At 35.8% G+C, this 53845-nt stretch overlaps 2 protein-coding genes and 5 pseudogenes across 4 annotated transcripts; 2 read left to right on the forward strand and 5 right to left on the reverse strand.

Moving 5' to 3' along the window:
• Positions 1-2409: 2409 nt before the first annotated feature.
• Positions 2410-3524, reverse strand: LOC125220564 (putative carboxylesterase 2 pseudogene; annotated as a pseudogene).
• A 6484-nt stretch (positions 3525-10008) lies between these two features.
• On the reverse strand, positions 10009-12317 carry LOC125220565 (putative carboxylesterase 2 pseudogene; annotated as a pseudogene).
• Positions 12318-20909: 8592 nt separating this feature from the next.
• LOC125224317 (putative carboxylesterase 2 pseudogene) lies at positions 20910-21949 on the reverse strand (annotated as a pseudogene).
• Positions 21950-26897: 4948 nt separating this feature from the next.
• Positions 26898-27995, reverse strand: LOC125199720 (putative carboxylesterase 2 pseudogene; annotated as a pseudogene).
• An 813-nt stretch (positions 27996-28808) lies between these two features.
• Positions 28809-31346, reverse strand: LOC125199723 (putative carboxylesterase 12 pseudogene; annotated as a pseudogene). The gene is made up of 2 exons (XR_016136362.1): positions 30286-31346; positions 28809-29483 (listed from the first exon to the last, which is right to left on the reverse strand). The product of XR_016136362.1 is annotated as a putative carboxylesterase 12 pseudogene (transcript).
• Positions 31347-37054: 5708 nt separating this feature from the next.
• Positions 37055-39904, forward strand: LOC125224127 (uncharacterized). Of its 2 annotated transcripts, none has more exons than XM_048127483.2 (6): positions 37055-37399; positions 38114-38349; positions 38432-38690; positions 39016-39195; positions 39269-39424; positions 39516-39904. In XM_048127483.2, exons 1-6 carry the CDS (start codon positions 37370-37372, stop codon positions 39687-39689), a joined length of 1035 nt encoding a protein of 344 aa, XP_047983440.2. In that variant the 5' UTR covers positions 37055-37369; the 3' UTR covers positions 39690-39904. The 2 variants fall into 2 exon arrangements, with proteins under 2 accessions (XP_047983440.2, XP_047983441.2); XM_048127484.2 differs by lacking the exon at positions 37055-37399 and adding an exon at positions 37442-37922.
• Positions 39905-49094: 9190 nt separating this feature from the next.
• Positions 49095-53480, forward strand: LOC125224125 (polyadenylate-binding protein RBP47-like). The gene is made up of 6 exons (XM_048127481.2): positions 49095-49613; positions 50930-51434; positions 51635-51720; positions 51800-51930; positions 52685-52781; positions 53181-53480. Exons 1-6 carry the CDS (start codon positions 49260-49262, stop codon positions 53319-53321), a joined length of 1314 nt encoding a protein of 437 aa, XP_047983438.1. The 5' UTR covers positions 49095-49259; the 3' UTR covers positions 53322-53480.
• Positions 53481-53845: the final 365 nt, after the last annotated feature.

Consider the following 53845-nt stretch of genomic DNA (forward strand, 5'->3'; position numbering starts at 1 on the left):
CAAATTAAACTCTCTAGGACAATTCCAACTTTAACATAAATAGAAGGAAAATTAATATATAAATATAGTTACCTAATTATAAAAAATTATTTTACAATTCTATACTATTAAAAAATCCAAAAAAATAGTACAGTAATTACTTAAATATAGTTGCCACCACCGCTCCGTCTCCCTCAGCCTGCCACCCTATCATCAGAGCTGTCGCCGGATTCTGAGCACCCTGTGATGCTGCAATAAAAATTAGAAAATCAGTCCACAAAAATACTGATTCAGTTAAACGTGGGTCTATATAAATGTCTTAAACTTCTTGGAGAAGCCATTTTTTTTGCCTTTCATTAGACCAATTTTTATCTAATAATATTTGCCTTTTTGTTTGCCCAATGGATAGTTTTTCCTACCAAAATTAGCCACATGGCAATCCAAAAAACTCTCCCTTTATATATTGATATATGATATTCCCTCCATCCAACTGAAGATGGCGCGTTTTCCTATTTAGTTTGTCTCACTTGAGATGACTCATTACTGGAATTAAATAATATCTTATGTATTTTCCATAAGTAAAAATACATTAATGTATATACATTTTTGTGTACTTATATGACCAACTGCATATACTATTTTTAAAGTTAATTATACTCTTATCGGCAATAACTCATCTATGGCACGACTAGAGCTATGTTCATGTTTAGCCTTAATGAATCATGTCATCATTTTTCTCACTCAGTGAAATATCACTCTTGTGGCAATGACTCATTGGATCAATCTTCCTAACTGAATTTGTATTCTAGTCACTAACTCATAAAGTTTTTCTTGCATCGTATACTATCTTAACTTGATTTGTCAAAAAAAAAAAAAAAAAAAAAAAAAAAAACTTGATTTGTCATTTGCTTGTACAAAGATTTCATGATAGGTTGTAAAAATATCATGCGTGTTTTCATTCGAAAAAAATATTATTGACATTTTGTGTATTACTGATGTAAATCTAACAGACTTATTATCTACACATAGCTAAACCGTTGCAATTTAGAGAAGAGCAAACTATACTCGTGTATAGCAATTAATAAAACAACTAACGTCTACGTACACATTTCACATAAAAAAGTGACATCTACAATTTACACAAAAAGAGTTTTCGTCTACAACACTTCAGAAAGATGAAAAAGGCTTTACCATTGGGAAAAGATTGTGTCATTTATGGTTTTAAGGATACAACATCGCGTGTTATATATAAAATATTGTCTCACCTCATTTTTGTCGTAGATTACAAATAATATGTCATATTTCTATGCAATCCACGTCAGGGTTAGCTTGATCGAAATTATTTATTGGTGAAATAATCAGAAAATCTCAAAGTTCATATATTTAGATTCAAATTAAAATATTCAAGAAAAAAATAGATAATATACCGTATTTTCGGTACCGATATCCATATATGCCAAATTATATCAAGTAAATTCATACTTTTACCAAACAAATAAATATTTACATGTAGAAATCAAATCTTGCCTCATTATAGTTGTCGGCTAATCATGTAATTAAATATAAAATCAAATAAACTCAATTAGGAAAACTTGATATCATTAAATCAATTAGTTTCAAACAAATATACTAATATTTTAGTTAAATTAGTTTTAAACAAATATCGTTGAACGTTGCGTGATTGCGTGGAGTTTAATTGTTGCAGTTTTTATTAAACATTATTTGAATATGTTTGAGTTTGATTAAATTCCATGTTTTGTAAGTATTTTAAAATATTATTTTCATTGTTTTAGTATTTAGAATTATTTACAAAATAATGAGATTTTGGTATGTCGTACCGTAGTCCGATTTATCATAAAAATCTGGTATACCGCAAAAGTACAGTATACCGAATTTATGTATAACATACTGAAAATAAGGTATGGTATCGGTATTGAAATTTGTCATACCGAAAATAAGGTATACCGAAGTTCGGTATACCGAAAATTTTGGTAAGGTAAAGGTATGATTTTTTTTTCATATCGAATTTTCGGTAAGGTATACGGTATAATGGTTTCGATAAGGTATACTGTACCTACCCACCTTAATTGTGCAAACATTTTTTGGTTAATTTTGGTCAGGCCAAATTACCTCAATTTTGATGAACTTTTATACAAAAATGCTAAGAAAATTGACGAGTAATTTATTACTATTACTTACTACTAGGCTAACCTATGTATACATTACAACTTTTGTTGTTAAGATAATTTAATTGTTGATATCTTATGTAGAGTATATATTACAACTTTTAGTGTTAAGATATTTAATTGTTGATATCCTGCAACCAGAGCTGGACATGAGGGCTGTGTGATACAACGCATGCCATGCAAATATTGAACAAGTGCGATCAAACAAAACCTATAAAAGAAGAGCATATTATACTCATACCAATTAATTTAATATTGATCAATTAATTCATTTCATCAACCACCACGACAACGATCCTTGTTCTACATCTGAACAAATTAATATAACCAAACAGCCTTGATTATTTCAGTTTTATGTTCAAGACATCAACATAACATAGGAAACAATGCACATTTACTGATTAATAAAGGAAGCCACTTTTTTAATCATATCGATACCAGCCTGAGTATCTGGACCAAACACACTGAAAACATGATCTTCACCGGCAACCTCAACACACTCGATTTCTCCCTTCCATCCACAATTACTCAGCACCTCCTTGTAATACCACCCTCTATCCTTCAGAAAATCCTTCTCCGCAGCGTAAACCAGCACTCTCCCGCAACCCAAACCCGATATCTTCGGATCCTTACCCGGGTTCACCCATCCTTCGTCGCGATCCCTCAAGCTCGGGCACACAAATCCCCACAGCTTCTCAGAAAAATCTAACCACTTCTTGAACTCCTCCGCCGTTTCGCGCCCAATCGGATCCACTCCCCCAAAGGCGGGGCAATTCAGGAAAATCCCTTCCAACTTAAAACCCTCCGGATTCTCCGACCCGACCCGCATGGCGATATTGTGCGCTATATTCCCGCCCGCGCTGTCCCCGCCTAAATACACACGCTTCAGATCCGCAAATTCGTTGATCCATTCCTCCTCGCCCTCGGCGATCCACTTGAGAGCGCGCCATGAATCCTCGAACGCGATCGGGAGCGGGAATTCAGGGGCTAATCGGTAATTAACTGAGACAGCGACGACGTTGGCTTGGGCGACTACGTGATTTACGTGCTTGTGATAGAGCGGGGAGAAGGCGGATTCGACGATGAAGCCGCCGCCGTGGTAGTAGACGAGGAGCGGGAGCTTTTTGGTAGGATCGGCGTTGGGAGGTAGGTAAATCCGGGCGGAGAGGTTGATCTCCGAGGCGATTTCAACGTCTTTGGATTGGACGCCGGTGGCTGGATCTAGAGATGGGGGAACGACATCTTTGCTGGCTGCGACGGAAGGGAAGAGTTCTTGGAGAATTTTGTCCATTGATGATTAGTGTTTTTCTTAATTTCTCACTGGGATTATCATTCTTATATACGCAATTGATGGAATTATTCATCGAAACTGCATTTGTCAGCTAATGAAAAAGCTTTTCATTCACCCTTGTCCACATTTAGTAATGGAATCACTCTTTCTAACTGCATTTGTCGTCTGCTTAACAGAAACCTTTCGAGACTTCGAGTTTGAAACTTTGAATTATTATGAATATGGTTTTATAGAAAATTAATAATGACATGTAATTTTTCAATTACTCCCTCCGTTTCATATCTTAGTTGTGGTAAATGAACATCACATTTCATTAATGCATTCCACTCATATTATGTCTAGCAGTATATAAAATTATGGCTCAGGGTGTGTTCGGTTTGCAAGATTGTATCCGAGATTAAGTTTATAGTGTGTTTGGTTCATGAGATTCAACCCCACAACTCAATCCCCTATGACTAAAATAATCTCACAACTCAATTCTAGATTGCATCTTGTATTATTTTATCTTGGAAACCGAACATCACTATAGTATTCTGCTAATTTTATCCATTTTTTTTATTCTTTTTAATGTTTGTGTCAATTTAAATTGGACCATTTATTTATGGTCGCATGGAGTACTTATATTGAGGTTAATCAATTTGTCTATTTTCTACCAAAGATTTAAGAAAATGATGTTAACCAAGTTAAGTTGAGAAAGATAAATATAGTAAAAAAGGAATGATTGACTTTTGCAAAGAAAAAATTAGGTCTTTTAAGTTCCTAATTAACAAACACCAATATCCTACATTAATAAATTTTAAGTAATTAAATAATATTTTGTGTATTTTCTATTAGAACAAATATATTATGTATATACAAAAAAATTTTGTGTACTAATATGATCATCTATATATTTATAGAGTAAATTATCTCTTTTATCAGCAATTATTGATATGGTCAGTTGCTAACTGTAATTGTCATTTAATTACTCATCAGAAAGCTTTCATACAAGCTTGAGTATCAAGTGGGGTACGTCTTTATTGGCTCCGGCTAATAAGTTGGAAAAAAGTCTTATGTAATTGTGTATTTTCCATTAGTAAAACTAATTAATTTTACTCGGATTTAGCCTTATTTAATCGTGTCATGAATCAAGATGGATGCTTATATTATGTGAAGGTATGGCGAAATTTTCAAAATGGATGGATATATCCACTGAATTTCATATATGGGCTATATTTTTTACTTCTAAAAATGGGTGATACGCATTTTGAGAATGCTTAACTAATTGGCATTTGGAAATATTGTCAAATCATCGTCACAGTAACACTTAGGCCATGTTTGGTTGACGGAAAATTAAAGTTGGCAAGGAAAATGATTCCTGGAAATATGATTCCTAGTAACATTACTTTCCTGTCTTTGGAGAATATCAAGATTTTAAATTTATACTTAATTTAAACACCAAACTAAAAATATACTTACTATTATTTTATTTATAAAAAAGAATAATATTGTAATTTTTTTAATAAATTATTAATTATAAATAATAATAACTATTTTATTATATTTATCATTACGATGGATAGTTTAAATATGGATTATCCATCATAATATATAATAAAATAATTATAATTATAATCATAGTTATATAGAGTATTATATTCATTTATTATAATAATAAATATAATAATTATTATATTATAATTATAACATTTACAGATATTATAATTGAATAAATTTTATAATTAAAATTGCACTATGACTTTATTGATTAATTATTAATTTATAAAATATAATAATTATTATTCATTATAAAATATACATTATATAATTATATTTTAATTATTAATAAATTATTAATTAATATTATGAATTATTATAAAATATAGTTATAATTATGATAATTTTAATTATAGTTATTTATTATAGTGAAATTAAGTATAATTTATAATTTTAAATTATTTTTAAAATATAGTAATTAATAATAATAATAATAATAATAATAATAATAATAATATACTATATTGCTTAAATATGTAAGAATCCTAAAACTGGGAAAAAGAATAACTAAGAAAAGTTAGGATTCAGAATCTTGGAAAGTTGTACTAAATTTCCTTGTTCCCGGATTCTATTACTTTCCCAGTTTGATTAAAAACTGAAATAAACGCAGGAATTTAAAATTTAAGGAATCGGATTACTTTCCCAGACATAATCCTGACAACCAAACATGGCCTTAGGGTTTTATTAAAAAGAGTAAAGGCCAATATTGGTTCTGAACATATAGTCATTTTACGTTTTTGGTCCTAAATATTATCTTCTGGATTTTTTGTTCCTGCACATATAGAAAATTGATCATTTTGGTCCTCCATCAACATTTCCGTTAGAAACTAACGGTCAACGAGTTTAAACCCGATTTTGACCAAAATTAACATCTTAATTCTGATTTTCTCCTTAATTAATTCACTAACTATTATTATAAATATTCTTTTAAAATTAAAAAATTTGAATTAATATTATCTCCTTCCCTGATTTCTCGCCGACGACTTCTCCAGCCGGCGCCCAGAGTTGGCGGCGTCCGGCATCTCTCACCTCACTCCAGAATCGACGCTCACTTCTCTCCGTCGAGCTCTCTCTCTCTCTCTCTCTCTCTCTCTCTCTCTCTCTCTCTCTCTCTCTCTCTCTCTCTCTCTCTCCTCTCTCTCTCTCTCTCTCTCTCTCTCTCTCTCTCTGCGAGCTCTCCCTCACCGTAGAAGTCACGGAGGAGTTCTCGGCTCTCCGTCGTGCCGCCGCTGTTAATTCGCGCGGGTGCCGTCGCCGCCCTCGTGGCTTAGCCGTTGCTGTTGCGAACTCTGCAGTGGTCGAAAGGGACAGGGTTGCCCTCTATCTAACGCCGAATGTCATCGGCGCCGCGAGGGAGAGCCGAGAACTCCTCTGTGACTTCTACGGTGAGGGAGAGCTCGCAGAGAGACAGAGAGAGAGAGAGCTCGATGTAGAGAAGTGAGCGCCGATTCTGGAGTGAGGTGAGAGATGCCGGACGCCGCCGACTCTGGGCGCCGGCTGGAGAAGTCGTCAGCGAGAAATCGGGGAAGGAGATAATACTTAATTCAAATTTTATAATTTTAAATGAAAACTTATAATAATAATTAGTGAATTAATTGAGGAGAAAATCAGAATTAAAATGGTAATTTTGGTCAAAATCGGGTTTAAACCTGTTGACCGTTAGTTTCTAACGGAAATGTTGACGGAGGACCAAAATGGTCAAATTTCCATATGTGCAGGACCAAAAAATCCAAAAGATAATGTTTAGGACTAAAAACGTAAAATGACCATATGTTCAGGACCAATTTTGGCCTTTACTTTATTCAAAATGTCTGAGCTTACTAAAAATCTTTGTTCGACTACGCAGTCTAAGTTCTTTCTGTACTTAACCATATCTGAACATCTTGTGCCACAGATATGGTGTTCTCCTACGGTCACCTTCTCTGCCCATCATGTCAGAGGTTCGCCTTATCATTCATGTGCCGGGAAGATGGCCACCTTCCACGGTCACCTTCCACAGTCACCTTCTCTGCCTTTCACGGTCAGAGGTCTTTTGTGTACACTAGTCCGAGTAGGGACACCTCCCTCACTTGGACCCGACATATCATCATTCATAAGTCACTTGGCCTTAGATAACACATAGGCATCATACACAAAAACATTTTGGCAAGACAACATCATTAACCACGAACACAAGTTCGAGTTTTCATAAAGTATCACTTCAAAAATAATTTGCATTTTTATCCACATTAGTATGTAGGATAGAAAAGTTCAACTCGTTCGTTTAATTTCTTTAACTTGAATTTTTCGCTTCGACCTTAACTTGCGGAGATAACCTTTTTAAAAACATCACAATATAATATAATAATTTGACTCAAGGACTAATCTAATTAGAATTCATAATTAATCTCCCTTTTTTTTATTTTACTTATCTTTAAGAAATTTCTAAAACTCTTATACTTTGTGATGATCCTTCTTCTATTAGTTTTCATGATTAATTCAACACACCAAACCGAAGTTTAAATCAAATTATTTTTTATTTTAAGCTTAATCGCATTGGTAGAAGAAGGAACCATGTAATTATCATATAGTAAAATTTATCGAACCTCAATTAAGTTCTTAGGCTAAAATATTAAATGTTAACATTTCTTTCAAAAAGAATTAATTTCGAAAGTAGGCCAAGATTTCCCCATAATTAAATTTTGGAGTTTGGGCTTGCTTGAATTAATTCACTACTTCCTATATTATTGAAAGGAGTGGGCTGGGATTAATTCTCACTTTATTGGCCCAACAAGTGTTATAATTCAAAAGCCCCAAAACAATTAAAAGAGGTCCACACATAAAATACTCAAACCCTACCCAACAATAAGGGCAGCTCCTTCCTCCTCTCACTTCCGTCACCGCCGCCATTCAGCACCGGGACATCGCCGTCGCCGGAATCCGGCAGATCCGTACTCAATAGCTAAGTTTACAAATTTTCTCTACTTACTTAAGTGGTAGGATCTTAGTTTTCTTTTATTCATTTATTTAGTGAATTGGTGAACTTGGGTATTGTCTTGTTAGGATGAAGTTTCTGTGATGGATCATCTCTACTCTTTTTATGTTTAAGATGTATGCGCGATCTTTGTGCATAAAGAGAAGGGGGTCTTGAAGTTTACCTTTTTTGATATGGAAAAAGTGTGGTTGGTTTGGGGACTCATAGCAACTCCCCCTCTTCATGTGGTTGTTAAGAGAAGTTTTGGATTGTTTGATAGTGATATATGTATGAGAAGTTTTTGGATTGTTGAGAGAAGTTTTGGACCGTGTGTTGGGATTGGCAAGTGGATGTTGACATCCTGTCAGAAGATCTTATGGTTGTTCTATAGCATAGAGTTGGGATCCCCTACAACTACATTAAATGCTGCTATTAAAGTGATATCCTCCAGATTTGCAAATAATTTTACTTATTTTATTAATATAATTAGTTGTGTACTTATTTACTTATTTGTTTGATTTGGTGCAGGAAAACCCCGTCCAAGCTTGTGGTTTTAGTGTAGGAAAACAAATAACATCCACAATTATCTTTGATGATGTACCGGACTCTCTTGGAGTACGAGCACGACCATGGAACAGAATGCGTGAACTTTTCTCTAATTGTAAAAGATTAGGGATTTGATAAATTTGTATAATAGTACTTTAGCGGACTTCGCAAATGTGCCGAACATTGCAATCTTGGCAAATTTCAAATTTGGTTCAGTTTAAACTTTTGGAAAATTTCAAATTTAGTTCAGTTTAAACTGTTGGAAAATTTCAGCTTTTGATTCAGATCAAAAAAGAAAATCTAAAACTAAAAAAAAATCTAAAAATCGGATGCTTGAAATGTATAAAATGTGTGTGAAGTGTGAAAGTGTATGAAACTTGTGTAGTGTGTGTAGTGTGTGTGATGTGTGTAGTGCCGGAAATGTGTGAAATTTGTGTAGTGTGTGTAGTGTGGGAAATGTGTTAAATTTGTGTAGTGTGTGAAATTTGTGTCTTATGTGTAATTTGTGTAATGTGTGAAATGTGTGAAATTTATGTAGTGTGTGAGATGTGTGTAGTGCCGGAAATGTGTGAAATTTGTGTAGTGTGTGTAGTGTGGGAAATGTGTTAAATCTGTGTAGTGGGTGAAATTTGTGTCTTATGTGTAATTTGTGTAATGTGTGAAATTTGTGTAGTGTGTGAAATGTGTGCGGTGTGTGTGAAGTGTGTGTAGTATGTGTGTATTTTGTGTGAAGTGTGTGTGTATTTTGTGTGAAGTGTGTGAGAGTGTGTACTTGGTGTGTACTTTATGTGTATAGTGTCTGTGCACAAATTATTCAAATTCAATTTTATGTCAATTACTTCACTTTACCAAACAAAGGATTAGGAATCGGAATAGAATTCAATTTCTTCCAATTCAATTCTATAGAATTCCAATTTCAATTCAATTCCAATTCCTTATACTAAACGGAGCCTAAGGCATTTCATAAATTAGTGTACCTCATTTCTAGAAATCATTGTTGTTGCCTCCATTTAGCGTAGAATTTCCGAAGAGAAAGCTTGTTGTACTCCATCTATTCAATAAAAAATGACTTATTTTCCTTTTTAGTTTGTCCCACTAGAGATGTCAAATTTTCAATTTTAGAAAAAATTCACTCTCACAATTATATAAATGTTATATCTTCTCTTTTCACTTAACACACAAAACAAAACTTCCTAAAATATCGTGTCGCCACACTTGTGGGACGGAGGGGTAGTTTTTTGTTGATTTTAAGTTTTTACTGTTTAAATTTATTAGATTTTGTAGTGACATTATAGTTTTTGAAGTGGAATTTGTTTATAATTTTGGTCTGTTCTGTAAAAATAGACTTTCTAAATTTTTTATTTTGGGGCTGAACCGGACCAGACCAGCTGCCGGTTCGCGGTCCGACCGGTCGAACCGGCTGGTCCGGTCCGATTTCTAAAACATTGCTAAAAAGGGAATAATAATATTCTAAAACAATCAATTCATGCATAAACCATCACCACAACGATCCTGGATTATTTCAGTTTAAATGTTGAACATGAACATGAAACATCGATATCAGCCTGATTATCTGGACCAAGCACGCTGAACACATGATCTTCCCGTGCAACCTCAATATACTCGATTTCACCCATCCACCCACAATTGCTCGATACCTCCTTGTAATACAACCAGTGTTTTAAAAACCGGACCGGACCAGGCGGTTCGGCTAATTGGGCCGTGAACCGGTACCGTGTCCGGTCCGGTTACACCATTAAAACCACTGGCACGTCGGACCATTTTGAACTGTTCAAACCACCCAGTTTGACTGGAAACCAATAGCCGGTCAAACCGGTAGCATGATTTTAGTTTTGATTGAGGTACTCCTTTTATAGTAACTTCCAAGATATGAATCAGTCCTTAATCTTCGATGTGGAACGCATAATATTCTCCTATACACATGCTAATTTTGCTCTCATTTAGTTAGGATGTGTGTTTTATATTTTCTTTAGTAAAGTTTTAGGTACTTAAATTTTTATTATAAACACAATTTATTCGTGTTTAATAATATAATTGTTATAAACAATTTAATATTTTCAATACTTAATGTATACTAATAGATTTAATTATATTAATTATTCACTACATATTACTCCCTCCGTCCCATATAATTTTATCCAGTATTCCATTTTAGTCTGTCCCACATAATTTTACCCATTTTACTTTTACCATTTTTGGTAGTGGACCTCATATTCCACTAACTCATTCATACTCACATTTTATTATAAAACCAATACTTTAAAAGTAGGACCCACATTCCATAACTTTTTCAACTCACTTTCTATTACATTTCTTAAAATCAGTGCCAAGTTAAACTGTGTAAAATTATATGGGACGGAGGGAGTAATAATTTTTTACAATTTTATTTTATCAATCACTTAATATTATTGTATAGGAGTGAATTTTCTTCATGTATTGTAGGATTATTGACACTCCATGCTATGAATACCTCAGATTTTTGCATTATAATGTTATTTTTATTTATTATTGACATGATTTTAATTACTTTTTAATATATATGTCATTAAATATATATTATTTGTGTTGCTACAGTATTCCGGCTCGACCAGTGGTTCGACCGATTGGACCAGTTAAACCGTGAACCAATAGTTATGTCGGTTCATCCACCGATCCAGTTTTTAAAACATTGAATACAACCCTCTATCCTCAAAAAAATCCTTCTCAGCAACATAAACCAGAACTTTCCGGCACCCCAAACCCGATAACTTTGGATCTTTACCCAGATTCACCATCCCTCGTCCCTATCCCTCAAGCTCGGGCAAACAAATCCCCACACTTTCTCTCAGAAAACTCCCTAGAACGCTTGGATTCCTCCGTCGTTTCGCTCCCAATCGGATCCACGCCCCCAAAGCGGGGCAATTCAGGAACATCCCTTCCAAGTTAAGACCCTCCGGATTCTCCGACCCGACCCGCATTGCCATGTTGTGGGCGATATTGGCGCCGGCGCTGTCTCCGCCTAAATAGACACGGTTCAGATCGGCGAATTCGTTGATCCACTTGTCCTTTCCCTCGGCGCTCCATTTGAGGGCGCGCCATGAATCCTCAAACGCGATCGGGAGCTGGAACTCGGGGGCTAATCGGTAATTAACCTAGACAGCGACGACGTTTGCTTGAGCAATTAAGTGATTGAGGTGCTTGTGATAGAGCGGGGAGAAGGCGGATTCGATGATGAAGCCGCCGCCGTGGTAGTAGACGAGGAGCGGGAGCTTTTTTGGTGCGGTCGGCGTTTGGCGGGAGGTAGATTCGGGCGGAGAAATTGATCTCCGGCGTGATTTGGACGTCTTTGGATTGGACGGAGGTGAGTGGATTCTAAGCGGTTAAATTCTCTCAATTCTGTCCCACATCGACTTGGTGATGATCCAATCTAATCCATATAAGTGTGGATAACCCTTCTCCTTATGAGGCCTTTTAAGGGGTGAGTGACCCATTTTATATACTATTAGACTATATGGAAGCTTCGAGAAAGAAAACTGAGGTGAAGGCTTGAAGAAGAGTTCACAGCTGTCATTGAGCTGTCAAGAGTTTACAGCTGTCAAGTAGTTAGAGGTTATTTTCTGTTGTTAGTTTAGATTAGAGCTTTTATATTCTGCTCTTGTGGTATCTACACCGAGCATCCTAGTATATAAGGGGCTCGTGCTTGTATTGAGATTCATTCAATAATACGAAATCAAGTTTCTCTACAATTCTACTCTTCTTCATACTTCGGTAGAATCATGCCATCTTTACCAGTTTATCATGGTATCAGTGAATAAACCTTCCGCATTCTCACTCTGATCTCTATTCTCTCGTCGATCTCTCTTTTCCACCGACCAATCGATCAAAATGAATGGTCGCGGCGGTCGAAATCAAGCTCAAGCTCCACCAACTGAAGATACCTCTAGTCCATATTTTCTTCACCCAAGTGATAATCCTGGTGTAATTCTCGTTCCACAGCTTCTGATCGGCTCCAATTACATCACATGGAGTCGTTCCTTCATCACAGCTCTCCTAGCTATAAACAAATTGGTTTTTGTTGATGGATCTATTCTTCGTCCTAACCGTGATGATCTTCTATATCAATCATGGATCAGATGCAACAGCATGGTCGTTGCTTGGTTGCGAAACTCAGTCTCTACTCAGATATGTTCAAGTATTATGTACCTCGATGATGCGTATGAAATTTGGTCAGATCTGAAAGAGCGTTTCTCCTTAGGTGATTCTGCTCGTTTATATCAGTTACGGCAACAGTTGATGACTCTCTCTCAAGGATCTTCTGATGTTAGCAGCTACTTCACAAGTTTGAGAATTGTCTGGGATGAATTCAAAAATTCACAGCCACTCTCTTGGTGCACTTGTAATCGGTGCAATTGTGGCAGTGCAACAAGGTGGAATCAACACCAGGAGAATGATTGCACTATGCAATTCCTAGTTGGTTTGAATTCTACTTTTTCTCAAATCAGATCTCACATTCTATCACTCACTCCTCTGCCTCCACTCTCTAAGGTTTTTGCCTTAGTTATTCAGGAGGAAAGACAGCGGCATATCGATGGTAGTCTATCTTCAGCTTATTCTATTCCAACTCCAAATCCAGCTCCGGTCACAAGTGAGCAGCCTTTTGCAAATGCTGCATCTAGCTTTGGCAGAGGCCTCAACAAATATCTTTGTAGTCACTGTGGTAAAACTAACCACACTGTGGATAAATGCTTTTTTCTGCATGGTTTTCCCCCTGGATTTGGGAGAGGAAAAGGCAAATCAATTGGATCTAACTCATCTGGTTCATACCACAACAGATCAGTAAATTGTGTTGAAGATAACTCTAATGCTTCTGACTTGAAGGTGTCTCCCTTGGCTGCTATGAATCTGCCTAGTATGGATCAGTATCAGCAGCTTGTGAACCTCTTGCAGAGCCAATTCCACAATCAAAACTCCCTAAATTCTCCATCTGATAATACTCAGTTCTCACCGACTCAGAATCAGGCTCAACCAACTCAATCATATAATCCTTTTTCTGGTACAGTTTGCTTTTCTCCTTCTGTAAATACTTTATCATCATCATGCTCTAGCTCTTCTACTTGGATTTTAGATACAGGTGCTACACACCATGTCTGCTATGATCCATCTCTCCTATCTTCTGCATCACCAATCTCCAATGCTTCTGTAAACCTTCCCAATGGCCAGACAGCACCAATCACCCATATAGGTACTGTCAATCTCACCTCTCAAATCACTCTAACCTCAGTTTTACATGTCCTTTCCTTTTCTTTCAACCTGATTTCAGTGAGTGCTCTCACCAAAAACACCTCATGTACTGTTACCTTTACTCATAATCAATTCCATATCCAGGAAGCTTTACTGGGGACCATGATTGGGAGGGGTAAACGAGTTGGAAATCTCTACATATTTGATTTTGCAGACTCTCCAGCTGCTAATCAAAGTATGAAACAATCCCACTCTCATAAAAGTCTCTCTACTAGCAGTTCTTATTCTGCTGCTTTTGTTAATTTAGTTGTAAGCTTGGATGTTTCACCAACGTTTGGGCCATCCTTCACTCAATAAATTGAAAATTCTATCTGATGTTTTGTCTCCATCAAACACTCACTTATCTACATGCCAAATCTGTCCTCTAGCCAAACAAAAGAAACTGCCTTTTCCAATTTCCACCTATAGTTCATCAGCCATTTTTGATCTGATACATTGTGATGTATGGGGGCCATTCTCTACTCCTACACATGATGGATTCAGATATTTTCTCACCATAGTTGATGACTTTTCCAGATTCGTTTGGACCTTCTTACTCACTCAAAAATCTGAAGTTCAAGCTGTTATGAGTCAGTTTTTCTCCACTATACATACCCAATTCTTAAAGAAAATCAAAGTTATAAGAAGTGATAATGCTCCAAGTTTAATCTCACGTCCTTACTCTCCTCATATGGAACCATTACCCAGCATTCCTGTGTAGAGACACCACAGCAGAATGCAAAAGTAGAGAGAAAGCATCAACATTTGTTGAATGTTGCAAGAAGCTTGATGTTTCAATCTCATCTCTCTATGGAATATTGGGGTGAATGCATTCTCACTGCTTCATTCCTCATCAATAGAGTTCCTTCATCTGTGCTCCCAAATAAAACTACACCCTTTCAAGTTCTGTTCAATAAAATCCCTATATATTCCAACTTGAAGGTCTTTGGCTGCCTCTGCTTTGCTTCCACCCTGGATAAAAGCAAGCATAAATTTTCCCCTAGAGCCATAAGATGTGTTTTTATTGGGTATCCTTCTGGGTATAAAGGCTATAAGGTGATGGATCTAGAGACAAACAACATTTTCATCAGTAGAAATGTTGTTTTTCATGAAACTGAGTTCCCATTCTCACATCAGCCACCATCTTCTTTTCCTGATAATAATGTCTCTTCATCTCAAACTGATATCTCACTCCCCCTTCTGCCTCAGAAAAATCTCTCTCCAAATAATGCTTCTACTGATATTCCCTCAAATCCTCACCACACTGCCTATGGAAGAACCATCAAGACACCATCTCATTTAACTGACTACATATGTAACTTAGTAGTCTCTTCCTCTAAATATCCCATTTCCTCATATTTTTCTCTGAACAAGCTCTCTCAACCTTACCTCAAGTTCATCATTCTTCTTTCCATACTCACTGAACCTAGCTCCTATAAACAAGCTGCCCAACATCCTAAATGGGTTTTGGCCATGCAAGAGGAGTTACAAGCTCTGATCAGAACTGATACTTGGTTGATTACTATTTTACCTCCAGGCAAGATTCCTATATCTTGCAAATGGGTATACAAGATTAAATTTAAAGCTGATGCTACGGTTGAAAGATATAAAGCCCGTTTGGTGGCCAAGGGATTCACACAGCAAGCTGGGGTAGATTTTCATGATACTCTCTCCCCAGTTGCAAAGCTCACTACAGTTAAGATGGTATTGGCCTTGGCTGCTATTCATGGATGGCATTTGGCTCATCTTGATATTAATAACGCTTTTCTGTATGGTGAGCTTGATGAAGAAATATATATGACATTGCCTCCGGGGCTGGCAGTTCCAGATATTCCACCTGAATCTGGGAAGCTTGTGTGCAGATTGAAGAAATCATTGTATGGTCTAAAGCAAGCGTCGCGACAGTGGTATCTAAAATTCTCCCAAGTGCTATCAGGCTTTGGCTTATTGCAGTCAGCATCAGACCATTCATATTTCTATAAACACTCCAGTGATGGAGCCTTTTTTGGTGTTGTCATCTATGTAGATGATATTCTGGTTGCAAGCAGCAATGATTCTCAGATCAGCAGTTTTAAAGAGTTTCTCAATGGTCACTTTAAATATAAAGATCCTGGTGCTCCTAAGTACTTCTTAGGTATTGAGATTGCTAGAAATCATAGTGGAATCTTCATATCTCAGCACAAGTATGCTTTGGATTTGGTCTCTGATGCTGGGCTGCTTGGTTGCAAACCCTCTACAGTGCCAATGGACTCAACCAAAACTCTCCAACAAGAAGAAGGGGAACTCCTCTCTGACCCCACAGCTTATAGGAGGTTGATTGGTCGACTAGTCTATCTTTGCATAACTAGACCCGACATAACTTTTGTTGTCAATAAGCTTAGTCAGTTCTTGTCTAAGCCTTGCTCAGGGCACATGCTAGCTGGAGAGAAGGTTCTCAGATATTTGAAAGGCACCTTGGGCCATGATCTGTTCTACTCGGCCAAAGCTGATCCTTCTTTAAGCATTTTTTCTGATGCAGACTGGGCTGCTTGCCCTGATACTAGAAGAAGTATTTCTGGATTTTGCTTGTTTCTTGGAACTTCTCTCATCTCTTTGCGTTCAAAGAAGCAACACACTGTTTCTAGATCCTCAGCTGAAGCTGAATACAGGGCAATGGCTTTAGCTTGCTGTGAAGTTGTTTGGATTGTAGCTTTGCTTAAAGATTTTGGAGTTCATGTGAAGCAGTCGGTTCCTCTTTACTGTGATAACCAGGCGGCGGTCTACATTAGTTCTAATCCGGTGTTCCATGAGCGTACCAAGCACATTGAAATAGATTGCCACACCATTCGAGAGAAGCTGGTTGAAGGGGTGATCAAGCCTATACATGTTCATAATCATCTTCAGCTGGCAGATATTTTTACTAAACCATTAGCAGCTGGACCTTTTCATACTCTGTTGCACAAGATGGATTTCACCACTGTGTACAGTCCATCTTGAAGGGGGCTATTAGACTATATGGAAGCTTCGAGAAAGAAAACTGAGGTGAAGGCTTGAAGAAGAGTTCACAGCTGTCATTGAGCTGTCAAGAGTTTACAGCTGTCAAGTAGTTAGAGGCTATTTTCTGTTGTTAGTTTAGATTAGAGCTTTTATATTCTGCTCTTGTGGTATCTACACCGAGCATCCTAGTATATAAGGGGCTCGTGCTTGTATTGAGATTCATTCAATAATACGAAATCAAGTTTCTCTACAATTCTACTCTTCTTCATACTTCGGTAGAATCATGCCATCTTTACCAGTTTATCATAAGCCCATGAGCCTCTCCACTCGCCCATTTTTGTAGACTCTTAGCGCTGGGAAGAAATCGTGAAGGATTTCGTCGGCCATGGATGAGTGATGAGGGAGAAGAGAAACGATAGGTTTATCATAAATCATTGGAAAATTGATTTTATTTACACTGTGCTTTTATGGCGATAAATCCATATTCACGACGTTAGCATATTCCATTTGGTTTGGCGGTTAAAATGAGAAATGGGATAGGATACGAACCCATTATTCTTTAGAGCATTATTTATCTCTACATAAATTTGAATTCATTGTTTTCCTAAATAGTCGACGAAAGTACATTGTTAGGAAAGAATTAATTAGATGGGGCATATAGGTTTTTGAAAATAATCACTACATTAAATCTTTTCTACTAGTTGACTTAGCTGGAAATACATTTTTAATTATGTGTCTATTTTGGTAATCTCCCTTCATATATTCTTCCTCCGCCCCATATTAATTATCCACCCCTATTAATTATCCATTTTTAACCGTCCTCCACTAATTGTCCGCTTTTACTTTTTTCTATAAATAATAAGTGTATCTCATATTCCTCTAACTCATTCTACTCACATTTTATTATAAAACTAATACACAAAAATGAGACTCATATTTCACTAATTTTTTTCAGTCCACTTAGGCAAGAGCATGGATGTGGACGCAGACCCACTTTTATTCATTTTTTACTCCATGTTCTTCTGTAAAATCACAACACCCGCATCCATGCTCTTCTGCAAAAGCATGCTTAAAGGTCTCACCATTCTATTATTCAATTTAAATACTTCAATTACTAAAAACATTTCCACAATATTAAAATGCAATAAAAATACCTAATACTATTACAAATTACTAAAAAATTGAAAATTACATAATTCAAATTCTAAAAATTAAAAATTACATAATTAAAATTCTAAAAATTAAAAATTACATAATTAAAATTCTAAAAATTGAGAGCGAGAGAGTTGTTTGGTATAGTGTGATTTTTTTGTTAAAATGGGGGTATTTATAGATGAAAGTGTGAATTTTGGGGTAAAAATAATAAAAATAAATTAATTAAAAGTGTGGGAAAATCGGATACATTTTATTGGGAAGTGGGAATTTTTTTTTTATTAAATCTAAACTTTTCAGATTTTTTTGAATTTAAAAAAAATAATAATAAATGATAAAAACCAACGGCCAACCAGAACATGTCATGTTAGCTGCTCGTGCTCTTGTCTTCAGCAAGAGCACCGATGCGGATGCTCTAATGGGGGACAGAAGGAGTATTTCATACTCCCTCCGTCCACAAAAAATAGACCATATTGTGAATAGACCATACTCACTCTTATCCACATTTAGTAATGGAATCACTCTTACAAACTGCATTTGTCGTCTGCTCAATAGAAAGCTTCCATGACTTCTCCTCCAACTAAAAGATATAGAGTTTGAGTTATTATCAATATGGTTTTGTATATAATTAATAATGAGGACTTGTATTTTTTCAATTAATAAATAATAATCCCTCCGTCCATCATTAAATAACGTATTCAGTTAGTCACGTTCCATTAATGCATTCCACTCATATACTATATAACATTATGACTCATATTTTGCTAATTTTATCCATTCATTTTTTTTATATTTTTAAAAACTCGTGTCAATTTAAATTGGACCATTTATCCATGGACGCATGGAGTAACTTATGTTGAGGTTAATCAATTTGTCTATTTTCTACCGGTGATTTAAGAAAATGATGTTAACCAAGTTAAGTCAGGAAAGATTGATTTAGTAAAAAAGGGCAAAAAAATAGTATTCTCCCATCCCATAAAAATATGTTCACTTTTCATTTTCGTCCGTCCCACAAAAATATATGCATTTTATTTTTGGGAAGTTATATCAATTTAATAATGTAGGTCTCACTATCCACTAACACTACTTTACCTATTTTTCTCATCATCTCTTACTTTACCATACCAATCTCCTTATTTCTCTTATTTTATCAATTTTATCTTAATTCTCGTGTCAGATCCATTGTCCATATTTTTATGGGACGGTGGGAGAATGATATTAAAATAATTGACTTTTGAAAAAAAAAATGACAGATTAGGTCTTTAAAGTTCTTAAAATTACCAAACACCAATATCCTACATTAATAAATTTTAAGTAATTAAATAATATTTTGTGTATTTTCTGTTAGAAAAAATATATATTTTTGTAGTATATACATTTGTGTGCACTAATATGATCATCTATACATGTACCGTTTTGAGTAAATTATCTCTTTTATCTGCAATTACTGATAGGGTCACTTGCAGGGGCGGAGCTAGGGTGGGGCCAGGGGGGCCCCTGGGCCCCTCACCCTTTCCAACTTTACCTATATATTATATATGTACAAAACAATTAACAAAGTTTATAGTGGTGCAATTGGTAAGGATGATGCACATGTAGCTGAGTGAACTCAGGTTCGAATCCTGATCTTGCAAAATTTGTCATTTTTTATCACTATCTATAAATATGATGTTAAATTTTCTCTTGAGACTTGAATATGTTTATGTTCTATTAGATATTCTAATGCTAATAGTTTTGTTTATTTTCTCTAGTAATTTATAATCTTATAGCTAGTAATCTTGTATAAATAATTTTATTTTGTAACTATTAAGAATAATTTTCATAATTTTAGAACATACATAAATACTATGTCATAGCATAATAATATTATTTAAAATCAATTTTAATGATATGCTATTTATTTTTAATTATATCGATGTTGACGTTGTCAATGTATCTTTATTTTTATTACCATCCTCTAGTTATCGATCTCATTATCCGTCTCTCGCGTACATCTCTCTATTACTTATGTTCGAGTTAATTTCATATTGTAGATACTGAAACAACTTGATATCGAAACAAATTAATAAAATTGAACAGTAATTTGGGCCCCCCATGATTAAAATCCTGGCTCCGCCACTGGTCACTTGTATCATGTCATATATAAGCTTGAGTATCAAGTGGGTCTTTATTGGCAATACATTTCTTTTCCGGCTAATAAGTTGGAAAAAAATCATATGTATATTGTGTATTTTCCATTAATTAGTAAAACTAATTTATTTTATATATACACTCACCTACATATTTTTTAGAGCAAATTATACACTTATCGGCAATAACTCTTCGACGACACGACGAGAATTTGTTGTGATTGACAATTTTAGGCATGGCATGCACACACATGTACAATTCACGGGTCTTATTTGTCATGTCACCACGAATTAACTTTTGCTCGTGTTGTATTGTGTCCATATCTGTTGGGACCATACTCTGATTTAGCCTTATTTAATCGTGTCATGAATGCTTATATATCATTTTAATGTATGGCGAAATTCTCAAAATGGATGGATATATCCACTGAATTTCATTATGGGCTATATTTTTTACTTCTATAATTGGGTGATACGCATTTTGAGCATGCGTAACTAATTGTGCATTTAATTTGAAAATTATGGATTGTATTACTCATTGGTGAATGCTTCACTCATTTATGAAATAACAAAAGCGCAAGTATAATAGTCTACCTCATTTCTAGAAATCATTGTTGTTGCCTCCATTTCGTCCAGAATTTCCAAAGAGAAAGCTTGTTGTTAATCTATTTCAGGTATTTACTATACAATTGAATTGGATGTGGTATGAGTGTGACACAACCATTCAATATGAAATAAATAAATTGCAAAAAGGTGTCAAACACAACATCTAGACGAAAAAGATACATATGCACACTAAAATTAAAAGAGTGTAATAATTTTCTAAAACAATCAATTCATGCATGAACCATCACCTTGATCTAAATTTGAACGAATTAACATTTACCAAACAACCCTTATTATTTCAGCTTTAATGTTGAACATAAACACATGAAACATTATACGTTTACTGATTAATAAAAGAAGCCACTTTTTTAATCATGTCAATCGCAACCTCACTATCCGAATTAATCATACTGAAACAATGGTCTTCCCCTACAACCTCAACGCACTCGATTTCTCCCTTCCATCCACAGTTGCTCAGCACCTCCTTGTAATACAATCCTCTATCCTTGAGAAAATCCTTCTCTGCTACATAAACTAGCACTTTCCGGCACCCCAAACCCGATAACTTCGGATCTTTAGCCGGATTCACCCATCCTTCATCGCGGTCCCTCAAGCTCGGGCAAACAAATCCCCACAATTTCTCAAAAAACTCCCTCCAACGCTTGGATTCCTCCGTCGTTTCGCTCCCAATCAGATCCATGCCCCCAAAAAAGGGGCAATTGAGGAAAATCCCTAGCAAATTGAAACCCTCCGGATTCTCCAACCCGACCCGCATTGCCATGTTGTGCGCTATATTCGCGCCGGCACTGTCTCCGCCTAAATAAACACGGTTCAGATCGGCGAATTCGTTGATCCACTCGTCCTTTCCCTTGGCGCTCCATTTGAGAGCGCGCCATGAATCCTCAAATGCAGCCGGGATCGGGAATTCGGGGGCTAATCGGTAATTAACCGAGACGGCGACGACGTTTGCTTGGGCAACTAAGTGATTGAGGTGCTTGTGATAGAACGGGGAGAAGGCGGATTCGATGATGAAGCCGCCGCCATGGTAGTAGACGAGGAGCGGGAGCTTTTTGGTGGGGTCGGCGTTGGGCGGGATGTAGATTCGGGCGGAGAGATTGATCTCCGCCGCGATTTCGACGTCTTTGGATTGGACGGAGGTGAGTGGATCTAGAGATGGGGGAACGAGGTCTAAGCCCATGAGCCTCTCGACTCGCCCATTTTTATAGACTCTTAACACTGGGAAAAAATCGTGGAGGATTTTGTCGGCCATGGATGAGTGATGAGTGATGAGGGAAAAGAGAAATGATAGGTTTATTGCTTTTATGGGCATAACTCATTGGAAAATTGTTTTTATATACACTAGTAGTTTTATGGCAATAACTCTTTGTCGTCTCCCATGTTCACGACGTTAGCATATTCTATTTGGTTTGATGGTTTGTATAATCATCATCAATACTATATAGTAATAAGCTTAATAAAAGACATAGATAATTAGTTCCAATAGTATTCCAAAACTAATTCAATCTTTTATGGTTGAGTTAAGAATATCTATATATTTTTATGTTTATATTAAACCAAAATAGAAAACTTTTTTAAATTTTATGAGTGAAAAAAGATATAATATAGAGAATATTTTTTTAACGTTGAATTTAGTACAAATGGTTGGAGAAAAATCATATTTGATGTGATTTTTACACTCAAATGAGTCTGAGTTTAATGTAATTAGTTGGAGATGTTCTAACTCTAGAAAAAAGACTAGCACGAAGAGTGAAGAAAATAAATTCTAACGCTTTATTTTGATTATTTCTTGAATCCAAAAAGATACTCGTCAAACAAATCTGTCGTCGTAAGACAACTACCTAATTGCAGTCGTGTACTTCTGCAGCGGCGACAATCCGGGCTTGCTGGCGGCGTCCCGGTGCTGCTGGAAGTCCGGGTAACGCGCCGACAACCCATTAGCAATGCGCAAGAATAGCTTTCGCTGCATTCTGATACGCCGACGGAAAACCGTCGGGCCCCACTGTGGCTACTCGGCAAATTAATCCGGGTACAGCCGGTCGTGAGCCGCGGCATGGTCACAGTCGACTGACTGACGGTGCCGAATTGGCCTGGGGACCGACTCCCAATTGGCTTCTCACATGCTGTATCACGCGCTTTACTACTTCGTCAACGGAATCGCAACCGGAAGCCGTAGATATTCTTAAAGATCGAGAAAAAGTTAGAGAAAATGAAAGAAGATAAAGATGTTGGTGTGGGAAATGGAAAGAATGGGATGGGATATTCACAGTACTCCCTTCGTTCTATAGTAAAGGAGACATTTCTTTTCGGCACATGGATTAAGAAAAATGAGTGTAATTTGTTAAATAAAAAGATAATAAAGTAGAAGAGTTGAAGAGTAGAGACAATAAAGTAAAAGAGAGCGAAAAGTAAGAATGGGAAAATGTGTTACTCTCTCCATCCCACAAAAGATGTCACACTTGTGGGACTGCACAAGATTTTAGGAGGTTTTGTTTTATGTGTTAAATGGAGAGAGAAAATATTATTTTTATATTCACATGAGAGAGAATTTTTTCCAAAAATAGAAATGTGACATCTTTTGTAGGACAAACTAAAAAGGAAAGTGTGACATCTTCTATAGGACGGAGGGAGTACTTTTTACTACAAATGGAAATGAGTCTACTACTCTGAAACGTTCAAAATGAAAAAAAAATAACTCTGCTACTATAAAATGGAAAATAGAAAATATGAAATAAAATATAATAATAATAATAATAATAATAACAATAATAATAATAAAAAAGATGAGGGCGATTCGACTGCCATGTCGATCCGCTAGGGCCGATCAATTATTTTTTTTTGGGGGGGGGGGCTCATTTCCCACGATAGGAGCCTGGCGATCAATTTTGGGGGTGGGGGGGTGTCATTTCCACGATAGGAGCAAATCATGGGCTTAGGAGGACCCGCCCACCGTCCACATTGCAAATGCTCCTTGGCGATGACTCAAGATCTTTCTTTATAATTGTATTTGTCATTTAGTCATTAACTCATAAAGCTTACTTAAATCTTTAATGTTCTTGTCGTTTCATCAAAAAGCTTTCACGACAGAGTGTAAAAATAATGCTGCAGTGTTTCTCATTAGTGTATTAATATGATATCAATTTCTAATAGTACTTACTTTCCTTTTTAGTTTATCTCAATTAAAATAACTTATTAATAAAAATGAAAATATATTTCTCTCTATTTTATTCTCTCTCTTACTTTACTCTTTTCATTTCACATACAAAATAAATGATAAAATTTTTGTGCCTAAGGAATGAATCATTTTCTTTAAAATGGAAGGAGTAGTACTTTTTAGAGTAAGTTATACTCCCTCCGTCCCTGAAAATTTGTCACATATTTTCTTTTTCGTTTGTCCCTAAAAATTTGTCACCTTTCATTTTTACCATTTTTGGTAGTGGATCTCATATTCCACTAACTCATTCTCACTCATATTTTATTATAAAACTAATATATAAGAGCATCCACAATAACGGCTAGCCGACCGGCTAGCAGATCCGCGTCGCTAGCCGAACTATTGCAATCGGCCAGCGCCAAATCGGCGAAAAAATTGGCGTGGGCTAGCCGATTTGAGGGCGCTGGCCGCCATTGTGGCGTGCCAATCGGCCAGCGCCAATTTTCGTTTTTTTTATAAAAAAAAAAAAATTGAAAACCTATATATACACTATTTTAGTTTCATTTTCATTTGCACCACTTGTTTTAACGAGTTTTCTCTCTCTCTAAATTTATGTACAAGAGCAACATCGAGCGATGAGTAACGCGGGTGGTAGCAGTGGTGTTAGTGGTGGGGATACTGAGGAGTACGAACGACAGATGAACGAGGCTATGGAGTCCTACATGAACCGCGAGCTAGAGCGGTACATGCGAACGGTCGAACAGCAGGCGGTACCTCGCCCTCCACCGGTTGTCCACCGTCGAGCAGTGATTGATCGGGATCACGTAGCTGCACATCAGCGGCTATATGACGACTACTTCGCTCCGGACCCGCAGTTTCCAGCAACCATGTTCAGGCGGCGTTTTAGAATGCGCATGGAGTTGTTTATGCGTATCGTTGACGCTTTGGAGCGTCGATATCTTTATTTCCGCTTCAAGCACGATGCGGCTGGCAGACCCGGCCACACCCCTATCCAAAAGTGCACGACGGCAATCAGGCAGTTGGTCTACGGAGGCGCGGCAGACATGTGGGATGAGTACCTCCACATCGGTGAGACGACTTCTCTGGAATGTCTGAAGTTTTTCTGTGAGGGTGTGATTCAAATTTTCGCTGAGCAGTACCTTCGAAGCCCTACCCCCCAAGATTGTCAGAATCTGATGCAGATGCACGGGGAGCAGCATGGGTTCCCCGGGATGTTAGGCAGTATAGATTGTATGCATTGGGAGTGGAAGAACTGTCCAACTGCCTGCAAAGGGGCCTACACGACCGGCTACAAGGGAAAGAATCTCACGATGATCCTCGAGGCCGTAGCTAATTACCGGCTGTGGATCAGGCATGCGTATTTTGGGGTAGCCGGGTCAAACAACGACCTCAACGTCCTCAACTCGTCGCCCCTCTTCAACGAGAAGTGTCAGGGCATCGGTCCAGCCGTCTCATTTGTGGCCAACGACAACCGGCATGATATGGGCTACTACTTGGCGGATGAGATATACCCTAGGTGGCCTATCTTTGTGAAGACGATCAGGCACGCGGCGGATGACAAGAAGGCCTACTTTGCGGAAGAGCAGGATTCGGCGCGCAAGGACGTGGAGTGCGCATTTGGTGTGCTCCAGTCTCGATGGACGGCAATTAAGGGTCCAACGCGTTTGTGGGATGTCAAATGCATTGCTAATATAATGTACGCCTGCATTATCATGCACAACATGATCGTCGAAGATGAAGGCGTACAACTGACTAGTTGGGCCAATGACGATGAAGCCGGTCCAAGCCACGGAACGACCACCCCTAGCGTACGACGTGGGGTACCTCACGATGAAGTCGGCCGCCTCCAGGAATATGACGACATGCGCCAAGTGGATGCTCATATTCAACTCCAAAAGGATATAATTGAAGAGTTGTGGGCACGGAAGACTGCACAGCGATAATTTTTTTTCTTTATTATGTAATTTATTTTTTTAAATGAATGTGCTTTTTTTAATGCAATTAATGAATTTTCCCCGTATATGTCTCGTAAATTTAATTCCGCAATTTAATCATAAATTTAATTCCGTAAATGTAGTTGATTTTTTAATTATTTTTATTGAGGCTAGCCTATGGCTGGCCTATTTGAGTAAATGCTGACGTAACATGTGGATTTTTAGTGCTGCTGACGTGGCAGGGAGATAGAGTGGTTGGCCTATGGCTGGTCTATTCTTATTGTGGATGCTCTAAAAGTAGGACTCACATACCACTAATTTTTTCAACCCACTTTCTATTACATTTCTTAAAACTCATGCCGGGTCAAATGGTGACAAATTATGGGGGACGAAGGGAGTACTACTTTCCTCAAATTTCTCAAAATATGAACATGACAATCAAAATCACGAACTATGCGAAAACTAAAGGAATTTATAATGGGCCAAAAAAATTAGTTAAATAATATGATTGTTGCCCAGAAAGTTAAGGTATCACGACTTGTTTTAAATGAAATTCTTAATCTTTCTAACTTTTTCCTAGTGACCAAGATCGATAGAGAAGTTATAACTTGTATCATAACTAGTTTATGTATTCATATAGTATAAAAGATAAAATAAAACTTAGAAATTGTATATTTACATGCAAATAATCTTTAAAATTTTATTCTTCTATCTCGTAATAGATGACATATTTTCGTAATGCATGAGATACTGAGAAAAGACACTACTTTTGAGCATATAGACACTCTTTACATGCAATTAATTATTAAAATATAAGTTGAAGTGAGTTGTATATATAGAATTGAAATAAAAAATGAAGAAAAAAATTGAAAATTCGGATGGCTCGGCGGTCAGCGTGCAATAGGAACCTTCCCACTGCCGTCCCCCCGCTCTCGGCCATGCCCATCATCTCGGCAGCCGCAATAGGAGCCTTCCCGGCCGTGGGAAGACCCCTTATTGCCAATGCTCTAAGAAAATGAAACTACTTCGAGCATATATCAAATCACACCAAAAATTAACCAAAAAATTTAAAAACAAATAAACTCATTCATCAACCACCACCACGACGATCTTTGATCAAAATCTGACCAAATTAATATTATCAAACAGCCTTATTTATTTCAGTTTCAATGTTCCACATAAACACACGAAACATTATACATTTACTTATTGATAAAAGAAGCCACTTTTTTAATCATATCAATCCCAGTCTCATTATCCGAAACAATCACACTGAAAACATGCCCTTCCCCTGCAACCTCAACGCACTCGATTTCACCCTTCCATCCACAATTGTTCAGCACCTCCTTGTAATACAGCCCTCTGTCCTTGAGAAAATCCTTCTCTGCTACGTAAACAAGCACTTTCCCGCAACCCAAACCCGATATCTTCGGATCCTTACCCGGATTCACCCATCCCGCGTCGCTATTCGTAAAGCTCGGGCAAGCAAATCGCCACAGTCTCTCACTAAACTCCACCCCACTCCGGAACGGCTCAGTCGTTTCGCTCCCAATCGGATCCACGCCTCCGAAGAAGGGGCAATTGAGGAAAATCCCCTCCAAATTGAACCCGTCCGGCTTCTCCGAGCCGACCCGCATCGCGACGTTGTGGGCGATATTGGCGCCGGCGCTGTCTCCGCCTAAATAGACACGGTTCAGATCGGCGAATTCGTTGATCCACTCGTCCTTGCCCTCGGCGGTCCATTTGAGAGCACGCCATGAATCCTCGAACGCGATCGGGAGCGGGAATTCGGGGGCTAATCGGTAATTTACCGAGACGGCGACGACGTTGGCGAGCGCGGATAAGTGGTTGACGTGCTTGTGGTACTGAGCGTTGAAGGCGGATTCGATGACGAAGCCGCCGCCGTGGTAGTAGACGAGGAGCGGGAGCTTTTTGGAGGGGTCGGCGTTGGGAGGGAGGTAAATCCGGGCGGAGAGGTTGATCTCCGGCGAGATTTCGACGTCTTTGGATTTGACGCCCGTGGCTGGATCTAGAGATGGAGGGACGACATCTACGCCCATAAGCCTCTCGAGTCTGCCACTTTTGTAGACTCTTAGCATTGGGAAGAAATCGTGGAGGATTTCGTCGGCCATGGATGAGTGATGAGGGAGAAGAGAAACGATAGGTTTATGTATTTTATGGCGATAACTCATTAGAATATTGTTTTTTTATATACACTTTTTTTCATGCTTAACCACACTGTTTCTTGAAGTTATTATTTCACTTTACCAAATAAATGACGACAGATTTTATGATCGATAATAACCTCAGTCCTCATAATAGTGCACCATGACGTAAATCTATCTATCAACTTATGTGCATTAGAGACACGTAATTTGATTGTTTCATTGTTTTGCATAGTCATTGTTTAATTTTTATTTTATTATATTAGAGAATACTCTTTTCATCATTTTTTTTTCGTGGGGGACCAAAGGTCGATATATTCATTGCTTTGAAAATAACCACATATTTTAACTGATAAGGGATTCCTCAGTTTTTGTTTTATTTCATACTTTTCCTCGTTTGAATTCCTCAGTTTTTGTTTTATTTCATACTTTTCCTCGTTTGGATCCAATCACTACGTGTTATCGTGATTCAAAGGCTGAAAATAAAATAATTTATTACCATCTCAACTTCTCTCGATAATTAGCTCCTAAACAATTTAATTATAACAAAAACATCATGAAATGTCCATCATTTACAAATAAAGTTGTGAACAAGTTTAAAGTAATAAAAGTTTGATGGAAAGAAATATGGGACGTAGTTTTTAACGACGTCGTCGACTAATTAAAAACTAGTTATGCTAGTACAATAATTAAAAAAAAAAAAAGTAGTTATAACAGCACAAAAGTCCAATCATAAAAGTACACATTCCACCTTATATACAATAGTAATGTATAATTTTATATGGTTAAGAAATCTTTGTAGTATCCCATGCTTACGTTAGTAGTATATTCCATTAATTCTGTCTGTTTGTAAATCTAAAAAAAAGTAGTACAGACAAAGAAGAAAAGAAATTACAACATTTTATTTCGATTATTTCCTACATCCTCTACAATGTTTAAAATTTGGATTGGACTGGTTAGTCCGACCAGCTCAATTATGAACCGATGCCTTATCCACTCTGATTTAAACCCGCTAGACAATCAGTCATTTTGAACTGGTTGAATCGATCGATTCAGCTAGAAATCATGAACAGTGTTATGTGAGGCGAATGGAATCAACTGAATTCCACTTTATTCTTCTTATTAATTTCTACTTATTAAAACACGAACTTGTAGATCCCTTAGTATTCCACATTTTTCTTCTTCAATTGTTGACTACTGCTATTCACCGACGAATGGAGACTGTGATTGCGCAAGCACCACACCCATGCCTCCCTTGTCCACAGATCGCCGCAGCCATTGCGCGACCCGCTCACCTCTTATCGTCTTGACCCCACTCCCACCGCACTGGCGAAACTCTTAATGCTTCACCTTCATCCTCCTCCAATTTGTACCTTTTCTTTGACCTTAACCTCAAAAGGTTAAGCTGTCAATTTGTAAGGTGTGGTGTGCTAGCTCATTTGTGCCTTTGGAGGGAGATACCAAAAATATAAAATTTGTTCTTCTTCTCCTCACTCGTGAAAGAGCTAATTGATGTGTGCCACTTGTCATTGCTGCTATTAACTTTAGAACGTATACCTGACATATTGATATTATATTAAAATTGTAATGGCTAGAAACAGTAACACCATTGCCTTCACATAACGGTAATAGGTGCATAGAAGATTAAGAGTTGAGCTATGGAGTTTCCATTTGTTCGATCTGAAGTCATATATTCTTACCAAGGCATTCAACTCGATAAATCTCGCAAGTGTACTTTGCAAGTTGAGTTTTTTGGAGATCCCACCAATTAACTTGAGGGGTAATATTAGAAAAGGAAGAGATAATCAAATCATAATCTTGGACACAATTAGTGGTGGGATCTTCAAAACTCAACTTGATGGGAAATGTTAGAAAAGGAAAAGATAATCCCAATTGATAACATCATTCACTAACATCCGTCAACAACGGTTTATCCTTCTCACCCCTTGGGTGCATTGAAATCCCAATTTTGTTCCCTTGGAACCAAATGCGCACATGATCAGTGTTGTTAGGAGCACATGGGGGCATACAAGTGCGATAAGTTAAAATCTAGGGCATGCCCTGCGCATTGGGGCACATTATTTTATATCTATTTTTAAGGAGGTGTTCTGTTTGCAAGATTGTATATCGGAATTAAATATGTAGTGTGTTCAGTTCATGAGATTCAACTCCACAACTCAATTCTAGATGAATAATCATAGGATAATTAGTCATAACTTACCTCCAGATTAAAATAATCTCAAAACTCAATCCTAGATTATATCTAATACTTACTATTTTATCTAGGAATTTGGAAAAGTAGATGTATTGTAAATGTTGAGTTCATAGTAACTAAAAGATTAATAGCATAAGTAATCACCTGACAATCAGATAGATGTGAGAAGCAGCATAAACAAGCAATCCACTCCACACTACTAAACACTCGACAGAACACGAACTCCAGAATTAACAAACTGAACAATCCTAGTCAGCAACGCGGCCGCATTGGCGCACGTGTGATCCAGCAAATGAAACACGTGCGGCTCCCCAGGCGTCTCAAACATCTCAACGACGCCGTTCCATCCACTCTCCTTCAGGCTCCGGTAATACCCCAATCCCCTGCTCCTCAAAAAATCCTTCTCCGCCACACAAATCAGCACCCTCCCGCACCCCAGACCCGCCATCACACCCGGGTGGGCCATCGGGTGCAGCCTCGGATCATCCACCCCGCCCGACCCGGGGCAGATGTAATCCCACAACCTATCCGCCTTCCCAATCCCGAAAAAGGGATGCACCAAAATCAAGCCCGCAAATCCAATCCCGAACCCGCCCTCACTCCTAGCCCGGACTAGCGTGTTGTGCGCGATGTTGGCGCCGGCGCTGTCGCCGGCGAGGTAGACGCGGCTGAGATCGGCGTGATCGGTGATCCAGGGATCGGATGGGGAGGAATCGTGGAGCCATTTGAAGGCGGCGAAGGAGTCGTCGTAGCAGGCGGGGATGGGGTGCTCAGGGGCGAGGCGGTAGTCGACGGAGACGATGAGGGAGCGGGAGAGGGAGGCGAGGGAGTTGAGGAGGCGGTGGTAGGTGGAGGAGAAGGCGGATTCGATGGAGAAGCCGCCGCCGTGGGTGTAGAAGATGAGGGGGGGTTTGGGGTGGGATTGGGGGATATGGGGGAGGTAGAGGCGGACGGAGAGGGGGGTTTCTGGGGAGATGAGGACGTCCTTGGAAACGACGTCGGTTTGGGGGTCGTGGCCGGGTGGGACGAAGTCGTGGGTGATGTATCGCTCGATGTGGCCGGTGGAGTGGACGCGGAAGAAAGGGGGGAAGTCGTGGGTTATTTGGGTCGGGTCGGACTCCATCTTGGCTGGGTTTTTGGTGTGGTTTGGGGGGTTCAATTATTTATTGTTGAGAGGGGGTGTTGGAGCGATGATTATTGAATATTGATTTATTGGTGGTGACGAAATAAACGTGAATTATTGTTATAGGTGATGAGTGATGACGAATTTAACGTGAATTATTGTTAGGGGTGGGGTGTTTAATGTGGGGTGCGGTGGTTTGGCGGCTGTTTTATTGGTTGCTGTATGAGAAATCACAGTCCACTCCCTCGATGAAATTATTGTTCAGTGGGATTGTTAATTTCGTCGGGATCATTTTGAAAGTTGGCATATTTTTACTTATTTTTAATGAAATCATTTACCTACATAAGAATTACTACCATATAATGTAAATTGAAATCTAATTGAATATTCTAAATATTAAAACGTTCTTATATGATATTCAAATCTGAACTATAGTATCATTATATTTGTTTGCTACGCTGCTTCCAAGTTCCAATTCAACATTAAATGAGAATCGTTTCATCGTCTTGTCAATACCGTACATATTTCATACATCCCTAATAATAATAATTAGATTAGTTCATTTTTCATCCCACTTCTACTTTTGACAAAAATTTTCAGTCATTTGAGGTGGGATCCATTATCTATTATTAATATTCCAGTTACTTTTTGTCTGAATATATTTATTAGTTTATTAATTAAAATTTATGATCTTTATTTTTAGAGTTTCTTATTATCATTTCTTTTATTCTTTTTTCATTTGTTTTGGTATAACTGGGCGACCTACTACTTTGGGCCTTCAGTTGGATTTCCGAATGCCCATACCATAATCTATATAGTATTCTTCCTGCAAAATTAAGTAATGGGCCAGGCCCGCTATGAGTGTCGAACATCAAAGTTCAGAATATTACTTTTCGTGTTGTAGAAAAAAAAAATATTGAAGATGCCACTGTCAAGGAAATCCACAATTGGTGGTTCAATTCAATACATGTTGTTTGATACTGAATCGATGAAATTATAGCTCTAAAGGTAATAACCCATTTCCCACTCTAAATAACAACATGCGTATATATTCAATTATGAGGTTGATTTAACGTGCTAACTAATTTACCGTAATAACTAATAACTTTTAATTCTATGTATTAAAATTATTAAATATCAATACAAAGAAATAAGTTTATCAACACAACAATATTGATAAATTTATGTCTTTGTGTTGATATTTTTAACATATAAAGTTGATATTAGTTATTGGTTATTACTATAAATTAGTTAGTATTTGATCACACACCTTCAATATTATGCTATTGATAAGACAATGAAGTGTGGTTTAATTAATAAGACGGTTCTCCTTCATTCAAGACAATGACGGATCTAGAAGTTAAATATTGGGGGTGTGGTAAATAATTATATCGATTTAGAGATTTAAAACTCAATTCCATCTTTTTTTCTTCTATTATTTTAATTAGTTTTTTCCAATGAATCATTGTATATAAAAATGGATTATTTTTAATATTATTACTTTTTAAAAACTCACTATTTAAAATATATGTAGTACTATATAATAGATAATTTATTTTAGTTTAGAAAGAGTTTAAAATATTAAAATAAAACAAAATACTTTATATTTTCTATATAATCTCAAACTATAATAAGAATCCATAAATAAAATAATTATATCCAATCATATATTTTATTGTGAAAAAAGTAAATAAGAGAGCATATAATAAATTATTTTATTTAATTATATATTAAGGGCATCTACAGTGGGGCAGAGGATGCGGCGCTCTAAGCCCCGCCCTATGCGCTGCCACATCAGCATTTTATCCACCGCCCCTTCCACCTGCAATGGGGCGAACTATAGCTCGCCCTATGCCCCCGCCCTAAGTATTTTATTTATTATTTGAATATTTAAACACTACAATATTTATTTTTTTATGTTTGCAAACATATCAATTAGCAAGAATAAACATAAAAACACTATAAATTAAGGGCAAATCCTATTGTCAATATTTATTTTTTATTTTTTGTGCTTGCAAAAATGAAAAATTGTCGGAATTCATTATTAAATTTAGAGAGAAATTGAGATGAGGAAGAGAGTGGAGTGAAAAGTGTGAAATGAAGTAAAAAAATTGGTGATATATATATAGAAGAAAATACAAAAAGAATTAAAAATAAAAATAAAAATGTGTGCATCCTGCGTCCTATAGTCCGCACCCCTGCAATGGCGGACTAAGGGGCGGAAGATAGGCCGGAGGATGCATCCTCCGTGTCATTGTCCGCGGACGATGCATAGGGTGCGGAGGATAAAATGTGCATAGTCCGTGGTGCTGCAGTGGTGGACTAAGGGGCGGAGGATGCATCGTTTGTCGCATCCTCCGCCCCATTGTGCCCCATTGTGGATGATCTAATTAGAAACCATAAAAAATAAAAAATGATTATATACAATGTTTAAAAAAAAGTAAAACATATAGCAAATTAAGACAAAACATAAACAAATAGATTTTAAAAAACGAGGCAAGAGGTAGGCGAAACATAAACAAAACCTAATAGTAACAAATTAAAACAAAAATACTCTTTGATATATGGGCATTTTACCACTAGGCTATTTATGGTCTTGGGGGTACAGTCGTATCCCCTTGTTCTTAATTGTGTCTGTCACTGATTCAATACATCGAACATTCAAGTCATCATAAAAATTAAATAGGACGCCACTCTCTCTTATGCAAAAAGTGATGCAAACAGTTCAATTTGGCGGTCAAAATGATATATTGATATGCCATGAAGCATCTATATATAGCTTGAAGATTACATGTCATGAACCGATCTAGCATTACCTTGCAATTTTGGATGTCAAAATTGATGCCTTTAATTTCAGATAGTAAGGTGGATGGTTGTATGGATGAATCATGACATGGCTTATTCAATTTTTCGTTTTGTTACTTTGTATCCTGATTTCTTGTGCATGATTTTCGTGGTTGTCGACTCTTGTAATTGAAGTTTCTCATTGGTAATACTAATATATGTAGGGTGAGGTCACTACAATTTCATCATTTTAATGGTCGTATTAAGAAATGTGATGACTGGTTATGATGTTTGTGATAAGTGCTTATGATGTGTAATGTGCGGTCGCTACAATTTCATCATTTTAATGCTGAGGTTTAACTTAAAGTTCATCAATAATCTTTCTTAACAGCACAGCAACATGAAATCTAATTCGTGAGCATATTTAAGAAATTCAAATTTGAAAAACAAAAAATTGATTTCGAGAATCGAACAATTAATTGCATATACTTTTATTCTGGGGGAAGAGGATTCAATGCAAAATTGCAAATACAGCAACAGGGCATTAAATTCTTGTGTGATAAAAATTAAAATGGGAATGAGGAATGCGCCAAACGCAGTCTATAGAAACTTTTTTGACATAAATAGTTCATAGGAATAAATAGGTAATTTAAGTGACAAAATCGGAAGTACCATAAAATTCTTCCTAGCAAGAAGGGGTAAATAATTGTAGTAACTATATTTAAGCAAGAGTGGATCAGACTTAATTTAATTTGTATGCTCTGTCCATTAATGATGGCAATTTTTTGAAAGAAATGTAGGCAACAATGCAATTAGAAAAAATTTTTTTGTAAAAGACAGAAGAGAAATGTTCTTTGATTTTCTTTCTATTACCATTATCTGCAATTAATAGAAATTAAACTAAGCTTATATTTACAAATAATACTCCGGCCTAATAATATAATAATGCTCTAAATATTGAAAGTGAGAACTAACTAAAATAAAAAGAGGGAACATATTTTTTAGTCCACGAACTTTGCCAAAGTATCATTTTAGGTTCGTGAACTTTGAAAATATCATTTCAGGTCCATCAACTATGGGTTAATATCATTTGAAGTACTTTTTACTATTTCCAAATTTTTTTGGACGAAAATACCCTCGATACCTTAAAGGGTATATTTTTAATAAACTTATCATATACTCATATTTTTTATAAATATCTTTACAATATATTTTTGATGAATTTTCTAAATATAATTTGACATTCAATATTATCACTTAATTATGTGACATGCAAGTAAAATTGCTTCTTCAATTTTTTATATTAAAGAATTTTAAAATTGAATAAAGAACTTTTCTTTAATAATAAAAAATTTAATAAGGATCTTTTCTTGCATGTCACAAAATTAAGTGATAATATTGAAGGTCAAATTATATTTAGAAAATTCATCAAAAATATATAGTAACGATATTTATAAAAAATATGAGTATAGGATAAGTTTATTAAAAATATATACCCTTTAAGGTATTAAGGGTATTTTTGTCCAGAAAAATTTGGAAATAGTAAGAAAGTACTTCAAATGATATTAATCCATAGTTGATGGACCTGAAATGATATTTTTAAAGTTTACGGACCTAAAATGATACTTTGCCAAAATTCATGGACCAAAAAAGATGTTCCCTCGAATAAAAAAAATCATGAATTAATAGTACACACTACAATTGTATAAGTACACCTATTTGTGTATTTGTCAAAAAAAAAGGAATTAATAAAATATTTTGGATGAATTGAATCTGCGTTGTCATTCCCCACTACTGACCGCTTTTTTGCCATTTTCCAATTATTACTCCATGTGTGCAGCAAAAGCCTGCTTTCTCTATTTTTTATTTACTAGTACTGCTATTTTATCTTTAAAAAGTCTTGTCTTTTTAGTCAAATTAATAATCTCTCCGTTCTAAGATAAACGACTCGAATTCCTTTTCGAAACGTCCTAAAGATAAACGACTCATTTTTTTTAGTATTCTCTCTCTTACTTTTTCTCTCTACTTTATTCACTTTCCACTTTACGAACAAAACTACATTTTCTTAAATTCCATGCCGAAAAGTTTATGCTCACTTATTCTGGGACGGAGGGAGTAAGTTATAGTACAATGAAATGCTCCTATTATAGTACACAATTTATGTTAGCACCATTGATTAAGGACCTTATCAACCTAATTTAATCCATGTGAAACAAATTATCTAATGTGAACTAAATGAAAATGGTGTTCTGTGTGTAGCATAATAAAAGAATATCGGAACATTATAGTATAGTAAAATCTAATACTCCATGTAAACAATTCATACATCTAATACAAATAAGCCACCTACCTGTATTCTGGTCATGAATCTCTGTCTTGTGTTCCCATTTCCAATATTTGATTGGGGCCAGAATTTTCAAGAATTTGCCATTATTGGATAGAGACACTTTTAATTTCGAAATTCAATATCCAAAATACTGAATATAACAATATAAAGTTTTGTTTATTTCCCTTTAAAAATGTCGTGTGCACGGACATGAATTTAGGTACTAAAACACTAGAGTTATTCAATTCAGCAAATATCCAGATTTCGTCTTTGATTTTATGTTTTACATGAATTTTTTTAATTATTTGCGTGGCTCGCCGGCCGCAGGAATCGGAAATACTTGTTAATTCCACAATAGAGTACTATTCCAGTTGTATAAACAAACTATTTTCAAACTCAAATAAAAAAATAGCTTTGCGCACGTATATAAAGTATTATTAATCAGAATCATTAAATTGAGATTAATTTGTCAATAGTGTCGAAATTTCGATTTTTTTATCAACTTTATGAAATGTTTAGCCATTATCGATTGACGTCCGATTTAACAATGTTTAGTAATTATCGATTGACAATGATTAAATTCCAACATAATGATTGATTATTTCAAAGCAAGCCACACGACGTCGTTTGAAGTTAATTTACCCACATACTATTCCACGAAATGGAGAATTAATTAGCCTACACAGAGAGAGAGTGTGTGTGTCAGTGTGTGTTGGGAGGCGCAAATCTGATAGAAAATCAATCTCTAATCCATGAGATTAATATAGAAAGCAGAGCCTGACAACGGTCATTCATCATATTGGTCTTCACCGCAATAAAAGATCAATGTTTTCGCGTTTATTTTTCCTCGGTGGATAGATATCTATCTCTCTATACACGTATTGTTGCATTTGCATGCAATTTCTTTTCTCACTTGAAAAACGATGGAAACAGTGAAGAGGAAAAGAGTAAAGCAGCCGTGAATCTGAGCTCTCCATTTTGGGCATTGAACAGAAATGGCGGACGATCTCTGTTTCTGGGCAAAGGCACGCCTTTTTCTCTTCTCCTCCTGCTAAATTGATTTCTTATTATTTCTTCACTTGAAATTTATTTCTTTTAGATTTGTGAATGACAGACCATGCCCTAATGCTAATAGTGTGTGGTTTTGTGTGTAAAGATTGTCTTTTTAATTGATTGTTTTTAATAAAAAATCATTCTTGATCTGGGGTGTCAGGATTTTGAAAGTTCAGTGAATTTCTACAGTTATTGTTAATGGAAGCTCGTGATTATGTTTTTTTTTAGTTATCTGTGTAAAGGGCATTTCAAGATTTTGTTTAAATTAGTGAACTTTATCCTGTTTCACCTGATGTTTCTTTCTGTTGATTTGAATTTCATGCCTTTTTATTTTACTTTTTTAAAGAAAGTAAAATGCCATTTGTGTTCACCATTCAAATCCTTAGTCTACCTAAGGGTTTGTTGCTGATGACTTCTTCTTTGGAGCTTAATCCAAGATTTTCTGTTGTCATTCACTTGGATTTTGAGAGATTTATGTGCTGACATCTCTTTCTGGTAATATCAACATTATGCCCTTTTGCTTCACCATTCTAATCTAATCTTCCTAAGGTTTTGTTGCTTAATCCAAGCTTATATCTGTCATATAGTGGAAGTTTGAGAGATTAATTTTATAAGTATTTGGGTTCGTGGTATTGGATCAAAAGCTGTTCTTTTTCTTACTGCTATGGTGTTTTCTTGAGTTTCAGGACAGCTTGATTGTGAAACATCCAAAGAAAAATCCTCTGGTATTGAGGATGCTGGTTTTGATGTTTGTGATGGTGTGTGGAATTTACATATGTTCAGTCTGTCTAAAGCAAATTGGCGGGCACCCGACTATGCGGTTGTTGAGTTATCCGATGGCTGAGAGAGCTTGTGATGTGGCAGATATCGAGCCTTCTGAGAAGCCCTATGTACATTACCCCAAACCAGAGACTTTCAACAGGTTAGACTTTGTCTACAGCTGCACTATCTCTGATAATCGGATTTGAATTGCTGCTGAATTTACTGATTTGGTTGATAATTAGGGAAGAATGTGCATGTAATCCCGTACGTTACTTTGCAATATTGTCCACACAGAGGTCTGGGAGTGGATGGTTTGAGACGTTGTTGAACAGTCATATGAACATTAGCTCCAACGGGGAGATTTTCTCAGTTAAAGTTCGAAGAAGTAACATATCCACAATTGTGGAAACATTGGATAAGATATATAATCTTGATTGGTTCACAAGTGCCTCGAAAAACGAGTGTACAGCTGCAGTTGGATTGAAATGGATGCTTAACCAGGTGAACTCTTGATCTTGTGATATAAAATGGTAGCAACGTCTTGATTTGCTTCTTTGTATATGTTGAAATCAATTTGTTTACACATCACCTTGTGCTATTTGGAGGGATGCCATGATATACACGTCTTCTCTCGAAGCTGTTTTGTGCCTAGCCAACCTAGAAATTAACAATGGGAACTTATCTAACTATGTGCAGCTGATTACAACAGAGTAATCAAGAGAAAATAAAGATTGAATTCATTTTACTAATGAGTTTAAGCGAACTCTTAGTTTTAAAAAGCAATATCTTCGATTCTAGATGATATTCTTATGCTATCTCTTTGCAGGGATTAATGCAACATCATGAAGAAATAGTGGAATACTTCAACTCTAAAGGAGTTTCAGCAATTTTTCTCTTCAGAAGGAATCTGCTGCGTCGTATGATTTCCATCCTAGCAAATTCTTTCGACCAGAACGCCAAGCTACTAAACGGGACTCACAGATCTCATGTGCACTCAACCCATGACGTCCGTTCCTCTCTCTTCCTCTCTCTTTTCTACATAATGCAGGTCATAACAAAGTACTATATAACTACTGCAGGCTAAGATACTTGCCAGTTACAAGCCAGTTGTTAACGCAAGTTTGCTTATACCGAACCTGAGGCAAGTGGAAGATCTCGTTAACAAATCCATGGAATATTTTAAGAGCACCCGCCATATTATCCTCTACTACGAGGACATAATAAACAATCGAACAGTAAGAGGCGCATTGAAACTTTTTTCAATTTCAACAAAATCTATGTTGCATTTTATCTTCAAGATCAAGTTGTTATCTCCTTTTAACGCAGAAATTAGTCGACGTTCAGAACTTTCTGAGGGTTCCTCTTCGAGACCTGAGTAGCCGACAGGTGAAGATACACAAAGGATCGCTGTCTTCACAGGTCGAGAACTGGGGAGACATCGAGAAGGCGCTTGAGGGAACGCCTTATCAAAGTTATTTGCATGAAGATTACAAGTTGTAGGAATCTGGATCATGCTGTTGCTGTATATATAGATGATATAGGTTTACCTTATTTATTCATTGATTCTTTCAACAGTATAAGCTAACAGGTAGATTCCCCTGTTGGAATTTTGATGGGAGAGTTTTTTTTACCTTATGAATGTGTGTATGTTTTTGTTTATGACTTTTATGTTTTTTATTGTTCTTTTTGGCAAGCAAGGTGAAATATTGTTTCAATTGTCTAAGACTAATTTTCACTACTCCGAAATAGTTTGGGACTACATTTTTTGAAATTACATTTTGGGTATCTATTGTTCTTCTCTTTCACTTTCATGTGAGTACGCTTTGAATTATTTTTTTCTCACGCAAAATAAAAAAATATATATATCCAGAATGAACACCCCTAGTATACTACTCATAGACAGTATCAATAATACAAAAATAAAGTACACTTATTAAGTTAAAGGTTGTGATTCGTTCGACCTTGCCTTTTGGTATCAAACTACTTTAAATCTTTAGGTCAGTTGTCTTATCATTCGATGTGTCTATATAGCATCACAAAAAAAAAAAAGTCGCTGAATGTGTCGATAAGGTTTGAAACAACTTTAAATTTTTGGATCAGTTGTCCACCCTTCAAGACGCCTATAAATCAACACAGAAAACAGTCATAGGTTTACTGGGCGATACCCTTCTCAGAATATAAGTTCATTAAGTCAATAAAAAATTGTAAGTACTACCTCTTTCCCGATGTGAATTATCACAATATAAGTGGCTTTAAGCAAAGATGAAATATTTTACAAAAAAAATTAGTCAAACTTTATTGAATTCTACAACTTTACCCACAGACCACAACAATATATGCAAAATTTATATAATCATTAATAACGAGATAGATACGTATATGTCAGGTTAATCAGCTATTTTGCATCTGCCAGGTTAATTAGCACAAACTCCTGGATCCAGCAGATTTCTGCACACTTAAGCTCAAAATTTGTGCATTATCTCCTCCAAAAGTACTCGCTCCGTCCCATTGAAGATGACCCACTTTCCTTTTTGGTTTGTCCCAACCAAGATGACCCATTACTTAAAATGGAAACACATTTATCTCTACTTTATTCCCTCTCTCTTACTTTACTCTCTCCTCTTAACACACAAAAATTAACTGTATAAAATCCCGTGCCGCCCAAGGAAGGGGTCATCTTCCTTGAGACGGAGGGAGTATATAATATCACCCAAAACCAATGCATGAAACGAGCCTTATCACCCACTGTACTTTTTCACTCCATCTCTTAACTAAGAGACAACACCTACATCTCTTTTATCTCTTAACCATCTCATCTCTTAACTATTCATTCAATTTCATTTTTTATTTTTATTTTCAACAAATCCAACTAATAAAAAACACACTTCATTAAATAAAATAAAATTACAATTTAAAATCCTAAAAATATAAAAAACACATAATTAAACTCCTAAAAAAATAAAAACACATAATTAAAATCATAAAAAAAAACAAAAAAAAACACACCATTAAAAAAATTGGAGGCAAATAAGCAGAAGAAAGAGTTGTCTAATGAAGATCATGACGCGCCGCGGCTTCCTCCTCCCTACGTCGATCTTCTTCTAGCGATTGTTCCATTATTAGACGCATTTGCTCAAATGGATCCATGAACTGATTCAATTTGGGAGAAGAAAAATGTTTAGAGATGAAGAATGTAGAGTGTTTGAGTGAGAATAAATAGTTTTTTTTATGGTGGATAATTTGTGGAAATGATTTGGTATTAATAGAAGTGATTGGAGGCTTTAAAAAAATTGAAAAATACAAATTTGAAAAAAAATGGCTATAAACGGCTAGTATAATTTTTGGAATTTTGTTATATATATATTTTAATTTTTGAATTTTTTATGAATTTAAAAAAAAATTAAAAAAAATAAATTTTAATAGATATAAACGACGCCCACTCGTAGGCCGGCGAGTGGGCGTCACGCACGAACCACAGCTCGTCACGTCGCCAAGGCGCGTGGCGAGACGCCTCGCCAGCTGCCTCTTCGGAAGGAGATGCGGGACGCGACGGAGACGAGATGGCGACGAGACGAAGCTTGCATCGCTGTCTCGCTGTCGTCTCGTCTCTCCGAGACAATGATGGACCCAGGTGGGGTCAGCCGACCCACCGCCGGTCTGTCAATACCTCCGAGAACCTCACAAAATCAGTCGTCGACCCAACGGTCTGCATCAGTTCCGATCCCACGCTTCGGCTTCTTCGTGTCCACGGAAGAGAAATGAGGAAGAAAATTTGAAGAAAAAAGATTAGGGGAGAGGTGAAATAGTTTCAGCAAAGAGAAAAAGCATCATGAGAAAATTGGAAAAGGTAGAAAAATTGCAGAAGTTCAAAATTATTTTATTTCTTTCTTTTAATTGTAAACTTAAATACTTCGTAGTATTTTAACACGTGTTTGCAGTTTGTTTGATTTAATTAATGTTTTATTAATAGTCCAAGTAAATTGAAAATGTGTAAAATATTAAAAATAATTGTCATTTAGTATGATTCATTAATTTGATTTAATTTGACTTTTATTTTTATTTGTAGTTATATAACAATAATATTTGTAAAATTACAAATAAAATTAAATTATTGTATGATACTTTTTTTTATATTTTCAAAAATATGGATACTAGCATTATTTAATTACCGTGCTTATGAAAAATAATGCAATATTTTAATATATATATAGGGGAGCACTAGGGTGCCCCCTTATTTAGAGTCACAACGTACATCCAACCTGGTGCTGCCATGTGGCACAAAACATGCAATATTTTAAACACAAAAATGCAATCTAGTTGTACATGCATTTTCGCAGATTGCATTTTTGTTGTATGTAAATTGCATTTTATAGTGTTGAGTTTTGCATTTTCACATAAATTGCATTTTTTATTGTTAAGTTTTGCATTTTCATATATAAAAATGCAATCCGTCTATATATAAAATGCAATTTAAACAGTCAATATCTAAAATGCAAAACTTAACAATAAAAAATGCAATCTGCATATAACAAAAATGCAATCTGCCGAAATTCATTTATAGCTTCTACAAATGCGTATTGCATTTTTCTGTATACAATATTGCATTTTTCGTGCCATGTGGCAGCACGTGGTTGGATGTACATTGTAACTTTAAAATTAGTTGTTATACTAGTACACCCCTATATATATATATATAATTATTTAAATATTAGTATATTATTAATTGTTTTTCGACCCCACGAGTTCGGTTTTCTGGATCCGTCATTGCTCCGGGATGAGATGGAGACACCCACACGATGCGATGTGGATGCCCTCAACCTTCAATGGTTCTACCCCTCGTCTTGTTGTCCGTTTTTGGTTGGGTTGAAACTTTTATTGCTCACCAAGTCACCGTCATTGGTGGTTTGATCTTTTTATTCAATAAAAAAAACAATATAGTAGTACTATAATAACTTTCTTTTAGTAATAATTTCGTGTTTTTAACCCCTGAAAATCTGATCATCTTAATGGCCTCTGGTTTCAAATGAGTAAATCAGGCCCAAGCTTTGCCATGAAAAGTACAATTACAGATTCTAAAATATTACTCATTAATTGATGTATAATTCCAGGAAGTCACAAAAGAAATTACACCATATATTATTGTTTTTGCGATTCTCAAATATTTCATAACTATATCCATTAATCTGTTTCTTTTTTCAAAGTGAATTCTCCCTAATTTGAAAAAGTCACTTCCGACCATGTGATGATTTTCATATGAGAAATTGAGTTATTAAATTTCAAATATGGACGACGTTATTACATAATCAAAATTGCACGTATCCAACACAGCACACAATGCTATTCCGGTTCTCCATTTAGTCTCATATTTTAATTTTGTATGACATTAATAATTGTGTTTTTGTGAAATACTAATATGAGTTGAAACATGAAGGACATAGTTGGTTATAAATATATAACTAAAGTCCATTTTTGGTCCATAACATATGCCGATTTTTTGATTTTGGTCTAGAACATTATCTTTTGAATTATTTGGTCCCTCACAAATAAAATTGGATCACATTTAGTCCGAATTGGACGGAACTGTTAAAATTTAACAGTCAACGAATTTTAATTCGATTTTGACCGGATTAAGTTAATAATTATATTTTATTAATTTCTAAGAACCCCAGTAGATTTGGGAGAAACCCGCTCCGGGAAGATGACGCAGATACCACAATTTCTTGACGAGGAGGGATACACGCAGCCAAGGCGAGTGGCGGCCGTGAGCATCGCCGCTTGAGAGAAGGGGGTGAAGTTAGGGCACAAAGTCGGCTACTTGATTCGATTCGAAGACCGCACATCGAAAAATACAATTCTGAAACACATGACAGTTACTCCACGAATTCCGTAAACAGCTTCGCAAAGAGCCCATTCTCGCCAGCTACAGTGTGATAATGGTGGATGAGGCACATGACCAAACCGTCAATACAAACATTCTTTTCAGTTTGCTCAAGGATGTTGCTCGAGCTCGTCCATTTCAAATTGCTAATCTCCAGCGCAACTCTTGATGTAGTCAAGTTTAGTGATTACTTTGATTGTGCCCCAATTTTCAACATTCCAGGAAGGAAATTTCCGGTTGAAATACTTTGCACCAGCGCACCAGTCACCAGAGCCAGATTTCTTGGCTGCCGTTGTTGCGACTGCTCTTCATATTCATGCAACCGAGGTGGCCGGAGACGACCACATCCTTGTTTTCTTGATAGGGCAGGAGGAGATTGAGGCGGCGGAGGTGATTGTTAGGGAAAAGATTAGAAATTTAGGTGCAGCGGAGGTAATTGGTTTCTTAGAATTATAGTAGTAATTTATTATTTTTGAAAAAAAATTAATTTTTTTAATTAAACGCTTAATTTGGTCAAAATCGCATAATCATCCGTTAACCGTTAGTTTTACACTGCACCATCCAAAATGGACTAAATGTGACCCATTTTTATTTGTGAGGGACCGAATAATTCAAAAGATAGTGTTTTGAACTAAAATTAAAAAATCGTCATATGTTAAGGACCAAAAAGGGACTTTAGTCTAAATATATTACCCACACTTATGTCTTCATGACTTTACATACATTGCCATATGTCGAATTGTACTAGTAAAAAACTATATTCCATTCTTGTTGAAAAATCACCAAGTCAAATTGTATTGTTGGTGGGCTCCCCACCAAATTTTGTTGTATCATGAGTTGTTGGTTAACGTAGTAATATAATCTTATTGATAAACAGGGTTGGATAACGATTTCAAAATTAAAAAATCAAATTAGTAGAAAAGAGAGAAAAATTAACGAGGTAGGTATTGATCTTGATTTGTACTACTATCATTTTATTTCTTTCAAACCAATCAAAGTATGTATTTAATTATTCAAATGAGATGGATGAACTATGTTACTAAACCCTCAATTACAGTAAGACCATAAAGACTAAGCAACCTCTCACCATCAACACTAAATATTGGAATATTTGAAAGTTCTATGTCAAGCACCTAACCATAGTCCAACTATGTAAACCATCCAACTTTGTTGACCAAAAGTTTTGTAGCCCCCACCCCCTCTACTCCGAACACCCACCATCACACGGTCCACACCCCCAAATTTAGAACATTTTGACCAACTAAACATGGAAAATGGTGGGGGCACAAAGATATCTTCGTATTGACCAAGTGCAAGTCTACCTTACTACAGTTTTCGGTTTTCCATCCAACCTTAATTACTTCAATTACTTCAAAGGCGTGTAGGAAATAGTAGGAGAAGATTCAACACGCGTTCAAAGTTAAATTTGAGAAAGAGTAGTTTTTTGTAATGAACAAAATGCATAACGCCAAGGGGTAAATGCATAATACCAAATTTTTATATTTTGTGGATATTGTTTTGCAAAAGATGATATTATCACAACAAAAGCATTAGAAAATTGTTATCTCAAAATTATGAACTCATTATTTTTGAATATATAGTCCTTATTAAAACAAATTAATGTGCCTGTTTTGATAAAAAACAATTTACAGACAACAAAATCGATTAAATATAAAAAAAACATAGCATAAAAAACAAACTAACAAACAACAAAATCGATTAAATATAAAAAACATAGTATAAAAAAAACTAACAAATAACAAACCAACAACAATATATATAAATGTCAGGCCACAATATATATGTAAATAATGCACCACAATAAACAACAAAATCTCCTCAAAGCTTAAACCAACAATCGATGTAGTGGCAGATCCAGACCTCGAAAATAGCGGGAGCGGAATTTAAAATTTTATCTAATATTATTTTAAACAATAAAATTAATAATATTATACATTAATATTTAAGTAGCACTAGCTTCGTTAATAAAATATAAACATGCATTAGCTTGCAAATATGTATTACTCATTTAAAAATATAAAATTATTGTAAATATTATATACATTCAAAATCATCATAATTCATAATATTATATACAAAATTGATATAATTAGAGCAGTAAATATTTGATTTCATAAAGTATTTAAAAGTATTATTTTGATAATAAGAAGAAATATGAATTGGTAAAATAAAAAAGTAATATATGGAAAAAAAATATGTTTTTGTTGAGAGTTGAACCCTACACCTCTTAGTTAAAAACACAACAACAAAACCATTAGACTACTGTATCTAATATGACATTTATTGAAAATAAAGTATATTTCTATACTCCACATAGGGATATGCTATTTGTATATGTTCCATTAATAAAAATCAATAATATTCCTTAAATTGGTGTTAGCTGTTTCATTTGAAAATTCGAATTGCATAAACGAGGAGTTAAATAAAATTCTGTTTCTTTTGTCATACATATCTTTATATTGTTTTCATTATATGTACATACACAAATTTATATAAGAAAAATTAGAAAACTATTTTTACGACATACAGTACAATCTAAACTATAGTTGGTAACTATACATTTCCTTAAATTATTATCTGTAGTGCGTCATATTTAAGTTGCCCATAAAAAGGCCAATAAATCTATGACATGATAGTATCTTGAGTGATTTCACTATTTATAATTTATAAATCTATGACATGATAGTATCTTGAGTGATTTCACTATTTAATGTTCTATTATGAAGACTCATAAAAGAAGAAAGGACCAAACCAAATTCTGCGCTATTTAATTTTTGGCAAATACCTAAAACAAACGATATCTGTATTGGTTTTTATTAGTGGATATTATGATATCTAAATTTACTTATTTGGATATGTTAATTGACTACAACATATTTATATAAGTAATTCAAGAAAATTTTACTTTCTGATATTCGTTTTTGTTTTCAGATATTATTGTAAAATTTTGATTTTCAGTTCATATCAACGTTAATTTTAATTTTTCACATTCCATTTGTTGAAGAATTCTGTTCAGTTAAAATCTTTTTAAACGTTGTTTATCAGACCAGTTTAATTTTTTTTAAATTGAAAGTTTGTGTCTTTAAGTTAATTTGTCGAGAAGTTCCACCCAATCGAATTAAATTTTCTCATAAAATATGAGATATTGATGATACGGAGACATTGTTACGTGAGTATAAATGAAGTAATGTGTTTAGAGTTACTTTCTCAATCCCAATTAATTTGAGTTAATTTATTTTGGAATGTTTTAAATCATTATCAATTTTTGACAAAAACCATACTCCTTCGTCCCACAATAGAAATAATATTTAATGTGGGCACAAATTTTAAGAAATATGGAGAATAAGAAATTAGAAAAGTTAGTGTAATATGTTATCCATGTTTTTATATTTGTTTAATAATAGAATATGAGTGAAATGAATTAATGGAATGTGAATATGTGATACATACTTATCATTTATGGAAAAAGTGAAATGTGACTCTTATTGTGGGACGAACCGAAATGACAAAATATGACTGTTACTGTAGGACGGAGGGAGTAATATTTAATCACTCTTACTTCTCTCACCTACTTATCATCTCTCCTATTTTATTTTATCATCATTTAGTCCATTTAAATCAATATCTCAATTTTAATGTCCAAAATAAATGCTTCAACTTAGTTGGAACAGATAGATATTACAGATAAAAATAAAAATATTATAAAAGGTATAGTAAAACATAAAAGCGATAAAACTCGTTAGAATAATATCGGACATTTATAATTTGGAAATTGCAAGTAGGTCGTACTCTCTTGAATGAGAGATAAATGCACATTGGAGTTTGGGGCCATGGCCCCAAATCTATTATGCGATTATTTTTTATTTTTTTATTTCACGTATAAAATTATCTTTATTTTTCATTTTCACCTACATGCCTTTTAACATTATTAAAAAAATTAACAAATATTTTTTGATTTTCTAAGCACGTTTTCATACAAATTTTGCAATTTTTTTTTTACTTTCTACTTATCATTTTATTTTATTTTTTCATAAATAAAATAGTGCTTTTAACACCTGCACCCCTAGTTAATTTACTTTCAATATTAAACATTTCACTTTGTAATATCTTTTTATTTTTAAAAAAATATTCAGATAATTAATATTTCTCCGTTCCCTCAGGATATCCATATCTTTTTGTAGCACGAGATTTTATGAGAAGTTATTAGGTGGAATAAATAGAGTGAAAAATGTAGTTCTGTATTTTAATAAGGAAAGAGAAGAGAGTGATTTATTTCCAAATATAGAAAGTGGGCATGCCAAACTAAAAAGAAAAAGGTTGGCATCTTGAATGAGACGGAAGAAGTACTTATTATACAACTGTAGTTTATTTTATATTACGATGTTTAGTCGTTAAAGGAGTATTGTTAATAGTGGTTATGACGACACAACTGTTTTGACTTTAACCGACATTTTTCGACGATGCCTACTGTTTTGACTTTAACCGACATTTTCAACTTTTCCTACCACTGAAATTGAGTTCCGAAATTTCATCACTGTATTAAATCAATAATAATTCTCTATTAATCTGTTATTATTGAAAGTTTGGAATTATTGAATGCGAGGAGCATATTAAATTTTTAGTATAGTCACATAAATCATAATGATAAATTGACAAGTAATTAAAGGATATAAGAGGAAATTCTATGTGCTCGGAATCCCACAAATCCGGTGTGCCAGTAGAGTTTTACCCTAAAACTAGATTTAGAAATATCCAAACAGCATCTTCCAGCCGTCAATTCAGATCCAGTCGATCTTAGCTGTTATCCCCCAAATCAAATCCAGCCGTTAGATCAAAACCACGACGCGGGTCCCACATCCACCACCTCCCCAATCAACGGCCACCATCCATGACCTCTCCCCACCAACGGCTCAGATTCCGCATCGTCAAATACAATGCCACACGCTGAATTCAATCCAATCCACCCTAGATCCCTCACACACTTTTATCTATCTCGCTAGCCGACTTCGCAAACCCCTCTCTCTCTCTCTCCTCTCCTCTCCTCTCCTCTCCGAGTCCTGCCTCTCTCTCCCCCTATCTATCCAATACCTGGTTGAAGAGGTAACCTAATCTCTTGCGGAGGAGTTGATTTGAACTCGGGCGGAGAGGTGAATTTTTGCTGCGGAGTCAATATGAACGGCGGCGATTTGAACCAGAGCCAGAACAACAACAACCAGCAGCAGCAGCAGCAGCAACAGCAGCAGATGCAGCAGCACCAGCAGTGGATGGCGATGCAGCAGTACCAGCAGCAGTGGATGGCGATGCAGTATCCGGCTATGGCGATGCAGCAGCACATGATGTACAATCAACATTACGTCCCGTACTACCACCCGCAGCAGCAGCCGCAGCCGCAGCTGGCGCAGGGGCAGAAGCACGGCAATCAGATTCAGAACGGCGCCGAGGATAATAAAACGATCTGGATTGGAGATCTCCAGCCGTGGATGGATGAAGGTTATATCCAGTCGTGCTTTTCTCAATCTGGAGAGGTAATGAAATAGTATTACTTATTTGATGGATAGTGATTGATGTATGCTTCGTGTTTATAATTTAAAAGTGGCAGTTATGTTGATATAATTATACAGTAATGTTTTTGTTGGATTCCTTTAGCGCAGCTTATTGATTGCGTTTGAGAATTGAGTGTATGTGACAAATTAGAAAAAGAAAATAAAAGGTAAAAATAAACTGAAAGAAAATTTAATGCTAGACCGAAGGCTTTTTGAGTTCATTGAGAACGCAAGTTTCCAAAACTTTGGTCCTGTGTATTGTACAGACTAACAGTTATTGCCTTACTGGGGAAGGAGAGGGAATGTTGTTTTCTTTTGTAACTACGACTTAGATTTTGGTTGTACGGACTAATAACTACTCCCTCCGTTCCATACTAAAGCAGTTATTTTGCCATTTTGGTACGTTCCATAGTAATAGAGTCATTTTCCTTTTTAGTAAAAGTCAACACATTTTTCCACACCTATTTTGCTCTCTCTTACTTTATTCTCTCTTCATCTCTCTACCTTTTTCATTTTCCACTTTACTCTCCCCTTACTTAACTCACCTAACACAATTTTTCTTAATCTCTGTGCCGAAAAGAAACGCCTCCATTACTATGGAACGGAGGGAGTAGTTTTTTTAGCATTTGATGTCTGTTGGAAATAAATATTGCAGAGGTATTATGACCATGTCTGATGCTAATCGTTTTTTTTTGCTTGTGTTTCAACAACATTAGCCCATTAATTATGAAATTAATAATTAAAATAGACTTAAATAGAAGATACTTTGTAATAGTCGTTGTACTGAACCCCTTAAAGATAGAAGAAATTTTGTTGTCCTGCATTACAATGTTCCCCTCTTCTTGACTTGGTTCTGTCTGGCTGACAGAGTGACAGTATAAGTAACATACATATACTAATGCTTCAACAACATTAGTTCATTAATCTTACTAAGGTTTTGAAAAGGTGTCTGCTAATTAGTTGGATTTAACTTGCAATGAAGAATCACCAATGCTTTAAATTACAATGACCCACTTTGTAACTGGTAAGTTGCCTTCTCGGAATGCTTACTTGCACAAACTGATTGGACTTGAATTTTATTTAGTAAATTTGATGTGTCCTTTGATAGGTCATAGACATTGAATTTTATTTCCCTGAAGATTGCATTTCATTATAGCGCTATGTGAAGACCTAAGTTAACGATATGAATGCATGGTGATCCATAAGTTGATCATTGCCTCTCATAATCCTCGAAGTATTTGATTACAAGATTTTAATTTACTCTTTATATTAATAACTTCTTTTATCTAAACATGCAGGTTGTCTCAGCCAAGATAATCCGCAATAAGCAGACAGGTCATTCTGAGAGATATGGATTCATTGAGTTCAATTCTCATGAAGCAGCAGAGAAAGTTCTGCAGAGTCTTAATGGGACCACCATGCCGAATACCGAGCAACCATTTCGCTTGAACTGGGCAGCCTTTAGCACTGGTGATAGGCGACCTAATACTGGTGGTAATGGTGGTGATGTTGGTTCTGATCTGTCAATATTCGTCGGAGATTTGGCTTCTGATGTTACTGATGCAATGTTGACCGACACGTTTGCTAGTAGATATCCATCTGTAAAAGGCGCTAAAGTTGTGGTTGATGCAAATAGTGGCCGTTCAAAAGGCTATGGGTTTGTCAGGTTTGGAGATGAAAATGAAAAGACCAGAGCCATGAATGAAATGAATGGTGTTTATGTTTCTAGCAGACCTATGCGAATTGGTGTTGCAACCCCTAAAAAGACTTCACCACAACAACAACAGCAATATTCTTCCCAAGGTGCGACTTACATATTTATGTTAGATTGGCTTTTATTATCTACTGTCCATTTGGTAATCCACAAGTATATTACTGTAGCAGAAGATTCCCAATTTAGTATGAATAGGATACCTTTCTGGGTGCGGAATAAATTTTTCGCATGTTCTATAAGAGTTTTGTAGTCTCATCCACCAACATTTTTATTCACTTTCTTGATTCAGCTGTCGTATTGTCTGGTGGTGGTGGTGGATATGCAAATGGTGTTGTCCCTCAAGGTCAGCCTGAGAACGACTCATCTAACACAACAGTAAGTCCTGGACCTCTTGTGGGAGTCACTTGGCTAATGCTAAGTTATTGCATGATCATATTGCCCATGCTTCTTGTAGATATTTGTGGGAGGACTTGACTCTGATGTAACTGATGAGGAGCTGAGACAATCTTTTACTCCATTTGGAGAGGTTCTCTCTGTGAAAATACCAGCTGGAAAGGGATGTGGATTTGTTCAATACGCAAACAGGTCAAATATGATGTTTCTTTTGCTAGTAACCTACTAGACTGCATGAAAATATCCGCCCCTGCCAAAAGAATGGATGAAAAATTGCATAATATATGTTTGGTTAAATAAAAGAATTATGGTTTTGTAATTAAGTTCATTGGTCCGCATAATTACTGGTTACTAGATGGAGGTGCTTATCCCAATCTGCTACTTGTAGATGGTGTCAGTTTTGATATTGAAACTGAAGTTGGACAGGCATTTCCTTCTGTTCTATTTTTTTCCTACTTTTTAATGTGTTTGTCTTATTTATGGAAAGATGTCGTGTACTGGTGAATTATACTTTTAGGTGGCGTTCGGTTGCCATGGCTAATATCATGAGACTATCTATCTAGGATTAAGTTGTGGGATTATTTTAGTTGGAGGGGGAGGCTATGACTAATTATCATGAGACTATCCATCTAGGATTAAGTTGTAGGGTTCAATCTTACGAACCAAACATGACACATATTAAATCATGAGATTTAATCTTGACAACCGAACACCCCATTATTAGACTAATTATGTAAATGTACTTGATATTCGTTTAACTGATTGTGGATTCAATAGGTAGTTGTATTTCCTATCAATTGCCATTTATTACTAGTTGTATGTCCTATCTATATGCATGGAAGTACAATTTTTTATTGTCAGGCCAGTGTTGCGATAATTCTAGTTGCTTTGTCTAAGTTTGAGATTTGGTTGCATAACCATGGGATGACAATGGTCTCTTTAACAGGAGCAATGCAGAGGATGCTATTCAGAGACTAAATGGGACGACTATTGGCAAGCAGACAGTTCGTCTTTCATGGGGTCGAACTATGGGTAACAAGCAGGTAAGTCTTTCACCTTCAACTCTTGCTGTGTGATTGGAGTAGTCCTGGTATACGCATTGCACCGAATATAGCCTTGAGAGAAAGTGGATTCTTGTCATGGCAAAATACAGTAAGTTTGTCGACCCAAATCAGAAACTGAAAACTGTTTACTAGTATAAGCAAAAACTGAACTTAATCAGTACCTGAAAACTATTTCTACTAATAGGCATGCTATTGCTGCAATCTAGAATTCGATATTTTTTTTCCATATGAGGGTCTGATACTTTTGAAATGTAACACCAATTCTTACAGTGAATGATACCACAGTCCACAGAGACAACTCTGCTTATATGTGTTAGTCAATCCTCGCTCTCGGCCCATGAAACTATCTGATTAAACTTTCTTCGTTCTATTTGGCAGTCGAGGATGGATGCTAATGGTCAGTGGAACGGGGCTTATTATGGGAGGCAAGGTTACAATGGCTACGGATATGCTGCAGCCAGCCCTTCATACGGACCTCCTTCAAATGGACACGGAAATCTCCAACAGCCAGTCAGCTAAACCAGCTCTGCTGTGTATCTTAGAGCTCTTATTTATGAGGGAAAAATGTATCCAAACCCAGATGATGTATGGGAAAAAAGAATTTTGTAGCTGGATTATATACCGCGTGAGACTTGCCTACTTTTTTTTTTTGAACTTAAGATTGAGATTTACTTATAATGACTCTAGTTTTTTACCTGCTTATGATTGATTCTTTGAGAAACTATAATGATGAACAGAAAATTGTTGTAATATTATTGTGCACTAGATAGGAATGGCTCATAATATAAAGGCTACTTTGAAACACCGATGGTATTGAAATTGCCCAGTTTATTTATGATTCTAAGTAGTTAATGTATAATTAATATTCCTTTCATGTGAAATAATGACTCATTTTTCTATTTTGGTGTGTTTATGATTTAAAATCTTTTTTTTGTTTTAATTTTTAGTAAGTGTATTTTATACTACTCACATCTATTATAAAGTACTATTCCCTCTATCCATGATTGAACTCTTTTGATTGTAGACGGACATAAAATAAAATT

The sequence above is a fragment of the Salvia hispanica genome, chromosome 1 (genome assembly GCF_029641045.1).
Source record: "Salvia hispanica isolate PSC_SH4W2 chromosome 1, Shi_PSC_v1, whole genome shotgun sequence".
Taxonomy (NCBI): domain Eukaryota; kingdom Viridiplantae; phylum Streptophyta; class Magnoliopsida; order Lamiales; family Lamiaceae; genus Salvia; species Salvia hispanica.

Coding starts and splice junctions, on each gene's coding strand:
- LOC125224127 (XM_048127483.2), top strand. CDS start 37,370: ATGGCGGACGATCTCTGTTTCTGGGCAAAG. Junction 38,350..38,431: donor AAACCAGAGACTTTCAACAG/GTTAGACTTTGT, acceptor GTTGATAATTAG/GGAAGAATGTGCATGTAATC. Junction 38,691..39,015: donor TGAAATGGATGCTTAACCAG/GTGAACTCTTGA, acceptor ATCTCTTTGCAG/GGATTAATGCAACATCATGA.
- LOC125224125 (XM_048127481.2), top strand. CDS start 49,260: ATGAACGGCGGCGATTTGAACCAGAGCCAGAACAACAACAACCAGCAG. Junction 51,721..51,799: donor ACGACTCATCTAACACAACA/GTAAGTCCTGGA, acceptor TGCTTCTTGTAG/ATATTTGTGGGAGGACTTGA. Junction 52,782..53,180: donor GAACTATGGGTAACAAGCAG/GTAAGTCTTTCA, acceptor TCTATTTGGCAG/TCGAGGATGGATGCTAATGG.